Source organism: Solanum verrucosum, unplaced genomic scaffold, assembly GCF_900185275.1.
Source record: "Solanum verrucosum unplaced genomic scaffold, falcon-dt-bn FXZP01000094.1, whole genome shotgun sequence".
Classification (NCBI taxonomy): domain Eukaryota; kingdom Viridiplantae; phylum Streptophyta; class Magnoliopsida; order Solanales; family Solanaceae; genus Solanum; species Solanum verrucosum.
In genome coordinates, this window is record NW_026019970.1 from 3,972,945 (window position 1) to 4,045,033 (window position 72,089).

General features: G+C 34.6%; 2 protein-coding genes across 2 annotated transcripts; one reads left to right on the plus strand and one right to left on the minus strand.

The window, feature by feature from the left end:
* The first annotated feature begins 27,697 nt into the window (after positions 1-27,697).
* Positions 27,698-32,879, plus strand: LOC125817016 (TOM1-like protein 6). Its single transcript, XM_049496604.1, has 9 exons — positions 27,698-28,045; positions 28,895-28,973; positions 29,516-29,614; positions 29,756-29,869; positions 30,247-30,410; positions 30,522-30,603; positions 30,680-30,765; positions 30,898-31,179; positions 31,555-32,879. The coding sequence occupies exons 1-9, from the start codon at positions 27,897-27,899 to the stop codon at positions 32,627-32,629; spliced, it is 2,130 nt and encodes a 709-aa protein (XP_049352561.1). The 5' UTR covers positions 27,698-27,896; the 3' UTR covers positions 32,630-32,879.
* Positions 32,880-33,998: 1,119 nt separating this feature from the next.
* On the minus strand, positions 33,999-51,553 carry LOC125817013 (regulatory-associated protein of TOR 1-like). The gene is made up of 23 exons (XM_049496601.1): positions 50,873-51,553; positions 46,746-46,848; positions 44,956-45,038; positions 44,686-44,844; positions 44,493-44,609; positions 44,223-44,383; positions 43,508-43,662; positions 43,276-43,420; positions 43,119-43,197; positions 42,914-43,015; positions 41,809-41,892; positions 41,612-41,722; positions 40,559-40,912; positions 40,216-40,405; positions 38,720-39,316; positions 38,223-38,552; positions 37,952-38,075; positions 37,212-37,336; positions 36,984-37,129; positions 36,685-36,786; positions 35,259-35,344; positions 34,801-34,885; positions 33,999-34,708 (listed from the first exon to the last, which is right to left on the minus strand). The coding sequence occupies exons 1-23, from the start codon at positions 51,155-51,157 to the stop codon at positions 34,370-34,372; spliced, it is 4,062 nt and encodes a 1,353-aa protein (XP_049352558.1). The 5' UTR covers positions 51,158-51,553; the 3' UTR covers positions 33,999-34,369.
* Between the last annotated feature and the right edge of the window lie 20,536 nt (positions 51,554-72,089).

Here is a 72,089-nt window from a genome sequence, read left to right on the forward strand (position 1 = left end):
GTCACTCATTATTGCCAAAAAAATATATATATATTAGAGGTTTGAGTCAACTTTATAATTAGGGGTGAGTATGGTATGATATATATCGAATTACTATACTATATTGAATTTTTTTAAACTGTGATTTTGAAATTATGGTATTTGGTATAGTATATGAATACATTTTAAATTATTTTGGTATTTAGAAATGACATATCAGAATCTCGAATACCATACTGAAGTATAGAGTTACATAAATAACACACATATATTATTAAAATACTAACAAATATGCAACCTAGTACTAGTATAACTGAATGTTTAGAAGTTGAAACTTTGACTACTCTATTTGATTGAAATGTATTCTAAATATAATTGATTAACAAAAGGAGTTGTTTGTACTTTCTTTTGAATATATATACACACACATGTGTAATGTATTAGTATAATACAATTGAAACTTTTTAAAATTGTCGAAGTCATGATACTCTTTTATACGATATATATTAGTTGAACAAACTATGGTTACAGATTTACCAAACCATAAAATAATGAAACCAAGCTTCAAAATACCAAATCATATTGTAATACCTCAGATTTAAAAAAAAAGACGAAAATTTCAATTTTTCCAAAAACTATGGTGCCAGCACAGACGGAGCCACCAACGGTTCATAGGTCGAACCACAGACCGTAGGTGGGACAGTGGTTATTCAGTCCCAAACTTTCCAAAATGTCAAGGTTTATGTGTTTTCATACGGTTTAGCAGGACGGTCTGTTGTCCAATGCACGAGCCGTAGGTAGGTCTCGTAGGTGAGTCACATACTTGGTTGAATTTTGAGGACCAAAAGAGGGACTTACAGTGGCCATAGGTTGACCAACGAGCGGGTACATGGGTCTCGTCGTTCGAAGGCCTAGAAAACAAGTTTCTGAACTCATCGACGGTTGACCAGGACGATCCGTGGTTGGACCTACGGATCATGGGTCCAGCCATCGACGGGGTCCGACAGTTATTTTAAATGGGCTTTTGGGTCTTTTCCTAATTATTTCAACCCAATACTATGTCGTTTTACCCTTAACCAAAAGCCCTATATATTGATTTTTAAACCCCAAAACACAGTTTCTCTGGGTATTGGTACCAATAACCAGGTTGAAACTCAAGCAGCAACTCATGGACTAGATTGGTGTGTTCAACATGGTTACATGAAAGTCATCTTGGAAGTGGATTCTGAACTACTTACTAAATGGCTTAATCACAATTTCAAACCCCCTTGGAAATTGCAGCAGTACATCATTCAGCTTCAGCAGATCATCACTCAGCTGGAATTTTTCAAATGCCAGCATACTTACAGAGAGGCCAATTCCACAACAGATTTTCTATCCAAGGAAAGTCACAGATCAGACATTACTCAGCATTTTTATACTCACAACTAGCTACCTGCAGCAGCTAAAGGAAGTTTCCTTCTTGAAAAGATGGGAATGACCAACTTCAGGAGGAAAAAGTTGAAGAGAATTAAGAAACCACCTTGAAATTTTTCATTCCCCTTCTTTAGGTTTTGTCTAGTTTTTACTAGGTTTGTAGATCTAATTGTAAGTGGAGAGTCTCCCTCATTTATGTTTCTTAGAATTTATGTACAGAGAGGAGTCCTCTCTATATGTGCTTAGTTCTAGGTTTCTTCTTAGAATTATGGGGATGAGTAGACTTTCCTTAGTAGGAAAATAGACTCATGCACCACCTTAGGATCGGAGGTAAGGTTTTATGTCCCCCTCTTTGTAATTACTTTTGTGTTATCTATGATAAGGCCTAGGGGTGTTGATAAGCCCCTGACCCCCCCCCCCCAAGGGTCGTTAATTAAAAAAAAAAAACCCAAAACACCCAATTAAATTCATTCTCCTAAATTCCCCAAAGTTGAACAAATCCTCCTCTCAAATATTTCTCTCTCAGGAAGAAGAAGGAAACTAGGGTTTCAAGATCAAGTTTCCTAATCCTCCATTGATTTCAATCTTTTGGCATCAAGGTATGATAGTCTTCATCTATCGAGCTTTTTCCTCTATAGAGTTCCTAAATTTTCCAATTTACAAAGCTAGAAATCTTCAATTGAAGTTAGGGTTTTCTTATATGCCATGGGTTCCTTTCAATGTTGATTCAATTGATTGTTTTATGAGTTATTATGCATGAATTGAGATAATTCCATGTTTTAAAGATGAATCCCCATGAACCCATGTATAACCCATGTTTTCTAAGCTATGATGGTCCAAAGTGGGTCTTGAACTATGAAAGAAGAGTTTATGAAGATATGCATGTTCTTTATAAGAGTGATGAAAATGATTTAAGATTGCTTTGAGAGTGAATCATATATGTTGTTGTTGTTATGAAAGGATTTCTCACATTCTACTCAATACATGCATGTGAAAGAGTTTTCTCACATAAGGATTCTTAAGAGTTGAAAGACTTTATCAACTAACTTAAAATCAAGTTTTAGGAGCCATTCTAAAGAAACTTAGCTTAGATTGGCTATTTGATGTGTCTTCCATGAAATATAAGTCAAGTATAGAATTATGACTATTCTGTGGGATTTATGCTTAACACCGAGAGGATATTGAGATGGAAGCTCTCCCGTAGCTAGAGGTCGGGTTTCTAGTAGCAATCTGCTTATCTCATACCTATGTTCCACCATAGGATGATTGTCTTAGGTAGACGATGTTGTCTAAGATAGACATTAGCTAGTGGATCCACTAAGCTAGAAGTTAAGGTTCTTGCCTTGGCAAGTAAGGACACCCCCTTTTTTGGTGTAGGGCAGACATCAGATTCCATGTTATAGCTCGCATGGTCTCTATGCCGGTTAAGGCTACTTCCCACAATAATGATGTTATCAAACTATGAATTGTCTTTTAAATCTCTTGATTTCTATTATCTTGCTTATGCATGCTAAGTGACTTGTGTAGGGCCTCTTGGGGTCTTATACGCCATGTTACACCTAGGGTATACCTTGAGTTGTGATAAACTTGGTATTCAAAGCACAAAGTTTAGAAAGGTCCTAGAATGTTTCATAAGCCACGTCGTGTAGATTCTTGTTCATAAGTGTGAAGCACGCCACATTTATGAATAAGAAGCTATAAGATGATTAGGAAACTCCACTTCTTTCATTACTCTAAGTCGTGCGATAGAGTGTAACTCTATATGTCCTTTCTCCTGATTCCAATCCGATGCTTCTCAGGAAATGGCCCATCGAAGAGTATACGTTAGGAGGAATGTGAATGAGAATGTGGAACAAGAAACTCCTCTTCATGCTCCTCAATTTTTGGTCGATCCTATGGCCGAGCAAGTGACTAATATGGAGTTTAGGGCTGTTTTTCAAGTGTTGGATCAAGCCAGGATAGATCAAACCAATCTGGAGGTTATGGTCCCGTGAACCCAAATGTGAGTACGTCAGCATCTAGAGTAAAAGACTTCACTAGAATGAATCCTTCAGAGTTTCATGATTCTAAGGTTGAGAAAGATCCTTAAGAGTTCATTGATGAACTGTATAAGGTATTGATGATCATGGGAGTGACGTCGGTGGAAAAGGTGGAATTAGCTGCCTATTAACTTAAGGGCGTTTCTCAAGTTTGGTTCAACCAATGGAAGGAAGTGAGGGTAGTTTATGGGGGTCCTCTCGATTGGGAGAAGTTTAAGGTTGATTTCCTTGATAGGTTCTTTCCCATTGAGATGAGGGAGGAAAAGGTTCTTGAATTCATCAACCTACATCAAGGAAATATGAGTGTGAAAGATTATGCTTTGAAGTTCACACAATTGTCTAGGTATGCTTCTATTATGATTGCCGACCCTAGGGCAAGCATGAGTAAGTTTATTTTGGGAGTGTCTAAAATGGTAGTCGAAGAATGTCGTACCACTATTCTTATTAGTGATATGGACATTTCTCATCTAATGGTACATGCTCAACAAATAGAATAAGAGAAACTTATGGGAAGGTCTAGGGAGACAAAGAAGGCAATGATCGGTGATGGTAAATTTTCACATTCAAGGTCCGATGGACGTGGTCGTTCTAGGTTCCGACAAAGTTTTTCCGATCAAGGTTCCTCCAATGCTCCTTCTAGATTCAATAAGGATAGGTGTCTAACCCTAAAACTCAAGGAGGAAATGGTAGTGGATCTTCATTGCCTACTTGTGCTAAGTGTGGAAGGAAGCATGAGGGTAAATGCTTAGCCGGTATGGGTGGTTGCTATGGTTGTGGTAAGAGTGACCATAAGATAAGGGATTGTCCAACACTTACGGCTAAGGGAAGAGAAGGTAGGAAAGCTCCGCCTAGTGGTTTAGGTTCAAGTGATCTAAAGCAAAAATAGATCTATGCACTACAGGTTCGCCAAGAGAAATAGGGTTCTCCCGATGTGGTTACCGGTATGTTGAAAGTCTTCCTTCTTAATGTTTATGCTTTGCTTGATCTTGGTGCTACCTTGTCTTTTGTGACGCCATATATGGCTATGGGGTTTGATATTCTTCTGGATGTGTTGTTAGATCCTTTTTTGTCTCTACTCCAATTGGTGAACCTATTGTGGCTAAGAGAGACTATAGAAAGTGTCCTGCCTCCTTATTCCATAGAGTCACTCATGTTGATCTTGTAAAGTTTGATATGCTATATTTTGATGTAATCATTGGTATCGATTGACCGCATCCATGTTATGCTTCTATTGATTGTAGAACCCATGTAGTCAAGTTTCAGTTTTCAAAAGAGTCTATCCTAAAGTGGGAAGGAGGAAATTATATGCCGAAAGGTCGGTTTATTTCTTGTCTTAAAGCTAGAAAGATGATTTCTAAGGTGTATTTACCATCTAGTAAGGGTGAGGGATATAGATTCTGAAATTCCTACTCTTGAGTTGGTCTCAGTCGTAAATGATTTTTCGGAAGTGTTCCTGGATGATCTACCTGGTATTCCGGGAAATAGACTTTGATATTTATCTACCCGGTATTCCTCCTGAAAGGGAAATAGACTTTGGTATTGACCTTCTCCCTGATACGCAACCTATCTCTATTCCTCCTTACTGAATAGCTCCGGTAGAACTTAAGGAATTGAAAGAACAATTGAAAGATTTGTTGGAGAAGGATTTCATCCGCCCGAATATCTCTGTGGGGTGCTCCAGTTTTGTTTGTTTGAAAGAAAGATGGCTCGCTTCGCAGGTGTATCGACTACCAAAGTTGAACAAGGTTACTATTAAGAATAAGTATCCTCTACCAAGGATAGATTATTTGTTTGACAAACTACATGGATAAAGTTACTTCTCTAAGATTGACCTCCGGTCAGGTTATCACCAATTGAGGGTGAAGGAAGATGATATTCTGAAAACGTCTTTCGAACTCGGTATGGTCATTATGAGTTTTTGGTGATGTCATTTGTCTTGACTAACGCTCCGACTTCTTTTATGGATTTGATGAATAGGGTGTTTAGGAAATACCTTGACATATTTGTGATTGTGTTCATTGATGATATATTGATCTATTCAAGCAATGAAGACGAGCATACCAATCATTTGAGAATTGTGTTGCAAGTCCTCAAGGACCAACAACTCTTTGCAAAGTTTAGTAAATGTGAGTCTTGGTTAAAGTCTTTGGCATTTCTTGGTCACACTGTTTCAGAAAGTGGTATTGAGGTAGATCCTAAGAAAACGGATGCAGTAGTTGTCCTAGACCTCTATCCCCTTCGGATATTAAACGTTCCTTGGGTTTATCTGTTTACTATAGAAGGTTTGTGGAAGGGTTTACATTGATTGCCTCTCTATTGACAACATTGACCCAAAAAAAGCCAAACTCTTATGGTCGGAAGCATGTAAAAGGAGTTTTTAAAGATTGAAAGATATACTTACTTCCGCTCCGGTGTTGACTTTACCGAAAGGAACTGATGGATTTGTTGTTTATTATGATGTTTCTAGAATTGGGTTAGGATGTTTCCTTATGTAAAATGGGAAAGTCATTGCCTATGCCTCAAGGAAACTTAAGGTGCACGAAAATAACTATTATGCCCATGATTTAGAACTAGTTGCGGTTGTGTTTACTTTAAAATTTTGGAGGCATTACTTACATGGTGTTGATGTCGATGTCTTTACCGACCACAAGAGTTTGCAATATGTGTTTAATCAGAAAGATTTAAATCTTTGCCAAAGGAGGTGGCTTGAGTTACTAAAGGACTATGACACGAGTGTTCTCTATCACCCCGGTAAAGAAAATATGATGGCGGATGCTCTTAGTCGATTGGCAATGGGTAGTGTTGCTCAAATTTAGGATAGTAATAAGGAGTTGGTTAGAGACGTCCATAGATTGTCCCGAATGGGTGCTCGGTCGGTTGACTCTAGTAAAAGTGGTGTTATGGTTCAGAATCATCTTTTGTTGCGGATGTGAAAGTCAAGCAAGGTTTTGATCTGACTTTGGTGGAATTGAAGGAAGTGGTGTTTAAGAAGTCCATTGAGGCTTTCTCCTAATGGGAGATGGTGTGCTTCGTTATCAAGGTCTTTTGTATGTTCCCAATACAGATGACTTGAGAGAGCAGATCTTATCAGAAGCTCATAGTTCTTGATATTCCATTCACTCAGGAGCCACAAAGATGTACCATGACTTGAGGGAGGTCTATTATATTTGTGGAATGGAATAAAGAAGAATATTACGGAATTTGTTCCTAATTGTCAACAATTGAAAGTTGAGCATCAGAAACCAGGAAGCTTGTCCCAAGATATCAGTATTCCTACTTGGAAGTGGAAAAACTTGAATATGAACTTCATTGTTGGTTTACCTCGCACCCGACGACAACACGATTCGATTTGGGTTATAGTAGATAGAATGACAAAATCAGCTCATTTTATTCCCGTCAAGGTTTCTTATTCGGCAGAGGACTATGGTAAATTGTACTTTAGGGAAATGGTTAGGTTGCATGGAGTTTCCTTTCCCATTATCTCCGATCGTGGTACCCAATTCACTTCCCAGTTTTGAAAGTCTTTCCAAAAAGGACTTGGTACTCATGTTAAGCTTAGCAATGCCTTTCATCCACAAATTGATAGGAAAGTGGAGCGTACTATCCAAACTTTAGAAGATATAATGAGAGCATGTGTAATTGACTTCAAGGATAATTGGGATGATCACTTACCTTTGACTGAATCTGCGTATAACAATAGCTTTCACTTAAGTATTGGCATGGATCCATTTGAGGCTCTATATGGTAGGAGGTGTAGATCTCGTATAGGCTGGTTTGAAGTGGGTGAAATTGCTTTGATAGGTCCCGGGTAGTTACATGAGGCTATGGATAAAATTTGGCTTATTAGAGGAAGGTTGAAAACAGCTCAAAGTCGACAAAAGTCCTATACCGATGTTAGAAGAAAGGATGTTAAGTTTGATGTGAATGATTGTGTCACGACCTGAGCCTACACCTTGGACGTGGCAGGCACTCAAGAACCATTGTTGGTCCCCAAGCGAACCCTCATCCTGGTTGACTACTAGCAGAAGACTAACTTGAGCATGCATAAGCATCAAGTTGAAAGAAACGTTTAAAATTAGTTTACTGAATCTCAGAACTTCATTGAATATATTGAGTATGAAACATTAGTTTTAAATAAAACATCTGAAACTAAAAGACTGTCCAAAACTGTCTATCTATGAAGCCTCTACTATACAAAGATGAGTGTCGGGACAAGACCCACGACTCCTCAAAATAACTACTACTAACAACTCATAAAACTAGAGTACTCCAAAAGTAAGGAGGTCTCACTCATAAGCAGACGAGCATATGAATTGATCTCAACAGACTCGTGTTGAGGATCCTAATAACCTATATCTGCATAATTAAAAGATGCAGGTCGAATGACATCAGTACATTGAATGTACGAGTATGTAATATAGTTGAATAACAAATAACTGTAAGAAAGGACTGGAATAGATAACAGTGTACTTAAGCTGAATGTAAAGAAATAAAAGAGTTAAATCATTTAAAGCTTTACAAAATACTTTCTCATCTCTGAACTCAACATAATAAGTGATATATAAAAATACACTTTAACTCTATTTGGGAGATTCTCTAACCTACAACCATTACTATAAGCTATGTGATGATATATCGTCTAGCCCACGCTGCCAGAACTGTCTTATACTTTGCTGGGGTATAGAACCTACTACTAAGTGGATCCACTAAGCTACGGTTAAAAGCAATAAGGATTCATCTAAAAAGTATGACCCATTACCCATGTTGGCATACATGGTTTGTGGGGGCTGTGAGTTGTTTGTACTCTCTCCTATATCGGTGCTCAATACTACTCCCAATAATATATACTCATGCTCATATGTTTAAAAAAAACATAACTCTTTCTCTGGTTTCAGATAATTGCTCAAACTACCCTCTTAAAAGAGGTAACTGCTCTTTAAATAACTTTTGAACTTATAACTCATTCATAAATCTCAGTTTCTCTTTTATCAATGTAAAAAATTGATGATGCCTCTAGGAATACATAGTCCCCTTATACTCATACTTGAAAAATCTTTCTAAAAATTATTTCAAAATCATATTATAATATGATCATTGATGACTCGAGAAGTCATACTGCTTAAACATTCAAGGTATATCTAGATACCATACTGCTTAAACATTGATGGCATACTCGATTGTCATACTAATCATTTTTAGAACTCTTTTCTCAAAACTCATCTTTACTTTCTCAAAACTCAGTTTAAGAACTCAAGTGTAGGGTTTAAAAAGCTTTTCAAAATTTATAACTCAAATCATAGGGTTCATACGGAATTCTGAACATGAACAACTCAACTCAAAAATGTTAATGCATAACATATAGCAATTCAACAATTAGGAGTAGAGTTTCAAAAAGAACTAGGAACTCGAGAACTCAAAATTAACTCATCTCAAGAATACTCAAATCTAGGGGTAGAATCCTAGATTACTCTTTTACTGATTTGAAAGGAGATGTAGGGAGTGAGGACGAACTAGTCCAACACTATGATAGTCTTACATGCCTGGAAGAACAAAGTTCTTGAAGAATCTTGAAGAAGAACTTGATTAGAAGCCTTGAAACCCTAGCTTGAAGGTAAAAAAATCAAGAAAACCTTTCTTGAGATTCTTGAATTAGTTTCTTGAAATCTCTATTGTCAAGATTTATGATTTTCATTAGTGATTCATAATTTTATGGAGGAATTTGAGTTTGAAAGAATGGAATTCTTGGAGAAAAACTTACCTTAAGAAGAATCTTGAAAAAGATGGAAAGAATCTTGAATGGAGTCTTCTACTTTGATTATTTTTTCCTTAGGATTTGAGAGAGAAGAGAATGATGGATTTAAATGATGGAAATAGGATTGTTTAGGGCTTTATAAGAGTTAAGAAATCCATTTTTAAGGCTTTCCTAGTGGTATAAGGAGAATAAAATTATCTTATTTAGAATTTTTCCCGCGGCTAAAACGGAACTGCAGTACATTATTTAGTAAAATGATCATAACTCTCTACTCCGAACGCAGAATAACGCAAACTTGGTGGCGTTAGAAAGATAATTCAAAGAAATTTATTTGAAAGGTTATGGGCCACGTAAATCGTTATAATCTAGGAGATATGGTCGTTTGAAGTTTACCTAAGTAGAATCTTACATCCAAACTTAATCGATAAGGAAACTTCCAACTCTACTTTGTGCTAGGAGTTTCTAGTGACCTTAATTGATATACCAAAATTATTCCCACATTAAAGAATTTACCCTAACACCTAATAAAAATTAAGAGTCACTCAGTTTGACCTTATACGCAATGCAAGAATGGTTTGGGTTTAACTTAAAAAAAATCGGGGTGTTACAATATCTCTCCCTTGGGATCATTCGTCCTCGAATGATGGTTAAACTGAGGTTGGAAGGAAAAGAGTTACTCTTATTATCTTTCTGACTTTTGAACTTTCCTACTTACCTTCAACCAACCTTGAGCCCATATCAAGAAACATCTAATGCATCATGCATTCATCCACATGCTACCAACACCACATTTAATGCTAGTACTATAACCACTCCATGAACTCCTACTAACTAACCCTTACAATAATTCTTCATTCTCTCATCGCTTTTACCAACTTAACTTTCATGTAGTATTAGGAATATTCAATCAAAACCCTTAGTCTGATAGGGGGATAGTATACATTCAATCCAGATAAGACACTGAGATGAAAGATGAATCAAGCAAGAAAGGCAGAAATGGGTCGCTTTCTCGAGTGAGAGTTCTTTTTTAGGGTTAGTCTGACTGTCCTCATTCAAGTTTGTAGGCGTGCGAGTAAGAGGGTAGTAGGCGAAATTTTATGAATTGAATAGGACTTCAGCTTCGACAATCGTATCCTCCCTCCAGCAAATAAGGTGGAGTGGGCAAGGCAGAGAAGACAGGAAAACACAAGCTCAAACTTCAGCATTTCCATTACCTGCTCTAGTAAATGAAGCATTTCCTGTGAATAAGAACTAGAATAGGAATTTAATCGGGAGCTAAGAGAGATTGGAAAGGTTTAAATAAGAGTGTGCCTAGCGTCTTTCGCTCTCCCTTATTATAAGAAGGAAGGGGCGTGACCCAACTCAGCTCGAAGAAGTAGCTCTTTCAACTAATCCATACTTTTCCACTCCTTACAATCAAGTGGCCCAAGGGCCTCCTCTATATTATTATTAATTAAGGTTATGTAAGGATGTGCCTATTTTCTTTCTCTTAACTCAAAAGTTCTTTTTTTTTTATTTTTAGTGAGATAGTAGTGGATCGAGAAAGCAATGCTTAAAGGGCGAAAGTGCTCTAGTACGGAGTGAGGACGAACTAGTCCAACACTATGATAGCCTTACATACCTGGAAGAACAAGGTTCTGGAAGAATCTTGAAGAAGAACTTGATTAGAAGCCTTGAAACCCTAGCTTGAAGGTAAAAAATCAAGAAAACCTTTCTTGAGATTCTTGAATTAGTTTCTTGAAATCTTTATTGCCAAGATTTATGATTTTCATTAGTGATTCATAATTGTATGGAGGAATTTGAGTTTGAAAGAATGGAATTCTTGGAGAAAAACTTACCTTAAGAAGAATCTTGAAAAAGATGGAAATAATCTTGAAAAAGATTGAAAGAATCTTGAATGGAGTCATCTACTTTAAAAAAAATTCCTTAGGATTTTGCCATAGGGTTTGAGAGAGAAGAGAATGATGGATTTAAAAGATGGAAATAGGATTGTTTAGGGCTTTATAGGAGTTAAGAAATCTATTTTTAAGGTTTTCCTAGTGGTATAAGGAGAAGAAAATTACCTTATTTAGAATTTTCCCGCGGCTAAAAGGGAACTCCAGTACATTATTTAGTAAAATGATCATAACTCTCTACTCTGAACGCGGAATGATGCAAACTTGGTGGCGTTGGAAATATAATTTAAAGACCTTTAATTTGATAGGTTATGGGCCACGTAACTCTTTATATTCTACGATATATGGTCGTTTGAAGTTGACCTAAGTATAGAATCTTACATCCAAACTTAATCGATAAGGAAACTTTCAACTCTAGTTTCTGCTATGAGTTTCTAGTGACCTTAATTGATATCCAAAATCATTTCCACACTAAAGAATTTAATCTAACACCTATGAAAAATTAAGAGTCACTCAGTACGACCTTATACGCAATTCAAGAATTGTTAATTGGGCTTAACTTAGAAATTTTTGGGGTGTTACAGATTGGGTCTACTTAAAAATTTCACCCATGAAGGATGTAATGAGATTTGGAAAGAAAGGGAAGCTTAGTCCCCGTTATGTGGGCCCTTATCAGATTTTGAGGCGTATTGATAAAGTTGCTTATGAACTTGAATTGCCTAATGACTTGGCATCGGTGCATCCGATTTTCCATGTCTCCTTATTGAAGAAATGTGTTGGTGATCTGACCTCTATAGTACCTTTGGAGATTCTTGGCATATAGGATATCCTTTCTTATGAAGAAGTTTCGATTGAGATCTTAGACCGGCAAGTTTGGAAGTTAAGAAATAAAGAAATTGCTTCGGTGAAGGTTCTTGGGAGGAATCAGTTAGTTGAGGGTGCTACTTGAGAGACCGAGGCCGATATGATATCTCGTTATCCTCACCTTTTTCCTTCCGTCCTTACTCTAGCTTGAAGTATTTAGTTCCTCATGGTTTACTCTCTTGGTGTAATGTGTCTTAGATATTCTCATGATTACCTCATTATGCATGTTCATGAAAATCTTAAATTATGAGATTTTGAGTTAAATTGATTTATTTTTTCATGTTTATGTGCATTTGAATATGAGTTGTAAATAGACCTTATGAAATGATGTTTTAAATGTGCTCTAGCTTGGAGTTGATTCGAATATATGTATTTATAAGATTGCATTTATATGATTGCATTTATATTGGGTTTTTAGGGTTAAGTTCATATCCTCCATATGATGTCTTGAATTCCATTCGAGGACGAATGCTCCAAATGGGAAGATATTGTAACACCTCGAATTTCAAAAAAAGACAAAAAAATTATTTTTTTCGAAAGCTCTAATCCCAGCACGGACGGAGCCACCAACGGTCTGTAGGTCGGACCACGGACCGTAAGTGGGACCGTGGTTGGCCAGTCCAAAATTTTCCAAAACGTCAAGGTTTTAATATTTTCATACGGTTCACCAGGACGGTATGTTGTCTAATGCACGGGATGTAGGTAGATCTCGTAAGTGAGTCACATACTTAGTGGAATTGTGAGGGCCAAAAGAAGGACTTACGGTGGTCATGTACGGACTCTTAGTTGACCAACAGACCTTACATGGGTTCTGTCGTTCAAAGGCCCAGAAAAAAAGTTTTTGAACCTATCGACAGTTGAACAGAACGGTCTGTGGTTGGACCTACAGACCGTGGGTCCAGCCGTCGACGGGGTCCGACGATTATTTTAAAGGGGATTTTGGGTCTTTCCTAATTATTCCAACCTAATACTATGTCATTTTACCCTTTATCCAAAGCCCTATATATTGATTTTTAAATCCCAAAACACCCAATTCAATTCATTCTACTAAATTTCCCAAAGTTGAACAAACCTGCCTCTCAAATATTTCTCTCTCTAAGGAAGAAGAAGGAAGTCAGAGTTTCAAGATCAAGTCTCATAATCCTCCATTGATTTCAAGCTTTTGGCATCAAAGTATGATAGTCTTAATCTATGGATATCTTTCCTCCATAGAGTTCCTAAATTCTCTAATTTACAAAACTAGAAATCTCCAATTGAAGTTAGGGTATTATTCTATGTCATGGGTTCCTTTCAATGTTGATTCAATTGATTGTTTTATGAGTTATTATGCATGAATTGAGATAATTCCATGTTTTAAAGATGAATCCCAGTGAACCCATGAGTAACCCATGTTTTCTAAGCTATGGTGGTCCAAAGTGGGTCTTGATCTATAAAAGAAGAGTTTATGAAGATATGCATGTTCTTTATAAAAGTGATGAAAATGATTTAAGATTGCTTTGAGAGTGAAGAATATATGTTGTTGTTGTTGTGAAAGGATTTCTCACATACTACTTAATACATGCATGTGAAAGGGTTTTCTCACATAAGGATTGTTAAGAGTTGAAAGGCTTTCTCAACTAACTTAGAATCAAGTTTTAGGAGCTATTCTAATGTAACTTAGCTTGGATTGGCTATTTGATGTGCCTTCCATGAAAGATAAGTCAAGTAAAGAATTATGACTATTCCATGGGATTTATGCTTAGCTCCTAGAGGATATTGGAATGGAAGCTCTCCCGTAGCTAGAGGTCGGATTTCTAGTAGCAATCTCCTTATCCCATACATATGTGCCACCATAGGATGATTGTCTTAGATATAAGACGATTGTATTAGATAGACATTAACTAGTGGATCCACATAAGCTAGAATTTAAGGTTCTTGCCTTGTCAAGTAAAGACACCTCTTTTCGGTGTGGGGCAGACACCGAATTCCATGTTATAGATCACATGGTCTCTATGTCGGTTAAGGTTGCTTCCTACAATAATGATGAACTAAGGTTACTTCACGAAGAATCTCACGAGTGTTCAAAATATGAGTTTTACTTGCATTTGACCATGATTATTATGATGTTTTATAACCTCTTTCTTATAGTTTTAACTTGGTCTTTGCATGACATGAAAGGTCCTTTTTAGCATGATTTTATATCTTTATGCATTACTTTCATACTTGGTACATTTTTGTACTAACGCATAATCTGGCCTACATTATTGTTTCTCAAATGTAGGGTTCGACGTTCCAGTTTCTCATCCATGTGGCTATAGGTCACGTTGTTTACCTTGAGTAGTGGTGAGTCCTCATGTTTCGAGGATCGAACCTTTTATCGCTTTTAGTCTTTGATTTTCAGATGTTGTACATGATGCCAGGGTTACGTCCCGGTCACTCTTGATGTAATAGATGGTTTTGAGACTATGTAGACTTCTGTTTTGTTTTATCAAACTATGAATTGTCTTTTAAAGCTCTTGGTTTTTTTATCTTGTTTATGCATGTTAAGTGGCTTGTGTAAGGTCTCTCAGGGTCCTTTACGCCATGTTACACCTAGGGTATACCTTGGGTCATGACACATAATGAATTGAATTGGTACGGTAATGGTATAATAGTTACAAAAGTCGAATACCAAAATCACTGTACCGGAGTTTTAAATACCATATCATACCATGTTCACCCCTACTTATAATTATATTTTCATGGGTAAGAATGATCTTGTTCACGTGGACTAATGATATAGCAATACATGACATAAGCATCCATCTAAAAAACAAACATTATTGAATGATGAACAAACACTTTTAAGGACTAAGCTGAAGAATAAAGTTTGGCATCAAACGATTTCAAAATCCACATCATCGGAATCGATGCCAACGTAGTCTGTTGTCACGACCAAAAGTACGCCATAAACGTGACATAACGTATAAGAACCTGAGAGACCCTACACAAGCCACTTGACACACACACACACACATATATATTATAGAATATTTCATATATGAGGGGGTTTAACATAAAAGAGGAAGTCTAACTTAGTCTCGACAAACCATTATAAATCAAAAGAAGTGGTCGAGACGTAACCCGTACACCACATACAACATCCGAAAAATAAAGAAATAAATGAATATAAACATAGGTGACAAGTTTCTCGGAACATGATGACTCACCTAGTCTTCAATCTACTAAGCAATCCACTAGCCACGAATGGGAGGAGGAAGATCGTTGGACCATAAATTAGTGAAATAACGTAGGCACAAGTATGCATTAGTACATGGAATGTGCTAAGTATAAGGGATATGCAATAAAATATGAAACATGAGCATAAGAGGACATAATCGAAAACATGATATACATGACAAAGCTAAGCATTGTAAAACTTTGTAAAGAAGAATCATAAACTATGAACATGGTCAATGCATCTTAGAACTTAATGAAGCTTTATAAAACCTTTGAAAGTAACTTAGTTCATATTGTGGGATATAACTTTAATTGATAATAGACCATGAGTTGTAACATGGAATTTGATGTAACTTTCACACCGAAAAGAGTCTATTTTCCAAGGTAGAACTACGTATCATATCATATGCTATATGTGGATCCACTAGTTAGGCCATTTAAGACAATCTTATGGGGGCACGTAGTTTGAAACTAGAGATTGCTATTAGAGACTACCCTATTTGAGCATCCATCTTAAAATTCTCTCAGTGCTAAGTTAAATCCTAATGGAATAGTTATATTCATAAACATATCATCACCCATGGAGAATTACAGTTTAGTTACTAATCCAAGCTTAAAGTATAATAGAGTAGCTCATTAAATCTTGAATCAAGAATGTGGGAGAAAACCTTTCACCAAACCTTGATTTCTTAATATATGAGAAAATATTTTCACAATTTCATTGATGCTCATCTTCAATCAACCTAGACCATAAAACCCTTCTCTTCATAAATCATGTATAGTCTTCATAAAAACATAATTCATAGATTCTAGATTTTTTTATAAATCCATCTCATTTAGGGTTCATAGTCAAAATCATGACAATTTTATGAATTCATGTGAAATCAATTGGAAAGCATGTAACTGAGTCAAAACAATCATAATAAGAATAAAATCAAACAACTAAATCATCACAATTAGAATCCATAAGGAATTGAATGAAAACCTAATCAATTTGATTGAAATTTGTCTTGGAGAATTGAGAAAGCTTGGGGCTCAGTGGGTGTGGAACCCATTGATGAAATCCAACATACCTTTCTATTCAAAGCCCAAAAGAAATGGTGAAAAAGGAGACTTGATTTGAAAATCTGAACTTCTTCTTCCTTGATCTTGAGAGAATTTAGAGAGGATGAATGTGGACAAGAATTAGGGTTTTGAGTGAATGAGAGAGTTAGAGTTATTTTTGGGGTAGAAGTTTAGTTATGGGACTTAGAAATAAGGGTAAAAACACATATTATAAGCCTTAAATTCGTAGGGAAAGACCCAAATACCCTTAAAAAATAACTGTCGAAAAGACATACGGACCATAGAAATCCCTACATGTAACACCTCACAATTATACTCTTATAATTCGAATAGATTGTCGTAAGTGTATCAACTTGGGTCGGGTGATATACTATTTGTTCATATATGTTAAGGTTCATTCCTAAGTATTAGAAGTGCTTTGGATGTGAGTTAAGGTCGTAATGAACCTTTAGCACAAAGTTGAGTTGAGAGGTTTTCTAACGATTAAGTTTTTCGTGTATGTTTATTAAAAGATCAACTTCAATCAATAATACCTCATAATATATGAAGAGTTTTTTGTCTTAATATCAACCATATGAAAGGCCTTGAAGTATTCTTTCAACTGATTTTGACCGTTCGTCAATCCAAGTTATGTGCTAAAAGTTATATCTATTTTTTTGGACACTACGTAGTCTGTGTGAACCGGCTCGTGAAGTGGACGTCCTCCACATGGCCAGGGGCAAGGTCAGGGCTACTATTAAGGTTGCGTGAAGTGCCGCGTGAACTAAACTTTAGTTGCTCAACCGCGCACGTTACTTCGAAATTCTTTTAGTTTTCTCTTCTTTTCACATTTTAGGAACGGTGTTTATATCTTTTCCTCATACCAAAACCTCAACAAATGACTATAAATTTCTTCAAAAAGCCAAAGTCAATTAGTTCTAATTATTTCAACCCTCTCATTCTCAAAAACAAATCTACGTTCAAGAACCTCAAGAAAACACCAAAGTTAGGGTTCAAGGTTTGCAAGCAAGTTTTTCTTCAAGCTTCTTCAAGAAACTTGTTATTCCAGGTATATAAAGCTATCATAGTGTTGGACTAGTTCGTCATGAGGCCCTACATATGTCTAAATTTAGTAAAAGAGTAATGTAGGGTTTTATCCTTAATTTTTAGTATTCTTGAGACAAGTTATATTATTGAGTTATGACTTCTTAATTCCCGAGTGTTGAATTATTTAATATTATAAGATCTTTGATGTTTTTGGTTCATATTTATATTTCATCATGAACCCTACCGTAGAGTTAAATTTGATAATCTTTTCAAAATAAATGTTGTGTTTAAATTGATTTATGAGGAGATAAAAAAATAAGTTTTGAGAAAGAGTTTCTAAATATGAATTGAGTAAGAGTATAAGGGAATTAAGTATTCCCAAATGTATCACTTTATACATTGAAAAAAGAAAAATTTTGATTTCTAAATGAGTTAATGAGTTTGGAGATATTTCATAGCAGTTACCTCTTTTAAGAGGATATTTTGAGTAATTGCCTCAAATTGATAAAGAGTACATTTTTTACATTTGAGCATGAGTATATATATTTATTGAGAGTAGTATTGAGCACTGATATGGGGATGATTTCAGACAACTCACATTCCTCACAAACCATGTAGCCAACATGAGTAAAGGATTTTAATTTTTAGACGACTCCTTATTGCTTTTAAGCAGAGCTTTAGTGGATCCACTTAGTTGAGATATTCTATATTCTGGCATGGTATAGGAAAGTTCTAACAATGTGGGCGAGACGTTGTATCATCACGTTGCTCATAGTGATGGTTGTCGGTTAGAGAATCTCTCAATTAGAGTTAAAAGTGTATTTTTATCTTATCACATAATATGTTGAGTTCAAAAATGAGTAAGTATTTGTTAAATTGAAACGATTTCACTCCTTTATTTTTTTTACATTCCGTTGAGTATATATTTATATCTATTGCAGTCCTTTCATTCATTCATTTCGTTTTGGCTACATTACATACTATACATTCATTGTACTGATGTCATTCAACCTACATCTTTTTAGGATGCAGATATAGATGTTCAGGATCATCAACGGGCGCTTCGTTGAGATCACTTTCCACTTCCTATTTGAGAGTTTTGGTGAGTCCTCCTTGCATTTTGGAGGGCCCCATTTTCATTTTAGTATTTACTTTGAGGCGTCAAGGTTATTGTCCCGATGTCCATGTTGAACTTAAAGGCTTCATAGATAGCTAGAGTTGAGTTGTTTGCAGAAATTCTTTCTTTAAAGCGTTCTGCAAATATTATTTTTTGCTTAAATAAGTATTTTAGACAGTTGAGTTATTTTTCTCTTTAAAGCTTTTAATTTGTTTGAGTCAAATCTTTCGCTGAGTAGTGAGCCAGACCGAGGGTTTACTTGGGAACCAACAATGGTTCTCGAGTGCAGGCCACATCTAGGGTGTAGGTTCAGGGCGTGAAAAACTTGGTATGAGAGCACGGAGTTCAAGTGTCCAAGGGTGTGTATGGATCTATGTCAATATGATCATATTTATGGTTGTGAGGGGCCCACTTCTATAAATAAGGGACTACAGATATTTAAGAAAAGTTTTCCTTCTTCATACTCTAAATTGTGCAATAGAACTGTGCCATGAGAAACTTATTCAAACTCGTGTATTTCTCAAATCCATTCGACTACCCCTCATACTCAAGGTGGTTGAAAAGTAAAGCTCAGATCCTATTGATGAGTTATAATCAGAAAAAGTCTTGAGAAAGTCATGAGACTGCAAAGGGGCTTGAGAGAAGCCCATGAGTGATCTTAAGTACTCTTATTCATATGAATCATGCGTTTGAGCCAAAGAAAGATGTACTCCCAGACTCTCTTCTCTAAACCTTGTTTCAGGTGATACCCTTTAAGAGTAGAGTATGATTTAGAATGTTTGGGTAGTATTTTCACCTAAAAAATAGTATGAGTTGCAATGTTATTAGCAGTAGTAGAAGTGCCCAGAGTTATAAGTATGCATTTAGAAGTGTAGTAACCTTTGAAATGGGGATATTTATTGAGTAAAGTGTATATTTGCAGTCATGTACCTAGTAAGTCATTAATGAAGAGTTTTCATTTATGTGTAGACTAAGGAATAATAATTTTTTATGTGATAGAAGGTAGATGAATAGTTACTATTAGGATGAGTTAGAGTGTACTTTATTCATAAGTTTATGTCAATATAACATTGTGTTAGTGAAGGTCAAGTATATGTGTTGAATAAAAGGACAGAGTATTCATTAGGTGATAGACCTAAGTTACGCTTATGATTTTTGAAGGGAGAGCCTCACGGTATTCAGAGGGTTATAAAACTAATTAGGTAATGATGTATAGTGAAAGGGTAAATAGTACTTAAGTTGTGAAAGGGAATGTGACAGTGATTAGTAAATAGGTAGACTGGAGATAAAAATTGGCTACTTGCCATGAGGTCTTAGTGGACGAGTGTTTCTCAATTTTATCTAGTAGTAGTAAGTTAGTATAATATGTGAGCTATTATATTGATATCTGTATTTAGTACTAGATATTGATCTTGAATTTTAGATGAGTGTCGTGATAAAAAGAATGGTAACATAAAGGTGATGATGTTAGTTTTGAGATATAATTTAGTAAGTTTATTACGACCCTTAGATGAGAGAAATGAAGTGTGGTTAAGTCATTAGATTAACAAGAGTATTAAGAGGTGTACCCGAGATAATATGTAGTCAGACAAAGTTCCAATTAAGTTTATGATGTTTTGTGCTTAGATAATATATTTGAGATGTCAAGGTGGAGTATGCTAATGTAAGCATTATTTATTACCCTTAAGAGTTTGGTCGAAAGGATTATATAAAGTCAATGATGAGACTCTTAACTATAGTTCAAGTTTCCTCCACTTAGGTAGATATGGACTTAGAAGGAAGGTGTTAGTGGACCAAGAAGAAGTCAGACTATTAAGATTAGATTAAATGGCCTTATAAGCCAATGAGAAAAGGTTAAGAGAAGCATCTCAGAAATAAACACTAGAAGAAATCTTAGTATTTGCACATAAAGAGTTTAGTAACCATGAGAGAAGTATTTCTCGAGTTTAGAGTTAATCGAATATAGATAAGTTTAGAAAAGGTGGAATACATCCATAGATTTAAAATATCAGCTGCAAACCTAAGGGGGAGACGATAAGATGAGAAATTAAGTCAAGTGTTAAGAATCAGATAATGATGTGTTCAGAAAGAGTTATATTGTTATATCAATCCATTCATACTCTAGAATATTCCTTAAAGTTCAATCGTTACAACATCATATTGATGTTTCTAACATCAGAAAAAGAATTGTGTCCATGACCTATGCTCATACACTTCAGACAAATTCACATTTATGCTTAGTTCCCAGAATGGGAGGCAAAGACTTTAACCCGTTGATCTCAATCTCACTCCATAAAGTTATGAATATCAGAGTCATGATATGAACCTATTCATATAAGCACGTGTGTCTCATAGTATGCTCAGTTTCACGAATTCATGATTTACTCTCAATGGCTAGCAACATAATGTTACGTCATTCATATTCTTATATCAGATTTCTCAAATGAATCATGCCGATAATCTTTCAATCTAAGCTCCCTTAATGATCCTTTTAGTTTTGATAATGTTGTAGATGATAGTAGTTGAGTGATGACAGAAGGAGATGGTTGATGTTTCTTATTATGGTAATGGTGGTGTGCTTATTCCATCTAAGGTTATAAATGTGGTGAAAGAATGAGATGAGGTTTTACGATAAGTAATAGTTAGATGGGAGTAATTATTCGGTTTCATGGTAGTAATGCATGAAATTTAGTTGGTAGAGGTGACGAGAGAATGATGAATTATTATCAGGACCGGTTAGTAGGATTCCATGGAGTGGTTATAGTACTAGGCTTTATAGTACCAGGCTTTAAAATGTGGATGAATACATGATGTATTAGGTGGTTCATGATTAGGACTCGAGGTTGGTTGAATGTAGTGGTAAGGAGTAGTATTCTTGGGATGAGATTCCCTATAGACGTATAGAACCTAAATCTTGTGATTTAGATTAGTCTAATCACCTTAAGTGTGGCACCTTGGACTCCAAGTTAGGTTGGACATAGAGCATGCAATTAGACTTAGACCTTGGTAAGAGTAGTCATATACCCTTGTGGGAGCCATGAGTTGCAGTTAATGAAGTGTAGTATTCAGAAATAAGAGCATAGTTAAGAAGTGTTTCTAAGCTAAAAAGCTACCAATCATATCGCTCAAGGCATAGTAGTCTCATTCTTATTTCATGCCCAAGGTACCAATGTTTCATGTGCATAATTTAAATAGAGGGTGATTTATATTCAAATCTATATCATTCATGCTTTATGAACCCATGTAAGTTAACTAAGATACTCAGACCCTGGTAGTGCTTCATAACTCAGATGTCCCACACAAATCATGCTCGTGTCTCCTTCAATAAAATTTTATGAGAAGTTTTGATAAAAATGTTTGAGGACATAGACTCCTTCATATGGTGATTCTTAGAAATTTCTTTCCATTATTTCTAATCTTGTAATCTTAAATGAAAGTGAGTTCCAAACTCCAAGAATGAAGCAGTTCCATCAACATTAGTAGGCAAGTTGAGAATTTAGATATACAATCAGAGTAGCTTCTTTCACTTATATTCCATCTTAGTCATCATTCGAGGACAAATGATCCCAAGGGGGAGATATTGTAACACCTCACAATTCTACTCTTAGAATTTGAATCAATTGTTGTAAGTGTATCAATATGGATCGGGTGATATACTATTTGTTAATGTATGTTAAGGTACATTCCTAAGTATTAGAAGTGTTTTGGATGTGAGTTAAGGTCATAATGAACCTTTAGCACAAAGTTGAGTTGAGAAGTTCTCTAACAATTAAGTTTTTCGTGTAAGTTCATTCAAGGATCAACTTCAATCAATCATACCTCCTAATATATGAAGAGTTGTATGGCTTAATACCAACCATATGAAAGACCTTGAGTCTTTTTTCAACCGGTTTTGACTGTTTGTCAATCCAAGTTATGTGCTAAAAGTTATGCCTATTTTTTTGGGCATTATGTAGTCTACGTGAACCGGCGAAGTGGACGTCCGCCGCGTGGCGGTGCGACAAGCTCAATGATACTATTAAGGTTGCGTCAAGTGTCCCACGAATTAAGCTTCAATTGCGCGACCGCGCATGTTACTTCAAAATTCTTTTAGTTTTCTCTCCAATTCGCATTTTAGGAAGGCTGTTTATGTATTTTCCTCATCCCAAAACCCCAACCAATGACAATTAATTTCTTTCAAAAGCGAAAGTCAATCGGTTCTGATTATTTCAACCCTCTCATTCTCAAAAAAAAAATCTACGCTTAAGAACTTCAAGAAAACACCAAAACTAGGGTTCAAGGTTTCCAAGAAAGTTTTTCTTCAAGCTTCTTCAAGAACCTTGTTCTTCTAGGTTGTAAGGCTATCATAGTAGTGTTAGACTAGTTCGCCCTCACACCTACATATGTCTAAAGTCAGTAAAAGAGTAATCCAAGGTTTTATCCTTGATTTTGAGTATTATTGAGACGAGTTATATTGTTGAATTATGAGTTCTTAATTACTGAGTATTGAGTTATTTATCATTATATTGAGATCCTTGATGTTATTGGCTCATGTCTATATTTCAGCATGAAACCTATTGTTGAGTTAAATTTGAGAATCTTCTCAAAACAATGTTTTATCTTTAAATTAATTTATGAGGAGAGCAAAAGATGAGTTTTGAGAAATAGTTTTCAGATATGAATTGAGTAAGAGTATAAAGGAACTAAGTCCTCTCAAATGTATCTCTCTCTGCAAAAGCTCTTAATTTCAATGCTCTTAATCTATTATAGACATGTGTTCCTACAGTACCAAGTTCAATTCTTAGAATCTCTAATACACGACTTAGTTATCTTCTTGTTTTATATTCATTACATCTTATTACTGCAGTGATTTATTTCATCGTCATTTTATTCACAAGATTAATCTAACTCAGGTGCCTTAAACTACTTTGATTGTTATCATTTTTTGGGTACATAGTTTAGCTCCTATCATAGGGCTAGAGAAGTTGTGATGTTATTTTGATCTTTAAACAGTCTATTTGCTAACTTAGAATTTTCTTTTCGAAAGAATATTTCATCAACAAAAACAATTGAATGACAACTAAGACAATGACATTCCGGATCAAAACAACGAGCAGACACCCCTTATGCTAAAAGGACATGCAATTGTTGATTGAAGAACTGAGCCCAACTAGTACATGTCATGGCTAGAGAGTCTGACTTACAAAATTCAAGGGAATGAGTTCCCAATGATGATGATAAAGGCCAAAGGAACCACACGAACAACGAAGAGTCGAACATGAAAGATACACTCAGACTAATGGCGGTCCAGCAGAGCGAGATTATGAAATTCCTCGAGCAACATGGGCAAAGCATATATAATTAATTAGCTCTAACATACTGTCAGTTTCCACAATCCTACTCTTAAGGTCCAGTAAATAAGAATTCAACCAAGCAATTAGAATGTGAAAGCTCTGGAAATTCCTAAAGCATGTCCAGGAAATTCATGTAAAGATAGCTCAGATTCTCAAAAAGATTTCGGTCTTAAAGGGGATTCTACTTGAGAAAGTATACTCAATTTTCATACAAGTCGAAAGCTACACCAGTCTAAATCCCAAAATGTTTTAAGGTAATTATTTATGTGTCCAACTATTATGGAATAATTAGTTCTCATGAGCATATATTTTCTATACACAACAAAAATCAAGGTAAATGACAGGAGAGATCAACACGATTTTGGTAAAAAAATAAATCAGCCATCAATTTATTTATGTTAGCCATCATATCTTTCATCCTACTCAAAGGAGCAACTCTCTCTATGTATGTTGATAGTTTTGTTATTGACCCTGTGAATAGTTTGAATTGTAAGTATTATCATATTAATTGTGATTAAACTACCCTTTATTGACATTACCGATAAAATACACGAATTATAAGTTGGATGGCAATATCACTGGTATGCCTTTTTATTTACAGAACTCAACATATGATTGCTTCATCGGATGTACATATGGTTGAGATTTCCACACAACCATCTTATTCAACTGATTCTAAATTGCAGTCATTTTTATAGATAACAACGACATAATTTAAAGCTATAATTAATACCCCAATTGTCTTTTGTACTACCCTAATGTACACATCCTCCTCCTATTCAAGCCCGGTAAGCCTATCGATTCAATCAAGTCCGACTAGTTTAGGCGCCACCTTTCAGATTTCTAAAAGCGGGTGGAGATATAGCATGTAAGAAGCAAGGTTCTCCCCTTTGGACCGACTACAACAAGCTCGCGACTTTAATTGAAAGAAAGAGTAAGCTCTCTGCTCTATTTTCTTGCAATGCTATGCCTATCAAAGTTGGCGAAGACTTTTGTAACCTTAGACTCGTTACGTCATTCGACCGAGTTTCTCTTTGAGAACTTATTCAACAATGCATATATTTGGCCATATTTCTTTTGCAAGATTTGTCCACCCGCTATAGCATATAACATAATGTTAGTGAGTGGAGGGTTTGATCTCTTAATGAAACTGTTTGTTAGAACTTCATATTGATAATGGAGAGGATGATTTTAGTGGAGTGTGTTAAACCACTCCTAAGAAGAATACAATGACTTACCCTTCTTTTGTCTAGAAGACAAAATCTCACTCTATAATCTCATTGTCTTATCTGATAGGAGAATTTAGTAAAAAAATTATGATATAAATCCTCATATATAGTGATTATATTTGGAGGCTCCACTTTCAACTCTATTTTTGCTTTTCCGATCAAGAAGAATGAAAATAGTGTGAATCAAATATAGTTTTGACATAATTCCAATAGTGATATAAGTATAACTGATTTCAAGAAAGTTCTGAATATGTCATTGACAATGTGAACATTAACAATCTCATTTCTGCTGTTATTATTATTATTATTTAATTTTTTTTTTGCTTAATTTGACCAATGCAGAAAAATTTTGGTGAACTTTATCATGATTTTCTGTGAGATTTTTCTTGAATTACTGGTATAATATGACAAGAAGTTTGTTATGGAGATGAAAATTGTAATCTGTCATGGCTATTTTTTCTCTATATGAAATAATGATGCAAATAAAAGCACCAACTACAATAATATTTTATATAATAACTTGAACATTATTTTCTTCTTTGAAGTGATCTATTCAAAGTCTTATGTTGTGGATGTCTAGTAATTTATTTACTTGGATGATTAATTAATTTTCTTTTTTTCAGTCTCTAGGTTTTTTTTTTTTTACGCATTGCGATATTTACATGTGCACTAGAATTAAATGAGTTTGTCTAGAAAAATTGTACAAGAAAAATTATGTCACTAATATAATGAATGTTATTCAACAGTTTGAGTTGTTTAGGTTAACCCTGAGGGGTAGCTCAGCTGGTAAAGGCCTGGGACAAAGTCCTTCAGGTCGCCGGTTCGAGCCCCAGCAGGGCCACTGGAGGCATTACAAACCGGCCGCGTCTCCAGGGCCCCGTGGAACTAACCGTGGTGGACCCGCCTTGAAACAGCGGGACCCGGTGGGTACAGCTAGTCGGGTTCGCAAAGCGACGCCCGGAAACCACGGTGAAAAAAAAAAAAAAAAAAAAAAAAGAGTTGTTTAGGTTTGTTATTTTGTTTTATATAATATTTTCTCTTTTTTAGTTTGCACTTTTCGTTAATTAATTAAATGAATGATGTGTGTGAAAATATTAAATGTCTATTTTGCTCATTTTATTAGTAAGTGGATATCATAGGGTCCGGAAGGTGACATTACGCAAAACATATATGATAATTAGATTGAGCAACACTTCTATGGTGTTAACTTTGTTATAAATTGCCTTTTATTTTTATTTTTCATATATGATATTGTATATCAGGAACGATTATATACTTCAGGATATATGTATAGTAATTAGCATAATTCTTTAAATTGAATTACACTATCTTTTTGAAATCTCATTTTGTTAGAATATTTAGCTAATATTGAATTCTGATGTAAGACTATTTAAAATTTCAAGTGTTTTCTTATCTAAATTAGAGAAGGATCATTGAATAGTGTTGGTCCTATGGTTATCTGGTTTTGGCATGTTCATATTAAACGTTTTATAGATGATTTTTTTTGTGATTACATGGATAATTCTTACAATTTTGATGTATCATGTACAATTCTAATTTATTTCAGCATAAAAAAAATATATAGTAAATCCTTATTAAATTAATATAGGTGGTACCATGAATATTAATATTATACATAAAGTACGATAAAAACATTAAACCTATTGTATCTTACTAAATTATGTATCATATTTATTGAATTCCTATAAAAAAAAATCATTATACATAAAGTACGATGTATATGTATGATTCATTGTAATATGTTTTTTGTTAAATGATTAATTGTAAAATAAATTCAAGAATTTAATGATTCATATAAAAAATGAATTCATTATACATAGAGTACAATGTATATGTGTGATTCATTGTAATTTATATTTTTTTGTTAAATGATTCATTCTAAAATAAATTCAACAATTCAATGATTCATTATAAAAATAAATTCAGCATACATAATGTTCATTGTTTCTTACTAATCAAATATTAATCATTGTATCTTTACTAAAAACATTTCATGTATGATGGTGAAAGAAAAACTATATAAGCAAAATAGGAAATTTCTTGAAACATATTTAAAAATGGCTTCTCATTTAAAAGGTATCACAAAATTAGCAAGGAAATATCAAATAAGTAAAGCATCATGTGAAAATAAAATAGATCATTCTACATGCACTCAAAGAGATTTGTCATCGTAGCAAGTACACCGGAACTTTTGAATGTAACAAGATAAGTTAGAGATAAACTTTAACTAGATTTCAATTTTAACCAAAAAAAAAAAACAATAGAATCATATTTCACTAAATTGTCTTACATATATTTGTCCTTTTATAAAATTATTATATGCATAACATTAATATGGACCATTTATTTATACAGGGGTCTTCTGAAAATATATAATCTTAATATCTTATCGAAATAAGTGATTTTTTTTCCATTAATCAAAGTCGTAATCGAGGAAATATCATCTTAAAGAAATTATTTATTTACTGAATATTAATTTATTGAGATTTTACTTAAATGACGTTCAGAAAAACTAAAGATATTATTAAATTAAAAAAAATTATAATTTCCAAAGAAAATAACATTTTAATTAATAAATAATATAGTTGATATTTATAATAAATAATAAATAAAATACTATACTCTCTTCCGGAACCCAAAAAGTATATAAAAAAATAGGGGGACCATTTAGCAAATTTAGGCGCGTGTGTATAACTTGCCATAATAGCGCGTGAGTTATTGTAAGTAAAAAGAAAGACCTTTTCCAGAGCGAAGAAGATGATAATTGAGAAGAAGAAAAGGGAAGAAGGAAAAAAAGACGAAATTCCCGGAAAGAGAAAAGGAAAAACCAAACACCCACCATAATACACGAACAAATAACCAAAATTCCCTAGTTTTTCTCGCAAAAAATACAATTTAAATATTTTGCCCACAAACTAACAAACCTTGTAAAGTTTTTTTTTTTTTTTTTCAAAAAAAGAAAATGATTTCATCATTGGGTGCAACTTCTTCTTCGTCTTCATCATCTTCATCAGCTGCTGTTCGTGTTGAGAAGGCAACGAGCGAGTTCTTGATCGGTCCTGATTGGACTATGAATATTGATATTTGTGATACAATCAATTCTAACCAATGGTAAATTGTTTTTTTCTTTTTTACATAATTAGCAAAACCCCTTTTTCTCTACTTCTTTGTTGTTGTTGTTTTTATGGTGAAAGGTGAGAAAGTTGACATTTTTTTATATGGGGTGTACTTTTTTCTGTGTTTCTTGTAAGTTTAATGGTGGGTTTTTGTTTCTGTGTTTTCTTGATGGTTTATGGAAAAAAAGGGTTTTTTTTTTCTGAAGTCAGTCCTGTTTGGGCTTATTGATTCATGTGTGGGTTTCTTCTAAGACAATAGAAATTAGGGTTGTTTTTGTATTGGGATTTTCTTTCTGTGCTTTTTTTCTAAATTCTGATAGTTTGAAGTCTTATTTAAGACTTATCAGTCTAGAAGTGAACTTTATTTTGATTTTTTTACTGTGTTCCATTTGCCTTTGGGGAGCTTTTGAATGTTAGGGAACATGTAGGAGCAAAGTAAGACCTTTTTAGGTTCAAAGTTGTTGAATTACCCAGCTTCACATGTGTATACAATTTATAGCAACCAAGAATGGATTTTCACTTGTATCCAAGAATTATCAAGGGGAGCCAGTTCTTAATTGTTTCTTATTCTTGTTTAGATTTTTCTAGGTGTTGAGCTATTTAGAAGGATATACAAACTACTCATTCTCATTTCATGAGAGTACTAAATATATTTCAAGGAAAGTAGGGATTCTCGATAATTAGTTCTTTGAACATCGAACTTAATTAAAGGACTACACACATCCTAGTTTCAGTTACTATGCTCCATTCTCCATTGCTTGAAGTTGATGTAAACTATATGCATAGAGCTAGAACAAGTGGTAAATAATTTAAGGTTTGATTTAATTCTCCCCACTCTATACAGGTTGGCAAAAGATGTTGTCAAAGCTGTGAAAAAGAGGTTGCAGCACAAGAACCCCAAAGTTCAGCTACTTGCTTTAACAGTACGTATGTTGGAACCTCTCCTTTATTTATATAATTTACAGTTAGTAAAATTTCATTAGCAATTAGGGCCATCAGTGGTGTCAGAGGCTCTACACGTAAGCCTTGAAGAACAGGGTAAGCGCTCCACCTCACCTTATTTAGGTTGCGCCTCAGTGTATGCAAGGCACTATGGTGTTTGCCTCATTGCCCATGAGTTCCATCTTAAACAGAGTGGTAATAAACAATAAATATGAAATCCAAAGATATTTATGATAGTTAAGAAAATCATTATGAATGAAGTTTCTTTTTGTTTAGTTCTTACTTAATTCTTGTATTACATTTTTTTTTCTTCGTTGCACCTTTTTAAATGAAGCCCACACTTATATTGCACTAACACTTTTCGCTTTTGATAAACTGTGGGCCATATTATTGACTAAAATAGAACTAAGCAGAATAGTATTTCTTTTTACCTGGTATTGATATCCAATCTCTTTTTAAGGTATCAAGCTGCGCTAACTTTTGATGGCTCTAATGATTCTTCTTCTTGCTCTTCTGCCTACAGCTTATGGAGACAATGGTGAAGAACTGTGGTGATAATGTGCACTTTCAAATTACTGAAAGAACCATATTGCAAGACATGGTCAAAATTGTAAAGAAGAAGGCAAGTTTTGTTCAAAATACTTCAGTTCTTTCTGATTAGATGCATGTATCATCTCAAGCTGAATTTGCATTTGATAATATATGGCATACTTTCTTCACCTTTTATTTTAATACTCTTGCCACTCTTTTGATGATTTTGCAGACTGATATGCATGTGAGAGATAAAGTGCTAGTACTACTGGACTCTTGGCAAGAGGCATTTGGTGGCCCTGGAGGAAAGTATCCCCAGTATTATTGGGCTTATGAAGAATTGAGGGTTAGTAACTCAGATGTGATGTTTTAATTCAAAATCATTTTTTGTGTGTTAATAGGCTTGTGATTTCATTGAGATACTTGTAATGACATTGATTTGTTGGTTTGAAATATTACCTTTGAGATAGATGATCTCTTCCTCCAACGATCAGTTGGGAAAGGGATTTATGCAGTTCATTTCTGTGTTTTGATATTTTTAATGGAATTGTTCAGATGTTTTCTTTTTGGTTCTTTTGTTTGTTGTTTTTCTCCCCTATGTGGTGGGTGGGGTGTCACTTTCTTTCAAAAGAAACCTTCTCCAAGGAGTGAAATCCCATGCTTAAACATTTTGTGTTGAAGTTATCTTTTCTAGTAACCACCTTGGTGTCATGATCATGGCAGCGTGCTGGTGTTGAATTTCCCAAGCGTTCATTTGATACAGCTCCTATCTTTACTCCTCCTGTTACTCATCCTGCACCAAGACAAGCGCAACCTGGTTATGGAATGCCAAGCAATTCATCAACAAGACTTGACGAGGCAATGGCAGCAGAGGTGGGAAACTTAAGGTAAGTCAATTAGCCCTTGCAGACCTATTGATCGTACGTTGTTGCACTATGGTGGTTTGTGTTATGATTCACACTATCATTTCTTTTGTAAACTAAGTTTTTGCCTTACAGCTTGTCCAGCATAAATTCTATGAGGGATGTTGCTGATCTGTTGGCTGATATGCTTCAAGCTGTGACCCCAGGCGATCGTTTGGTATGTACATACTTTACTCTTCATGCACCTCATTAATAAAAAATCTTTAACCCTTTACTATCTTTTATCTGTCTAGGCTGTAAAGGACGAAGTTATAGTTGATCTTGTTGACCGGTGTCGCTCTAACCAGAAGAAGTTGATGCAAATGTTAACAACAACAGGGTAATTATGTCTTTTGTTTCTTGTGGTGTTCATGGGGAAAACGGTGATGCAAATGTTAACTAGACTGGTGTTAGTTTCCTTTATTTTTTCAGTATATTTTCTTCTATTAAAATTTGTTCTGATTTATCCTAGGGATGAAGAACTTCTTGCCCAGGGTCTTGAATTGAATGATAACCTCCAAACTGTACTGGCTAAACATGATGCAATAGCTTCAGGTTCTCCACTCCCAACTCAAGTCTCAAATGACAACTTCTCTGCAAGAGGAATGCATGATCCAAGCCTCAAACCTGTTGAAGTTAAACCAGCCAGTCCAACAGCAGATGTCAAACCTTCTGCACCAGTTCTTGTAGCAACCGCAGGTCAAATTGATGAAGAGGAAGATGAGGAAGACGACTTTGCCCAACTAGCTCGAAGGTAAATATGGAGATAACAGATGCATTTATTCCCAATTGTAAGTACCACATTGCATGTATGTAGTGCCATGGCAATATAACAGTAAGATGTCAAGACTAGCAGGTTATTACACTTTCATGCGAAGGAAATTTCAAAATAGTCGTCCTTGACTCACTGTTAGAGTACTTTTTAATTGTCATGTTGATTTTCCCAAAAGTTCATCTGGATGAAGAGAGGAAAGATAAGGGGGTGGGTAGTGCTCAGCAGAAAGATTAGTAACTTTTAGTTGGATTTGGTAGAAGTTTTTGGAAATCAGAAGTTCTTTTTGTGACTGTATGGTGGTTTTATGGCTGTAGTTTGTCCTCTCTAATGACGTTCATGCTTGTGCTGATGCAGACATTCAAAAACTAGTCCATCAGCCCAAACAAGTGAAGGAGTGGTCTCTGCCAATGCTAGCAATTCTATGGGAGAACCATTGGATCCTGTCGCAAGCAATGCATTAATTCTTCGTGACCCACCTGCAACATCCACGAAAGAACAAGACATAATTGACCTCTTGAGCCTCACCTTGTCATCAAGTGTATATCCCGAAACATCACAAAATTCTGCTTCAGCTACTCAAAACAATCAGGAGCCGCTTGCCTCAACCACACATGGGAATCCATACACATCTCAAGCTTATATTGGGTATCAAGATCAGAGCTTTAACAGTTATGTAGCTCCTTGGGCTCAGCCCCAACCCCAACCCCAGCATCAGTTACCACCCCAGTTTCATCCTCAATATCAACACCAAGGCCAACCTCAGTTTCATCCTCAATTTCAACACCCAACCCAAGCCCAGTTCCAGCCCCAACCTCAGCCTCATCCACACCAACAACCTCAATCACAACTTCATCATCAATCCCGACCCCAACCATCCACTCAGCCTCAACCGCAGCAACCCCAAGAATCTTCATTACAATCTCAGCATACATCACAACAGCTTCCACAATCTCCTTTGCAACCTGAACTGAACCAACAACCTAGAACTCAGCAAGAACTTCATCCTCAGTCTCAACTGTTATCACCTCGTGCTCAGACTCAGTTCCCACAGTACTCTGCTTATCCACCTCCACCTTGGGCAGCAACTCCCGGATATCTGAGCAATCCAAGTCCTTCGTCCAGACCAACCTACATGTACTCAACTCCACAAGCAACCACAAATACACCTGTGTCTTTGCAAGGCGCTAGACCCATACAGAATATTAACTCGTTCCCCAATATGGGAAGCAATGGTTTAGCTATTAATGGCGACACTCAAGTTCATCCCAACCCCAAGACAACAACTCCCGCTTCTGGTCAAAAAACCTTCATTCCATCTTATAGGCTGTTTGAAGATCTTAATGTTTTTGGCAACGGGGATCAAAGACACAACTCATCTTCTGGTTTATCAGGAACTAACAGCCAAAGTATGGTTGGTGGACGAAAATGAGAAGCATTTGTGGCACATCTTCTATACCATGCTGTCAATATGTACATGATTGGACCGTCCCCCACCCCTTCTACCCTCACTTGATTTGGTTTTTTGGAGTTTGCAGGCAGAATAGTGTTATAAGATTGATTTAATTCTGGCTGTTGGCTGTTACATTATCCGTGTTTATGTTATGCCACAGTTAAATAATCTCTTAGGGTGATGAGGTTTGAAATCTGTTACTGAAGTTACCATTGAGTTGATATATTTTTCCTCCCTTCTTTGTTATGGGATTAGGTTTATGTCTCTATACTGGCAGTGAATAACTTGAATTGGTGATATTGCCATTTGTTGTAAGATTATTCTTCGTCACAATAAGGATTTGATTATCTTTTAAACTTATTGCTGATGAGTCTGCAACTTCATCCTTCCTTTCTCCATAATCATATGGATCACTTTTCACGACTTCTCTTGGACGTCTCCGCTGGCAAGAAGCTTGCCGAAATCTAGCAGCATCCTAATGGGACTTCACATTTCGAGTTTTGTGTTATTAGTATTCACAATTTCTTTTTCTGATTCAGAGCACTAAACTGGATATGTAAAAATTGGCAATGCTAGAAAAAAAGACATGAACAAATAGTAAGGCGAGGTTCTGCTAGAACTTTTATTTAGTCGAGCTAGGCTATGGTCTACTATATGTATAGACTTGATTAGTGACATGTAAGTAGATACATTATAGAATTGATGGAGACATCATATGATTAGGCTGGCGGAAATGGTGTTCTAATGTTCTTGTAGACAAACATTACGTGGATGTGTGGCTTGCATGTGATGATATAATTATATGAATCAACCTTAGAATGATTAATGTGAATGAAATACTTGGGATTACATGTGTGGCTAATTCTAAGGGGACTTTATAGATGGCCAATTCAATAGGGTTAACGTTGCGTACACACCACATACTCTGGGAAATTGAAGGAAATAAATGGAATCTACTTAGGAAGTTCTGCTTCAAGCTTCAAGAGCAAGTATTACAGCTCGAGGTAATTTCGTAGACTATGACATGGAAATTAAAGAGTGTTGTAGCTAAAGGGCAAATTTAACTTGGAGAGGAATTATGATCTTTTTTATTCCATTTAACACATTAATTGGCCATTCAGCTTCAATTAAAGATTGTATCTAAAATAACGGATTTAAAAACAATGGATTTAAAGATTGTAACTAAAACAATGGATGGGGCTGCTCCTACCTTTGGATGGAAAAATCTTTGGTAGGGAGCGTTACCTCCCAAATGGGGACAAAATCCGAAACAGTCGGACTCTAATGTGGGTATCGAACACTGGGTGGTGAGAAACCCAAAAAACACAAACAATGGAACACAGAACACTGGTTGCCAACAACATATATAAATTATGAATTCAGCTGTACAAATTGAACCAAGGGAGAAAAGAAAGTAGAGGGGGCTGAACTAAGGAAGCACACGGAGAAAATTACAAACTAGAAACAATGAATAACAGATATTTACACCTTTCTTTTACCACCTATTTATCAAATTATTTGCTAAAGCCTCCTCCAATATGTTGAATTTTTTCCCAACTTGGCAACACTCGTCGCTGCAGAGGCTCAATGAATAAGTAGCACAAGACCTCAATGAGCTGATATGTTTCAGAGATGTCAACAGTCCATTTTTGCAGCTGACCACCTCAACTTATGTCTGTAAAATCTTTTTTGGTTCTCAATCTTGAATGTTTCAGAAAATTATCTTGTCGGGGCAATTTCATCAGCATAGATTGAAACACAAGAATCTGCTGCTCCAGCAGCAAGCAGCACTTGATAGGGATGGAAGGTAAGACATCTGACTGAACCTATCTTCTGAGCCATGAAGGTGGACAAATATCTTATGGTGCCTAATTGCTCACCTTCCAGGTTGAAGACTTTGATTAGCTGTTTAGCTGAACCACTTGCTATAAGGGGTGAATGACGATGAACAGCTAGGGCTGTTAGCGATCCCCTATGAGCATCAATTGTTAAGTAAGCTTCCTTGAGATTTCTCATATCAAGGAACTGAATATCACCAGCTTGAGAGGCACTGATGATCTAAGAAACAAAAGAAACAGTTGATGATTACTGGTATGCCAAAAGAGAAAAGAAGATCAAAGAATAAATTTGAACAAGATAACAGTGGTCACCTTTGCTGGTTCAAGTCCAGGTTGAAAGCCGATCCCCACTACTCTCTCTACTCTTTGGGTGTGCGGCCGTGATGCACAAACAAGACTAAATAAATACAATTTGAGCATTAAATGAGAAATGACACAAGTATTTCATGCAAAAACAAAAAATGTATGCATGTAAGTCCCTCTGTTAACATACAAGACGAATTAGTAGAATGGATACCCATCCTGGCGTACTGAATTTGAACTCACCGTCTAATAGAAGAAAAAAAAAGATGGATATCACCTAAAAGCCTACAAATCGTACACCAAAAGACAAGCTTCTCCTACAGGACACCCACTCTCAAACAAGAAAAAGAGAACAGACCTAAAAGTTGGATAATGCAATGCCTATGCCATCACATCAATTATCCTATAGAAGATGTGTAGAAAGGAGAAAAGAAAATCACCCAAATATAGTAAAAGCTTCAACTTACAGTTCAGGCATTCGAATATCAAATAGTTTGACACATCCATCCACAAAGCCAGCAGCAAAGTGTCCTGCGTGAACTTGAGAAGCTGACTGCAGTACATCAGAGAGATATAAAATGTAAGTATCTATCAGAGATAGAATGAATACACATTGAAATTCTAAGCAACATATGTCGCCGCCTAGTTGGAAAGGCGTAACAAACTCACGAGTGCTTTATTTTATAACAGAAACTGTGGATAACTGAAAAAGGGGGGAAAGGATTCATCCACAACCAACTCCTTTCAGAAGACTAGCCCTTCCTACTAAATGCAGGACTCAGCAGAAGCATCCTAACCTCTTTTTCATCCAACCGTAAGCATTACAAATAAATCTGTATGACTTGTTCTTTTATAACCTTAAAAGTTTATTTGACTAACCATATTATAAGGCAGTTCAATTCAAGACGCATACACCTCTGGCCAAACCTGAATCATGGTGTGTTTCAAAAGCAACGTCTTTTAGACAGCAGTATCAACTCTTGATGCCACCTCTATTCCCAAACTTAGCTTGATACATCAAACTAAATTTAGTATGAACTTAGTCAAATATCTTAAGTTATTAGGCTGTTAAAGGGATTGCAATGAACAAGACCACTATTTTTTCCACATATCAGCTCCCCATACAACCACTCCTTCCTAAATAGGGATATATCAACCATAACAGCTAATAATTTAAAGAGTTGTCATAACAACCTGCTTCAAAGTGTTGTCCCTGGGTACAAAAAATTTCTACTAAACACATAATATACTAGAGCGGTTTGAACATCTTTTGAAAAAAGTTATAGAAGAAAAAAATATACTGGAAAAAAGTTTGTGCATAAAAGAAGACACGCCAGATAGTCTATAGTATTTTGAAGAGATCTGGAGTGCTTTGTGAGTGAAAATATTCTTTAGTGTCCCGTGTAGTTTATGTGTTGAATATTTTAGGATTTGATGCAACTTTCTTGGTGTTAATAATTTTAAAAATTCATAGTTCCAGCAAATTTAACAGATAAAGTTCGATAAATATTTTTCCAAAGACTTAAGTATTAAATTTCAGGGAACTTAAAAGGACCAAAAATGTTGAGTGCATATTTGAGGACTATTTTTGTCAGCTCGTGGTAAACTTAAAGGACCAAAACCGTTAAGTGCGCATACCTAAGGGGCTACTTTGAACCTAGCCTCAAACACAAGGGACAATTTTTGTCATTTTTTCTCGACCACACAAAGAAGTCTAAAATAGCAATTGAAGCAAAATGGGCTTTTGGCATTTCATGCTGCATCAATATGAGCTGATGCTGGGTTTTTACCAATTAGTCATAATTATTGCAGACAAAGAGCATTAGAATCTTAATGGTAATTGATCATATATACTAATGCCATAAATCTTAAAGGGAAATTCCGAAAACTCACCAATGCTGAGATGCTGCAATCTGAGGATGTTGGAATTGTATTAACAAGTTGTTCTTTGTCAAGATCCCAAGCCATGATTGACGAAACTTCACCAGATGAAAACTGGTAACGAATTGAAAAAGTTGTATAAGAACATTAATAGCACAAATGAGCCAGACAAAGATACACAATAAATCCGAGATATGAAAGGAAAGAAATTCAAGAATTTTTTAAAGTAATACATCTAACCAAAATGGAAATTGAAGGTACTAGTGCATTCATATATTAATGTCTGAATAGCTAATATTACACGGTATTACCAGATATCCAGACTGCTGCTGCCAATCCACAACAGCGTTCACACTACGGACACCAGGTCTGTGACCTTGAATGGACGAGAATGCAGAAACTAGTCTTTGTCGGCCTCTTACAGTATAGTCTTTCCAAATCCGGATGTTCCCATCACCTTTTATATAAACAAAAGTTTGTTAAAACTTTAGGCATCAATGAACAATATAAATTAAAAGTTTGTTGCAGCAAAGCTTTACTTGAAGCAACAAGGAGCAAACTCTCATCTAGCTCATTGACAAGACACAGTTTTGAAATTCCTTTATCAGGGTAACTGTGGTTATCAAAGCTATTAAGAAGGGTAGCCTCCTCGTAATTCCATACCCTGTTCATAAAAACACAAGGAGCATGATATTTTATGCATCACATACAAACTTAATGGCAAAAAACATTAGAAGACTTGAGATAACAAAAGAATGACAAAGATAAGCAACTGAAAGAAAAATCCATGAGCTGATACAGGAATAGTGAAGCAGTGAAATAGGAATAGTATACATCACAAATCACCCTCCTTTTAACACATTATTTAATTCACAACGAGAATGCCTCTGATGGAACTGATTGAAACATCATTAACTAACCTTTTTTCTGTTAATTTGCTATAACTGAATGAGAGAATCTAACTCAAGCACCAACTCTAAGAGAAAAACTTCAACGCTATGACACACTCCAAGAAATGTTAATGATTTTTCTTGGCGGGAGGAGCATATTTCCATTATGTATTATGTTCTTTTAGATCGACTCACATTCAAACTTTCCACATGATATTGACTGTTTACTGACAGACATGAGACAACTAGATAAGCTGAAATTGCAGATTATGCAGCTCCAACTAAGATAGCACCTGAACCAACCTATCCTATCCAGTATTTTTCAATAATAAACTGAACCAAGTTATTACAGCAATAATGGATTACTTAGGTTGATGAGATTCTTCTACCTGATTCTTTCACTCTCATCTGCAGCAATAACAATAGGTGAGAAGGGCTGCAGCAAAGCAGTTTTGGTGCCAATCTCAAACTTAGTATCCCAACTAGCAATTTGATTGTGTAGTTTGCTTACAGCTGAAACAGAAAAAACATTGCTCATTAAATTTTAAACTTCATTTTATATAGAATATTTTGATAAAGATATCATTATTTATAAATTATGAGAAAACACAAACAAGAGAAGGTATGGATACAAAAGGGAAAGCACGTGAACAGACTCACAAGAGTGTTGGCACTTCGCAATGAGGTCAAGGGCCAACTTTTCCTTCTCTTCCCTTCTAGCAACCATCTCTTCACTATCATCAGCTGCAGTAAGAAGTGGCTTTGAGAAGTGGCCACAACTCCAATTGTAGATAGTTGGTTGGGGAAGAAAACTGCGTTCTGAAGGTCCAGAAGATCCAGCAGACCCCAACAATGGGTCAGCTAATCCTGAGTCTTGAGAGTGCATTAGGTGGGGCCTGAACTCTAAAGAGCAAACTCTTCGCATTCCTGTCAAGTAACTAGGCCGTGGGGGACTAACAGGAGGAGTTCTAAAAGTCAGAGGCAAATGTCCTGCAACAACAGTTAAACGAGGCCAGAATCACTTCAAAAAAGTTCCTAAAAAGGTATTAAAATGAAATGTTAGTGGACTACGGATGTATATAGACTGTAACAATATGGTAATCACATTCATCCAGAAAAAAGAAATGGACCAAATCTCCCAGAAGCCCTAAAATTACCTCCGTTCATATCAAACCAAGATGAAGATCGAGCCAATCCAGCATAACCAGTGTTTGGAACTGTTGTGGATTCACCAGTTGACTTAACAGATTTGGCAACAACCTGTTCAATCCCGATAATGGAAAGGACTCTCCGGCCAAGACCTGCAATACGTGGTGACGGATCCTTTGCCAAGGCACACATAGCCAGTACACACTGAGAATAGAGTGCATTGTCTAGAGGCCTTGATCTTGTATGATTTACAACACCATTGGTAACAGCATCATTCAAGATTCCGGGATCAGAAAGTTGAGAGGAATCATCAGATAAAGGTGATCCATGTATAACGCCGGGTGTTGCAAGGGGGCTGCTGGTCGAGACTCTCCCATCCCGAGATATGGACTGACTGTCACCCCCCACTCTCAATAAAGGAGCAATAGGAGACGGAACTCTACTTCCATGTGAAATACTGTGAGTCGGGGTTGTATACCCACTACCAGAACTCTTGACCGCAAAAGAAGGCAAGGAAGTTAGCAAGGAATTAGCCTGAGGCTTCCAATATGCAGCGGCTACTGACTTCAGATGCTTGTTATGCCCAAAGGCAAAACGTGCCAAAGCTGCAAAAGATGGTAGAACATGAACCCAACTCCTACCAGTTAGAATTCTGTGCATAGCAGTGACTACACAAAAAGAAATACTAACTACATGGTGTATACACAAGATCAAGAAGGGGCTTATAACGGGAAATCAGAGAACTAGGCATGATTGTCAGGCAACTGATATTCACATCCAACAATCAGAACTCACCAAGCATGAAAGAAGCAACTTTCAGGCTGAATTACTTGCACTACTAAGTATACAATTGAGCAACCACAGTAAAGATTTGCCATTTAGACATGGATATCACTTTTTTTTCTTTTATTTTATTTTACAGCAAAAAAAAAAAGATTTTTGGACAAAGAAGTGACATGACAGCAAAGAATTATATTTTTGGCATCAGATTCCTCCTGTAAAGTGAAACAACAACAACAAACCCAGTAGAATCCCACAAGTGTGATCTGGGGAGGGTAGGATGTATACACACATTTTATTTTTTTTTGAAATTAGTAATGTTGTATTCCTCAACATTAAGGCTATGCTGGTGACCTCCAAAAATTCGTACATAGAGGGGCAAGGAAGGCTAATTACAAAGATCACACATAACCCCTGCCTTTGTGGGGATAGGGAGGTTGTTTCCGGTAGACACTCAGCTCAAAAGAAAAGTAATCAAAGCAGGAACGAAAGGAAAATAACGGATCCTTCAAAGTGAAAGATAAGCAAAATTCATAATTGGGACAGATAACATGCATGAGGCACCTCATCATACGGAACTGTGGCAAAACCTTTCAAATAATATTGCAACAAAAGTATTTTTCCTTCTAGGAAATAAAGACCAAATATTGGGAACTGAGGGTGTGAAAACAGTAAGTGTATCAAAAAGAAGAGTCTTCAGGGAGAAGATTCAGCAAAAGCATACCTACAGCAACCTCCACTCGAACCAAAGGGCTTCCATCAGAAGCAACACTTAAAAGGCTCTTAATTATACTGACTTCAGTCCTAACCTTCTCCTCATCATCACAGTCTTCATCTCCTCCAACACCATCCCTAGCTGAGTCAAATCCAACATCAAGTAAAGTCCCTAGAGCATAAGTAGCTGCAGCACGCACCTGAAATAATGATTTTTTTATCTAATTGTCAAAATCTGAATATTTCACTGAAGACCCACTTGCAACCACTTGACACAAAATTAAACTACCCAGTTCTTTCCTTTCACCAGTTGGCAAGTTCAGCCTATTCCTATTAAGAGGGGCAACACAAACCTCAGGTTGGGGCTCAGACAGCAGAGGCGCAAATATTGCTGGTGCATCTGCCTGCAAACCTAGTACTTGAGCCTCTGTGAAATCCTCCCACAGTTTTCCCAGACAAAGGCACAGCCATTGAAGAAAAAGTGGTTCAGTTTGTGCCTCATTAGGCGTCGATCCCTGAAGATGCTTCAAGCAGACATGTATAAGACCCGCTTCAGTACAGGCCTCCTGACCCCGTCTGTGACCATCCACAATGACTGCTAAAACAAATGCAGCCATTGCCCTTTGCTCTGGATAAGCCTCCACACTGTCAAGAAATCTAATGAAATATGTATGTCCTCCATCCTTTACAAGGTCAACCTGACAAGACTTTTGACTCAAAGGAAAATAATAATCTTATTAGTATAGAAGTAGATGGTAGAGTTTATGATATCATAACTTACAAAAACAAAAGAGAATAAGTATCAATATAAACGCATACTCCATAGGTGTAACAGATTGCAAATTAGAATCGCCAAATTTGGAAAAAAACAGAACAAAGACTACAAACTAATCAAAGTAGTTTGAAATATACAAAAACAAAAACAAAAAAAAAAAAAAAACAAACTATCAGAGAGCTGAAGCAAGAACTCCGCCTCTTGCTCCCCAATTAGCATTTGGTTCAGTAAAAGAGGCTCGAGATTATAGGTCTATCACAAGTTTCATCTCAGAAGAAGTATCACTCCATTCTTTCAAAAATTCTGCTTTGTACACCAAAGGAAAGAACTTTAAAAGTTTAAATACCACAAAAGTTGCAAACTCATGTCCTATTGGTCTCCAAAAACATGACGAAATGTCACAAAATAAAACAAATAAAAAGAGGAAAATTAGTAAGACATGGATAGAGTCCACGGGAGTCCAACAGGTGTTTGATCTATCAAGCCAAATTCCGGTGTGCATGCTTCTTAGATAGCAATAACAGAAAAGAAAATGGAGAACTTCATATAGAAGAAATAAACACATAGATGAAATACATTGGAAATGATATATTAGACAACATAGATGTTGAGTTACAGCCAAACCATGTACCTTATCGAGTGCAAGGATCTTTGTCCAGATAAAGACAAGAATTTGTCTAAGATCTGGAGTGGTGGTTTGCAAAAGTTTTAGAACATAAGGAAATATTCCAACAGACAAGGCCTGGAAGTGTTCACTTACATATTAGTCGCAAAGTAGATGCCACAACCAATTAAAGAAAATGGAAAACTGAAGTCAATTGTAAGTACCAGATCAACAGCCCAAGGTCCCATATCGAGAAATCTTCCAAGAAGTACAAGTGCACGAAACCTGTGGCATTGACTAAGTAACACCTAATAAAAACGTAAATTGGTTACAGAGGCATGCATGAGGGGAAAAAATGCACAAAGGTAACAAGACTACCAAATGTAAAAGTAACCCTAGCAATAAATAGCAATGACCACTAGCAGCTCATATTTGAGGGAACTACAGTTTCCTGTTTCTTTATATATCTAAGTGTCATGAGGACAATCACCAAGTAAGTCAAACCTACTTCATAATTCAAAAAAAATGCTCTGCTCAACCAGCAAACAGACCAACCACAATATCTGCTCTGACAGATATGATGCATTTTTTACCTCAACAATTTCACTAGAAAAACTTTGCTTCTACCCCAAAACTTTAATAACTTTCCTCAGGTTAATTTCTTTGCATATACAAAGTAAGATTCACCATAATCATTAAAAAACCAAATTCAAAAAGAAGTGCACTAATCTACTAGAATTGATAGATCACTTCCGTTTTTCAGGAAACATGGGAAGGAAGTTCAAAAATTCAACTTGAAAAGGCCTATGAAAGAAATGAAGTATGCATGATGTGCCAAGAATATTAAAACAGCATTAGGAGGCGTTAGAAATGACAACAGGAAAAAGTTTAATCATACCCGCATCTCGACGTAATACGAGGGATGGTTCAAACATTCCTCAGCATCATGCCAAAGCATTTGTGTCACATTTTCCTTTTTAAAAATTCAATAAAGCTAAATCTTAAGCATGATAACTATTTTCCTAAAAACCATTTCTATCAAAGCCGGAAGAGACAGCAGCCAATGCTTTATATCAAGTAAGGAGCAACCAATACAATTCTTTGATTTTCTTGATAAGTAGGGAACAGCAAAAGATATTGACCAATGAATTTGACTACAGCAGGGATATCCAATATTTTTGTTCCACCTGTTCATCAAATTATTAAAGAAACAGGAGATGGGGATAGATGGAACCTACATCCCAGAAAATTTACTTAAAATCCCTACAAGATGGCAAGAAGAACAACGGACAGTCCCTCGTCTTATTTGGACCATGAGAAATTTCCTACCTGTAACACTATGGGCAACTGCTCTGGAGGCTTTTTATCCTTTGATCCATGGTCAAGCCATACTTCAAAAGCTGTCAACTGCTCTGTGAAAAATGGACTTGGCTGAAGACATACAAAACAGGGAATATTTAATCGCTGCATAATATTCTTCAGGATTTGGAACTATGACTACACATATCAAATGGATGGTAAGCATTAAGCCCACCTGAAATTCTGCATTGGGATCCTCAACTAAATTTGGAAGCTGTGAAAGACAGATTTCTGCTGCCATGTCCCATGCATCCCTAGCATACATGTAAACCACAGGTGAGAGAAAGGTAAACATGAACTTTAGATAACGTGGAAATATTCAATGGAGTTACCACATATGGTGCTGATGAGTAGGTGGTAGCATCGGGTATGAAATTGGTGAACAATTTGCAGAGCGCATGATTCTTTCAGCAAGTAAGAAGTTTCTGAACAAACTAGCAACTAACAGATCTTGCCTGAACAGTCTCTGAAATAGATCTGCATGTTTGAAACTAGTACTTCAGAAAGAGACTAAAATGCATAAATTATCATATTTGTATCAATCCAAATAATCTATTCCATTACCATGTGGTAGAACATTCCAGGCAATTGTGTCAGTAACTGCAGTAAAAATCCAATTCAGCTCGCCAAGAAGTGTCTTCCGATCAGTTTGCCGGCCAGGAATTCTATCAATCAGAGAGTAATCAAGCGACTCATGAAGCAACGAACGAGTGCAAAACCTAGAAGCCAAAAACACATGAGGAAGAAAGATTTAAATGGTCAACAATTGTTGCAAGAAAAAATGCTCTCACTTAACAAATACGAGGAAAAAAGAAAATTAAAATCAAATTATTTGATAGAAGAAAATGTATCAGTTTAAACAAGAAAGAAGCAGCATACTAGGTTTAAGGACTTGGCAACACAAGCACACAGAGGCAACTAAGAGACAGTTAAGTATTTACTTAAAACACTATATATGGAAACTCACTAAGATAGCTTTACCTATTACACAGACTGGCACGAGAGATAACCATTATTTCGAGTTCTTTTTCTCTACTTTTATCTTTTTGGCTAGAGGCTGTTCATTAACAGTGAACATGGGGATGACCCCTATAATATTTTTAGAGGGAGAGAGAAACTAGGTAACATCATAAAATGAAAATGCCAAGGGAAACTTTACTAAATTCCATCAATCAAGAATTGCAGCTATGCCTGCTCCATTGAAGAATTGGATAAGTGTAGGAGAAAGAAGCAGAAGAGAAAAGGAAGAAATGAAAAACAATTGTAGAGAGCATGTCACCATCTCAATGCCATTTTGATGGGTGTTGTGAGGCAGGAAGTGAACACATCGGCTGGAAACTCAGCACTCTGTGGAAGCGTCTCATGTGCTTCACAAGCAGCAAGCAGAATACTATCCCTTGTAGAAGTTGCAGAAGAACCAGAAGCAGTCCAGTCCTGAAGCTGATCAAACAAAAGCATCGAAATTAATGAGAGTGTGTGATTAGGAACGGATAGATCATCATTACAGCGCTATTAAGTACATAAATGACGTAAACAATTAAGAGTATACCTCTATGAAGGCATTAACAATCATCCCAGCAGCAGAGCAGTCAAATACATAGATCGATGGTGTCTTCAACCAGGAATCCAGGTCGCTGATTGGCAAAGGAATATACTGCGTATAACTCTAAAACAAACACCCAAATAAGAAAAGGCAGAAATCACCCACAGCCCTGAGAAAGCAATCGGGTAAGAAAGTAAACCTTATTAAATAGCCAAATTTCACCATTGGCTGTAGGTTTAGGAACACCGTGTCCATTATAATGGAATAGAACTCGCTCTGACTTAGCATACTTTCGACAAGTTGTGCAAAGCTTCTTGATTTCATCAACAGTAGGATCCAAGGAAATCTTATATTTAGCCTGCATAAGGTTACATATCGTGTTTGGTCATCATAACCTACCCATTCATATATCAAGGCTAAGACCTTATCAACTGTAGATATCAAATTGGTGGTCAAAACATTTTCTTACCCTAGGTTGCCACCTCTCATATTGTTGGTTCAAAGTTCTCCCAATTGTCTCAAGTGCTTTTTGAGGTGCCATCGAAAATGGATCTGTCAAATAAGAGATAGGAATTAGTACCATTAGTAATTATTAGTCTGTTGAATTTCAAGCACCTAATCTTTGAAATTAAGCTGAGACGCAAATAAAACAACCTATAGTTTTCAAATTACATCTTATACCCTCCCCCCCCCCCCCCTTCAGACCAAGAGAATATGACACCAACACCATGAAAGTTTGCTGAGATAAAAATATTCAGATTGCTTCAAGTGAAACAGACTCAGCCAAAAAGAACCATCATCAATTATGATTTTTTATTTGTTTGTCACTGCTAAAGTAATAACCTATGTTGCACAGATCCTTCACTTACTTGCCAAAATCAGATCCTTCCTTTATCCCCTACCGTGAAAGGACAAGACAGGAAGCTGATGCCAATAAGCGACTCTTATTGGATCCAGTTAGTACGGCAAATGCTTTGAACAAATTGAAGTAGACAGAAGACTGGAGACACATTGAGAAGTCAAAGAAGGCAAACTGAACCAGATGATGGAGGAAACGAAGGAAAGGCAGAAAGTTAAGATTAGGAACTACAGTCCAGGTACTCTGTTGTTTGTCTCCTCAAACTTTTTCCCCGAGAAAAACCGACCAGAGACTCGGCTTGAGGTCTTCATCTCTGTTCGTTTCTGGATGCTAACAATGTCCGAAATCTTCTTCAACTGAAGTATATCATAGGGACAAAGCACTTTTCTTAGACAGACTTATGTTGAGACTTCTTATCAACCAGGGGGAGCAAAACATTGCTAGAGAAGCCTAGATTAGGTGGTTTTGAAATATCACAGGGTAAGTGGAGCTGCTTGAGACTCTGTTCCTATAAATATTACTTGTCAAGAATGGCACTTCTCTGAGCCATTGATCTGACATCCCTGAGTTCCGAAGCCACTGCGGTTGGCCCAAAGGGATGGCTTGAGACGGATTTCTCAGTCAACTAAAACAAAAGAAAAATGAGGTTTTAGTTGGATCTATAATTTTGGGACACATTCAACTATTGCTGGCGGTAAGTTCGCAAAATGTGAATATTCTCTACTGGAAAAGCATACATTCTTGATGGCATGTCACATCCACTGTGCAGATCCCCCCCCCCTGGTACGCAGGCAATTACCAAGATCTCACAGTGCATTGGCTGAGGTTCTAGATGGTTAAATTTTGCACTTATTCATTTAAAGCTTTCTATGAGAGTGGAGAACCTATCATTAAGTTTACTACGGTTGATTATCAAAAAAATAACTTTACTACGGTTATTTATCAAGGAACAAAAGGAAGTGTTGAATAATGAAACTTCCATGGCTTCAGGAGAAGTCTATCCTGAAACTTGAAAGTCCAGGTTGCTTTTGCAACAAGTCCTCCCAGAGCATATCAAATTCAAGTCTTCTTTGTGAACTTCATCAATAGCTAATTCTTGAGAAGTTGTAGCTATTGTCTATGTCTTTTCAACAACTATCGCAATCACAATGCAAGTAAGAAAATTGAAAAGTTATAATCCTTTAGAAAAGGTCTCACTTTAAAACAAATTTACCACCGACATTTCTTTCTTAGGGGAAAAGGGGGAATTTATGAACAATCATCCTTCAGAATATAAAGTACACTGAAAATTACTAAAAGTAAATAGAATGAAATACAGAACATTAAATGAAATATAGCAAAATGAAGATCGGTAGCTAGTTATTGTACAAGCAGAACAAGAAGAAGAAGAAGAGACGTACCAACCCAACACTCCATTCGAGCACAAGGAGATATCTTTATTACATCAGGTGGATCAACGCTGATGTTTAAACACAAAACAAGGGCAACACATCCTGTTTTCATCTGCAGAAAATTTTGCATGCTAAGATGGACAAGAAGGTAAAAGATTGGGCATGTTTACTGCATGGAGGGTAAGTTCCAAATGCAACTTATATTAGCGAGCTGGCAAAATACAGTTGAAACACGTTGTTCCTCAGGCATTGCATGTGTCAAGTAATACTTTACAGGTTAATAAGCAACAAGTAAAAACAAATTTTATCAAACAACGAATCCAAAGTCACTTCTGGACTCCTTTGCAAAACTGTTGTTTCAATCTACCAGCACTAAGACCCTTCGGGGTGGCCTAGTGGTTTGAGCTTGGGACTTCCATGTTGGAGGTCTCAAGTTCGAAACCCCTTGCCAGCGAAAGCAAGGGGTTTGCCTTCTGGGTCGAGCTCGTCGCACCAGGCTTTCCTAGTGCGGGTTACCTCTCCTATGTGGTTTGCGAGCTATTGCATAGGAGCGGGGGTTTTACCCTGTGCGCACCCAAAGGGTAGCGGCTGCGGGTTTCCCTTGTCATAAAAAAAAAAAAAAAAAATCTACCAGCACTAAGCTGTCTCTTTCTTCAAAGAAGTAAACAATCACATCCAGATACCAGTAACTAGCACACAAGGGTACACCATTCGCAATATATTGTTGAAGGAATACACTTTATCATAGTGCCTGGACATAATCTAAAGATGCATATTTAAAAAAAAAAAAAAAAAAATTGGTCCATAATCGCCTCCACTTCTCATGTAATGGACCTCTATTCAGATTAGAGGGGAGGTAATACCTTAGTTATTTCACAAACTAAAGAATACTATGGATGACTCTAGTGCAGTCTGTTTAAATATATATTTTTTATACTTTCAGTGCAAGGAGAATAATACTTTATTGTATAAACAGTCAATCTTGATAGATGAATCTGGATGACTTCAGTGCAGTCCATATTCATCATATACATACTTTTGACGCCAACATGGTATTATACACCGTACTCCCTTTTCGTAATCCAAAAAACTAATAAAGTGTTTTGCTTGTTAAAAAAAAAGTGATGTTAGTTCAGAATTAAGGTAAACGCACTCTTTATTGTAAGCTTAATCAACCCCCAGATTTATAGAAAAACATCATTCCATCTCAATGCTTGTATTATCTCAAGGGGATTGGGCAAAATTGAAATCCAAACCAAAATCCAAATATTATGAAATATTTGTTTGAATTCCATACCACTAATTGGATTTTGGAATTAATTCTTAAAAAAAATGGATTTGGAAATTTGAGACTTCAAATTTTCGGATATCTAATAATCTGAATGTTCTATACCTTATATTAATCCCTACCCATTAGACATAAGCCCAAATACCCAATACTAAGTTAAGAACCCGGCTAAATCAGTTAATATACCCTATTAAGGTTATGATTAATGCAAACTGAGATGCATTTACTGTGGTTAATGGATGGTGCAATTTAATATGAATAACTTTATTTGGATGTTAATTGTTTCAAAGAAGAAGAGCTCAACTTATAGGCTCAAACTGAAAATCCAAAAATAACCAAACTGATTAATAAAAAACCTAACTTGAAAACCCAATCCAATCCGAACTTATTTGGATTGTAATTTCTTGAATCGAGAAACCAAAAATCCAAATTGAAGTTCTCATATCCAATATGTTGCCAAATTCTTAACCCTAATTATCTATATGCTATTATGCATTTTATTTTAGTTATTGAGGGGCATAATGAACAATGGCATCTTCAAACTATACTCCAATTCATTTTAAATGTCTAGATTAACACTAAAAGAGGACCTCACAAAGTCAAATGTGTGCGGACTTCGACGGCCATTGTTATTAAAATTTTGGCTTTTGATACAACTACTTCTACCATTACTACTATTGAAGCGTAATAGTTGCAACTTTTCTTTCCGAAGAAACTATGATTATACTCCTCATCCCGAATTAGTTGGGTACAGGTATATGAATCATCACTATCCATAAAAATTGAATATTTGCTTTTATGTGATGGCTATGTTTTTAAGAGCAAAAAGCGCAAAAGAAGTGACAAAGTCCGGGGAGCTTGAAGAGAAAACGAAAAGTGAAGCATATGCCCCTTTAAGGTAAAGTGCACAATTAGAGAAAATTAGAGAACACCAAATACATGAATTTAGTACTAAGCTAATCAAATTGCAATTAATATAACTATTCCAACATCCATATATAGCAATGTCAAAATTAATCCAACTTCAAAGCTGAAATTAAGGAACCGACCCCTTCTCGTTTGGATCACTTAGCCACTCATTGGTTAAAGCCCACATTTCATTGAAGCATATAGCTTCACCTATGAAACGATAACTCCTCGCTTCGCTGCTTCAATAGCTTTTAAGTAATGAAGTGATAACTTTTAATAACACAAGATAAGGTGAGTGTCCAGAAACTTGCACACGCGTCAATTATATCATGGGGTACCTGCTACCTCCCATCAACACTGGTGTCGGGTAGCTTGCCCATCAAGTCTTAGACACGAAAGACTTGGTGCTTTCTCTCTCTGCTGAAATTTGAACTTTGAACTGATGTTTCTCATGATTTTCACCCACTACATTGACAGCTAGACCACAATCTTGGGTGCTTACAATTTAACATTTGCTTGTGATATTAAAATATGTTAAAGTCGTATGAGCTCTTCCTATGTTCTTTTCTTTCCAGCTGTTTCTAATAAAATCCATTATCCCACTTTGCCTCAAATTGAATGTCCATATTTATCTATTGATCCCTCTAAAGACAATATCCATATAGCAAGAAAATTGTGTTCAACCACATATTGTACTCTAACCAAATTAAAACACACTCTACTTTCAGTCTTACCAGAAGACCTTCCCACAAAATCCCTCCCATTAATCAACAAGTGTCTTGATTGACACATCAATTTCTCCCTTTCTAGAAATTGGTACACTTTAGGGGAACCCCCACTTCGGGAAGGCAGTGGGCAGAATACTGATCAGCAATTAACAAGCCTCTTGAAGTCCAATGTTCTAAGCCTTAAAAAATAAAAGAACAAAATGACCCAATAAGTTCCCCCATTTGGTATCTAGCCCCATTGATTCCTTAATATCCTACATGTTGGAAGTCAAAACATGACATTTCAACAGAATTACAGAAACCTAGGAATTTTTTTAAGAAACCCACATAAACATTTAATCTCATAGCAGAATCACTTCATCCTCTTAATCTTTAAGGAATTGTATGTCGATGTATTTAGTCAAGATTGATATTGGTTAACGGATTCTGCAATATTGGAAGACACTACGGGCATGTGCAAAGTGCTCTAATCAAAGTAACAACATTTTCGACATAAGTTTATGCCAAACGCATCTAATAAGAGCACAATAAGCAATTAGTTTAACGGAAATTATCATGTCTAACTCCCCAAGTTAACATCCAGGATGAAAACAAGCTTCAGCTTTACTACGGCTCACAAAGGAAGATACTTCTTCTGCAATGGTGACAAATGAGAACTCATGCTCCCGTACAGTTCTAATCTTCACAGTGAATCACGAAGTGTTAAATTAATCTAATACCCAAATTCCGCCAATTCCTTGCAGATCGCAGAGTAGTCATACCAAAATCACAAACTGCAAAGGCTGGAATCTCTTGTTCGAACCTCCATCTTTGAACTGGCTGTTAGAAACAAACTTGTTTTATTAAATTAAATCTCAGGATACCCAATTTAAAATGTCATTGATGTCTACTTTCTCTTCCAATTTTTTGAATTATAAGCCAATCCTAGAATAAGATTCACTCTGGAGAAAGCAGGCTATCTTACAACGGATAGTAATATTCAACTTTCAGATGAAAATCAGCTGACAAATCAAGCAACAAGCTGATGCACTGCACCACTAACCACCTTGCTTATACTCCACGAGTAACAATCAAGAAACTACTCATCAACTTGATATAAATCCTCATGAATTGGCTCATCTCATTCGAATACTGGTAAGTAATATTTTTCATGGCAAACCAAGGACATTGAGATAAACAAATGAAAATGACACGAAAAGAGCACAACTTACTCGGTCCCTAGGCCGCCATTTAGAGACCAACCCAGTGTCAGATGGACCAGAAGGAACAGAATCCTCAAAACGATCATGCCTAAGCTCACACAACACAATTGTCTGCGGAAAATAAGCCATACTTGTTGTCGTCATCGCATTATCAGCAACCCCACCACCAACATAGCTACTACTAGCAGTGTCCAAATCTCTAACATTATTCCTTTCCCCATCCTCATTTCCAAACTCATCCAAAGCAGCTGATGATTGTGACAACCTCGACGCCATCAAATCCCCCAATGCCATTCAAATCGCAATAATTGAAGCTGAAAATTTTCCTAACCTTGCCCTAATCGAACAGATTTTGGAGTGAAACTCATAACCCAGATCGACCCAGATACCAAAAACCCTAAAGATACCGTTTTTATCTGGTAATTTGCAATAAAGATCAGGGTTTCAGTAGTGATGGTAAAGGGAGATTGAAAAAGGTTGTTTCTTGAGGATTAATCAATGAAACCAGTGAACCAGCGACGGTGAGAGATGGGGAGAAGGAAGGAAGGAGAATCCAGCTTCAAGAAGGTTCTGGAAAACCCTAAAAGAAACCCTAGAAGATGGTGTTGATGAAGAAGAACAACAAGAAGAAGGAGGACAGTGCGGCTGTTGAAGCAACAAAACGAGAAAAAGAAGAGAAGGAGAGAGTTGTTGTTTTGTAAAAAAAAAAAAATGTATAAAATATAAGCAATATGTTGCTTCTTTTACCCTATTTGTATTTTTATTTTTAGAAGAAATTAAATTCAATTCTTACAATTAAATGAATTATGAAGTACTATTCATTAACTTTTGAGGAATATAGAAAAGTTATTTGAGGAATACATGACTTGTATGAGAAATTTGAAGTAATTGAAAGCATAAATAATTTGTTTTGAGTCAAATTAATAAATGATTTGTCTCATTTTAAAAATTTGTTCAAAACCTATTTAATTATTAGAGAAAAATAAAATAAATGCATAGTAATTGTAATTAAACTTTATAATTAAACGAATTATGAAAGCATAAATAATTTGTTTTGAGTCAAATTAATAAATGATTTGTTCCATTTTCAAAAATTTGTTCAAAACCTATTTATTTAATTATTATAGAAAAATTAAGCAAATGCATAGTAATTGCAATTAAACTTTATAATTAAATGAATTATAAAATTTTGATTAACTTGAGGAGTATAGAAAAGTTAGAATTTAATGCAGTTGGAGGTATGAAAAACTTAAAAATAATTGAAAGCATGAATAATTAATTTCGAGCCAAATTAAAAAATAATTTCTCATTTTAAAATATTTGTTCGAAAATTGTTACTCTAATTGATAGGGAGAAATGAAAGAAATGCATAGCAATTGAATTAATAGAGTAGTTTTTGATAGCATTTAAATTGGGCATTGTCATGACCTAATCTGTCATGAGTGGCATCCACACTACACTCTTGGTGGGAGAATCAACTATCTACCAACACACAAGCAATTAATCAACTTAAAACAACATTTTTAATAAATAAAACAAGTCTTTATATGAACCATCGTCAAAATACTTGTGAAAACCCCCCCTAAAACCTGAAAGTCGTATATCAAACATCTATAATGTAATCTAGAATATGGGCATGCAACCCGCAAACAAAAATAGTTTGGAAAATGAACCAAAGGAAAAAGAGGAATTCATAGCGGCTCGAAAAAACCATATCACTATTGATTTCGAAAATGCTGGAGTCATAATTAAGGTTGCGAAGTAGCCGCCTAAATATGCCGTGTACTCAACAAAGAAAGAGCAAATATACTATCAATACACAAAATCCACAATGTATTAATAGGATCAACGATCAGCTCCAATTATACAAAATATGAACAGATAACCCAACTTAGTAAAATAGATAACATATAATTATAACCACAGTCAAAATCATAACCCAGACTCTTAGTTCTCATCCTGACTCAACATTCACAATAAACATGTCAACAACATTACAACAAAGCCAACCCAGTTCACTCATGGAACCCATACACAAACAATCACATAGACTCGACGTGACTAACAGATAACCCGACACTAATAGCAGGTCTAATTTCGCGATAAGCCGAACCAAGGTATAATTTAGAGAGATAATCCGAGCCAACCATTAGTAACCTATATCGACTTGGTATCTGAGCTAACCACATAGACATTCTATACTAGGCGTGGTACTCGAGCCAACCGAATATGTATCAAGTTTGTACTCGATCCAACCAAGTGATATCATGTACCAGGCGTGGTACCCACGCTAACTGTTAGTATGTACTAGGTGTGGTACCGGAACCAACCGACAATCACACATCACAATGAATAAAATCACACGTATACCCCCAAAATAAACACATTTATTACATGAAATTGACAATAGACTAACATTTCAATTTATACTCCTTCTATTTTCCTAAGCATACACTATACATGTAATACTAACGAAGCAGTTAGCAAGCACATATAACATTAAACGAGAAACAAAACAATCATTATCTACCTCAAATCAAGTTTGGAATACTCTATTGAACATGTGTTTCCCCCTTGTTAAGATACCTAGCTTGTTCTTAGTCCACAAACAATCAATATAACACATAATTAGACCCGAATAATCTAAGTACAACCGGATTAAATTCTAATCTCAAATCATATGCCAATTTAATAATATTCTTACCAAATCATGATTTTCCCACCATTTAGTCCAACCAAAAGCGCACTCCCCTAATGTTATTACCATGGATTCTAAGGCTTAGTAATTGAATTACCAAGCTAGGGGAGTAATTTAATTACCTTTACAGGTGATTTCAATAAAAAAAAAATAGGTGAAAATTGCTCTAGATCGCCTCTGCACTTCTCCAAAACGTTCTTAGATGATAATGGGCGATATTTAGGAGTTTTCTTCATTTTTAGCGACTTACCCCATTGTAGTGGCTCAATCCCACTATAGTGGTGGTGCTATAGCAGGATCTTCCGCTATAACATAAATTAATTAAGGTTGTGTTAGTGGCATGTCATGTTGAGTTTTAAAGGTGTGAACAGGAAATGAAGGGTTGTGACTCTCTTGAAGGGTTGTGACCTTTATGAAAGGTTGTGTCATTTCTAAAAGGTTGTAACCATTTGAAAGGTTGTGACCTTTCTAAAAGGTTGTCTTCTTTCCTAAGAGTTGTGACCTTTACCCTTTGTTGGCTATAAATAGAGAGGATTTCTCTCATTTTTCCACATTGAATTCTTCCCTTCTTTTGCATACATTTCTTACAAAACAAAATCGATCGATCGTGTCTGTGTGTATGATTCGTTGCTGTCATTTTGAGTTCGTTGAAATTATCGAAGTTTGAGGTACCGCTACTTCTTTAATGGTTAATCTGTTTTATCTTGGGAGGAATTAATCTGCAACCTCGGGTACTTGAGGAGATTAAATTTCTTAAGGACACACAGTGGCTTCTGTGGACTTGGATAGTTCTTTGTGTTTTTCTTTTCATATTTTATTATTTCTGGTTTGCTAATATGAATACAAGAGATAACAGGTTTAAGAAATTTAATGTTGGTATTTTCTGTGGTAAGGAAATTACTTCTATTTTCTGTGTTCTTTTAATTGGGGAAAGAAAAAGAAGAAAAAGAGAATTATTTTATCATATGATAAAAGAGATTTGGGATGAATTAGTACTACTTTAATATCTTCGAGTATATTTTTTGTAGTAAGTTTTTCTTGGATGGGTAAGATTATTTTTATTTTCTTCCCAAGTGCATTCAAGCATTGCACCCCTTCAATTTTCTTTTCAACGAGAAAAGTTATTTTGTGCATAAAGGCTAAGATGAACACTTTAATTTTTTTCCCTGTATTCTTGGTTTTATATAACTATGAGAAGAAGTAAATGAACAAATGTTGTCTCCTAACAATATTTGAACATGAGTTTAGTTTCTTGTTGAAATTAAATGTATTCTTGAGGAAAATAGGAATATGATGAAAACTGAGAAAAGGAAAAAAAAAATTAGCAAGAAAAGTGACTTGCATGGAATTATCGCTGACAGATAGAATATAATTCAATGAGAGTAAAAATCAGGTTCTATCTTTATTTCCCTTGATTATTATTTTCTTTTTCTATCATTTATAAGTTATTAAATTTATTTCATAAATGTTAGGATAGATGGTCATTATGTGATGATCTCAGAATATGTCTTTATTATTATTAATACGTATTTCTGTTTAGAGGAGGAAATATACAACTTTTGTAATTTTCTACTCCATGTGAAATCTGATTGTGTTTGACTTTTGGAGATACTTTTTTCTCCTTTGGTTTGAAGAATATAAGAACTTCACGAACAAATCAGATTGTGCATTGGTTTGAAGAATATAGAAACTTCACCAATTTGTTAAATACTCTGTTTGAATGAATATTCTGACTTGAAGAGTACAAAATCTTCGTCAGGAGTATTAAAGCTAAATGATTGAAAAAGATAAAATCTTCATCGTTAGCTCGAAACAGTGTTGTATTTGAGGTTTCTGGAGATTAAAACATTTTTGGTTTACTACTCTGTCTGAATGTGAAACTGATTCGAAGAATAGTAAAACTTCATCAGAATTCAAGGTTCATTCGGTTAACGATTAGAAGAATATAAAACCTTCATCGTTAAACTAGAAACAAGTTGTATAAAGATTGAATCTTTATTGTTAGTATTCTAAATACTAAGTGGTTTGTCTAGTTGTGACAAAACGGGAAAAAAATACTAGTGACATAAAATTAGTGATTTTTGTGCCTGCAATGGGTGTTTATAATTAAATCTCCAAAAGAAGGCCTCGTGTTGCCAATGTGTAAGCATGGGAAAAAATATGTGAAAAATAATTTCAAATACTTGAAAAATATTTTTTAGAACATATTTAAAATGTGGGGGGTTCTTTACTTGTGATAAAGACAAAATTAGACTTGTTATCTAATTTAAATTTGAAAGTACAAGATATGAAATTTAATGACATTCTTGTATTATATTAACACACAAAATTCTTGGAATATATTCGATATTGTGGACGTTGAGTCTCTCTTTACTAGTATATGATATGACTAGTAAAAACCACAAAATTATATTACTCGTTCAAAAGAATTGTATTCTTCGATGAAAAAGTTTCACTTAAAATATTGTGATTTTTCATGAAAAATTATGTCTATTAAATTAATTTTTTTTTTGTCTAGACATGAACATTGGTGAAAAGTGATATGTTATGTTTGTGTGTAAAACAAACATTTGGGTCATATTGCCCTTATTGGACCGATGAGACTATGATCATGGGTAATTCTATAACAAATTGAATGTTATGGAAAGGTCCTTCTGAAAAGGACATATGGCAAGGTGTTGACTTTAAAACAATGTATGTATTTGAGAAAGTTATAAAAAGTAAAGAACAAAATATTTGTGGGAAAAGGTTACCTCACAGAATGTCTTTTTAAACTTAGTATTTCTGTTTGTTCTTACTTGCTTGAATCAAATTGTTTGTGACTAAATGCTTGGGACATGTCAATTACAAAACCTTGCAAAAACTGATCAACTTAGAAGTTTTGCCTAACTTCTAGTGCAATAAATCAAAATGTCAAGTACGTGTTGTTGAAAGAAAGTTTAATACCTTAGAATTGATTTACAATGACATTTGTGATATGAAGTCAACACCATCTCGTGGTGGCAAAAAGTGTTTCATAAATTTTATTAACAATTGCACTAGATATTTTTATGTTTATTTGCTGAATGGTAGGATGAAGAAATAGAAACATATTGGCAATATAAAACTGAAGTTGAAAATCAGTTGGATAAAAAAATTGTCATGATTAGAAGTGGTATATGTGGAGAATATGAATCTTCTTTTGCAGAAATATATTTGGAAAATGGAATATTCCATCAAATTACTGCACATTCTCACCTCAATCTAATGAAATTGTTGACAAGAAAAAACCAAACTTTGAAGAAAATGTTGAATGTCTTATTTATAAGTTCAGGTTTACCACAAAAATTGTGGGGGGGTGCTATCATTATATCAAAATAGAACAACAAAAAAATTGTCTGTTCAAAAAGAGAGAAACAAAAAGTTTTGTTTGTTAGTAAAGAGAGTACCAATTTTTTTTAAAAAAACTTTTGTTTGTTAAGAAAGGGAGCAACAGAAAGTTGTGTTTGTTCAGGCTTTGTTGTATCCTGATAGAGAATTGTTTGTCGTCCCTTAAAGTTTATACAAGCAATAACTCTTGAAAGAGAGTGATCAAACAATTTTCAATACAGTCTATTTCATATAAGAAATGGAAATGAGGGAACTATTCCCAAACGGATCAAAATAGGACCTAAGACTTTGGATTGTATGTTCATTGGATATGCTACTAATAGTAAAGCATGTCGATTTATGGTTCATAAATCCAAACCGTCGGACAGTCAAGTGAAGGGTCTAAACGACCTTGGAAAGAACCAAATGAGAATATACTTAATAAAGAGATTCAGAGGCGTAGTAAATGTCAATGGACAAATTACTTCCTTCGAGTTTGATTTTGTAACATTTCTTCTTGAAAATGAGTCTCATAAATTCGAAGAAGATATGTCCTCTGTGGACTCATTCTCTTTGGAAAGAGGTTGTCAATAGTAAGATAGATTCAATCTTGAGCAACCGTACTTGAGAGTTGATTGATCTTCCTCCAAGAAATAAACCTTTGGGTTCAAAGTGGATCTACAAAAGGAAAAGAAAGTTGATGAAACTATTGACAAATACAAAGCATGTCTTGTTGTCATAGGCTTTAGACAATAAGAAAGTCTTGATTATTTTGACACATAATATCCACTAACTAGGATTACATCAATTCAGATGTTAATTGCATTAGTTGCGGTATATGGCCTTCAAATTCGTCAAAATGTATGTGAAAACATTTTTTTTAAAACGGAGAATAGGAGGAAGAAATTTACATGGAACAACCCGAGGGCTTTGTGGTTACTGGTAAAGAAAAGAAAGTATGTATACTTGTTAAGTCAATTTGTGGACTAATAACAAGCACCCAAATAATGATATGCGAAGTTTGACCAAACTATGTTGGCAAATGAATTCAAGATTAATGAATGTGATAAATGTTTTTACATTAAAGACACTCCAAATCACAAGGTCATTGTTTGTTTTTATGTTGATGACATGTAAATCATCAAAAGAGACATTTCTGACATAAATGCTACTAAGCATATGCTAGAAAGTAACTTCGATATGAAAGACATTGAAGTTACTGATGTGATTGAAAATGTACTTGACAAGTTCAAGCATTTAGATTTCAATATTGTCAAGACTTCAATAAATGTGAGATTTGTACTTCAAAAGAATGAAGGCAAAAGTGACTCACAATTGGATTGTGTATTGATAAGTATGATATATATCATGAAGTGTACGCGATCAGATATATCATGTGCTATTAGTAAACTGAGGCGGTTCACGAGTTATCTCAATCAAACTCATTAGATGACAATGAAAAGAGTTTTCAAGTATTTAAAACATACTTAAAAAACTATTGATTTACATTATAACTAATATTCAATAGTATTGGAAGAATATAATGATGCAAATTGAATCACCAGATTAGATGAAGTAAAATCCACGAGTGAGTACGTATTTACTATTGGTGGAGGAGCAGTCTCCTGGAAATCTTCCAAACAGAAATGTATCTCTCGCTTTACTATGAAAGTTTATCACTCTAGATAAGGCTGACGAAAAAGTTGAATGACTCCAAAATTTCTTGAAAGATTTTTTGCTTAACCCTTTTAGCTTCAGTATGCATACACTGTGAGAGTTAATTTGCAATAGGTAGGGCATGGAGCATGATGTATAACGGAAAGTCTCGTCATATATGACGTAGACATAATATCGTTAAAGAACTACTCTCTAGTGAAATTATCATAATTGACTATGTAAAGTTAAAGGATAATGTGTCAGATCCACTTATAAAAGGCCTAACTAGAGAGGGAGTTGATAGATTATCAAAAGGAATGAGACTATGGCCGAGGATAAGTCATTGTGACGGTAACTCTACCTAGAAGACTAGAGATCCCAAGATCTAGGTTCAAGGAGATCAAACAACGTCATTGATGACGGTTCAACATTGTCAAAATATTTTTTATAGTCCATTCTCATGATAAGACAATGTTCAGTAACAAGGATAAAGACATTATAACTTTTTAATGGTTTCTAAGTTTGATACAGGGTATATCAAATGGTGTATCTAGGGGATAACACATTTAGAAATCACCTATGTAAGTGTGAAGTGTAAGCCGCTTCAAGGAGAATCCGGTAAGGCCAGTTCTCTATGCACTTATAAACCAAGACGTGTTCATGGCTGAAACGAACAAAATAATGAGAACCAAAAACAGTTCAAGGGTTGATTGTGTGACTTATGTTGTCTAGGCATACACCAAAGCTCGACGGTTCAAAGATATCAAATCTATCGATTGACCGAGTAGTATATCCGATATATGTTCACTATGGAAAGTTCAAAGGGAAACCCACTTATCCAGATGCAATCAATCCTTACTTACGAATCACACAGTTTTTCATGCATATGTTTTAACAATAGCCATTCCCTATTCATGTGGGGATTGTTGGGTTTTAAAGGTGTGAACATGAAATGAAGGGTTGTGACTTTGCCGAAGGGTTGTGACCTTTGTGAAAGGTTGTGTCATTTCTAAAGGGTTGTGACCGTTTGAAAGGTTGTGTCTTTTCTAAAGTGTTCTGACCTTTCTGAAAGGTTGTCTTCTTTCCTAAGAGTTGTGACCTTTACCCTTTGTTGGTTATAAATAGAGAGGATTTCTCCCATTTTTCCGCATCGAATTCTTCCCTTCTTTTGCATACATTTCTTACAAAACAAAATCGATCGATCGTGTCTGTGTGTATGATTCGTTGCTGTCATTTTGAGTTCGTTGAAATTATCGAAGTTTGAGGTACCGCTACTTCTTTAATGGTTAATCTGTTTTATCTTGGGAGGAATTAATCTGCAACCTCGGGTACTTGAGGAGATTAAATTTCTTAAGGACACACAGTGGCTTCTGTGGACTTGGATAGTTCTTTGTGTTTTTCTTTTCATCTTTTATTATTTCTAGTTTGCTAATATGAATATAGGAGATAACATGTCATTCGCTGTAGAGTCTTTCACGAGATAGAACCTCAACAGTCCTTCAAAAAGAATCAAATTTGCAACACATATTCGAACCTTAACGTTCTAAACTAACTCTTTCATGTCAAGTTCGATATCATGAATTTTACTTACCCGAATTCACTTTTGAGAAATCCTATGGACTCATTAACGTCTTAGCAATAAGAAAAACATACCCACTTTGACGTTTCACCCAATCTCATTTCCGAACTGCCCTAGACCTCGTCTCGCTTAGATTTCGTTCAAGCCTTACCTAACCTTAAATTTTCAACTCTTCAAACCAAAAGTTTTCTTACACATTTTTTTCACTGAAAGCTCAGCTCACTCATAACGACAGAAATAGTCGTTACATGCATTCCAATTTTTTATTCTAAGTTATTCATGTTATTAAAAAAATTTGTATGATTATTATGGTCTATTAGCTCCTTGATTAACGAGCTCGGATAGTAGACGACAATGACAAGGTTGTGGTCATGTTGGCCTTGTTACACGCATACGCCGAAGCAACATTAGAATGCAAGGTAGGCGTCGACAATGGGACTAGACTGTTTGTGAAGTAAAGATGTACACAAGTGCGAACCAAGGCTTGGATGTGGCAAGGCAGCTTGGTGAGGAATTGACAAGGTGCAAGCAAGACAATGTCATATGATTGGGCAAAAACGAATTGTGTTGCGTAGAATAATAGGGAGTACTTTTGAGGGCAAAATTTAAGTAAGGTCTAGGTGATCGTCTTAGTGTTAAGGGTGGTACGAAATCTAGTGTTCTTATATTCACTTCAAATAATACAAGCTGGGAATTGATTTTTTTGTAAAACTATATTATGTTGTTCTTCATTCATATTGTTGTCTAATTGTGTCAAAAGGCCAAACTGCCTTATATTGTTGGCTGGCGCGCTGGAATAATCCTCGCACTGCCTAGTGTTTGAAAGCATCCTTGTTATAAGATTTATTAAACTATAGATCACATATTTTTTAAACTTGTCTATCAAAGTCGTTATTTTTTTCATTTTGATGTTTGTTCTTTTTAATATGCCCCCAGTTATTTGTGGCGATTTGTTTGAAGCAACTTTTTTTTTTTTTTTTTGGTTTTCCATCCGGTGTCAGGTACCCACATTGGAGCCCGACTAAATCCGGATTCGCGCCGGGAAGTTCCACATTGGGGGTAAAGTAACAAAGGCGACTTTGTAACCAAGGGGGCTCAAATCCGAGACTTCTTGGTTAAGGATAAAGGAGTACTTACCACTCCACCACAACCGTTGTTGGTGTTTGAAGCAACTTTTTCATGAGCTTTGTAATATATAGATTTAGGAGAAATGTTGTGTAAATGATTGATTTGATAATTCTGAATTTTTATTTTACGGATTGATTTTATGCTTGTAGCTAGATTTAGTGTTTTGTCTTTCTCTTTTATTATAATCTCGATAGTAAAAATTAAAATTTCTCTCAATATTGTATAGTTTGCATCAAATCATAATTTAACATTATTGTTTTGATTTTTAATTTACTGATAAAATATATTTTATCTGAATTTAAACAGGACTAACATACATAAATTAATCAGAAAAGTGTTATATTCGTCCCTCTACTCTCAAAAAAGGTTATATGTACCATTCACCATATTTTTAATATATTTGTTTTTGTCATCCAACTTTGAGCACATATTTGTTTTTTAATTGTTAAGTCTCATGTCTCCATTTTATTAACCACTATTTCGCCGCTAGATTCCAGCGTTCTCTTCATCTGTAAACACCATGCGAAGTACCACACCTGCACTTCAAATCGAAAAATCAGATCTCTGATTCTTCTCTATTTTCTCCCTTTAGGACTACTATCTCTTCCGTCATGGTCAGAATCGAAGGACACCACCCATCTCTTTCGTCTAAATATCCCCGGCGAGCCACCGTTGATCAAAATATTGACAGAAAATTAATGAGAACCAGTGTCGTTTCCGGACGGAGAGGGTACATGTCATAGCATATTTGAATCAAATGAGTTGTAAGACTAAAGTTGTAATGAGAAAAAAATTTAATGCTTAAAAAAAGTGAAACACATGTAATACACCAAAATGTACTCATTTGGTTATGTATTTGCATGTAGGGTGACATTTATTTCATTTAAAAATAGATCAGGGTAATAATAAGTCCCTAGTTAACTTAATGTGTGTCGCTAGGATTTCGATCATACTCTAGGAGGTACTTATACATTATCCCTTAATATGTATCAAATATTTTAAATTTGTTAAACCTAAAATAGAAATAAAATCAGGGGTTCTAAATTTTAGGACAGAAGAGAAAAATATTGCCAAGCATGCTTTCTTAAAAAAAAACTAGAGATTTTTTTTTGTTGATTGTGGGGTTGGAACCCACAACAACAGTAGGTTAAAAAATATTTTGACTGTTCTTCCTTACTACTGAGCTGTCAACCAATTTTGTCAGGGGTTCACAAGTTAACACAAACACACACAAAAAAAAGCTCTAATGGATTCGTTTCGAACCCACGAACACCCACCTAGTTCTGCCTCAGATCGTATGACATGCTTGAAGTTAACACTTCAAGTTTAATATTCAGTTTCAATAGTTCTTGATATTTGTTTAATTACAAATACATACTTTAATGTATATGTGGTCACTGGTCAAGTTCGTGAAGTCTGGATCTTTGGTTTAATTTTTTTTTTCTTTGTTTGTTTTGTAATTTTGTTTGTCTTTGTTATCTAAGATTCTAATTTTTCATGTATGTAAAATTCTAATGTGTCTTTCATATTAAATATTTATGACTACAAACTGTTGATATGCCAAGTCGTATTGATTATAGAATCGATTTGATGGTTGATTCTCTGTATGTTATGATATATAGATATATTAATCTTATCAATAAGAATTGTGGTGGAGTGATAAATATTCTTTATTTTTAATCAGAAATCTCATATTTGAATTCTCAAGCATACATATTCGTTGTTGTTAGGGAGCGATCTCCCTTAATATGGACTTTTCAACATGCATTCGAATTTAGTCAAGATCCATACAAGTACAAATCATTATTGGATAAAAAAATTAAAAAGAAGAAGACATGTTAACATTTATATATTTCCTAGATCATATAAACCATAGAGTGAAGATAGTATGAGTATCTTCTTTTTTCTTTTTTTCTTTTTTATTAACTATGAATAATTGTATGTGTTTTTTTCATTTTATTTAGGGGTGTCAATATGGGCTGATCCACCCCATTCAAGCTAATTCATACATGCTTTGCAATTTAACGAGTCAGGCTGGGTTAGCCCATTTTTTATGTGGGTTAGAAAATGGTCAGCCCAACCCACAAGTGTGTGGGCTACGGACTTTGCCGGGTCAGCCCTCTTTTCTTAAAAGTATATTGTTTAATAATTTTTTAAATTAAATTATAATTTAAATATATTATCATAAATATCGACTAGTATTACTATTTGTTAATCAAATGCACAAATAAAATTATCTATATAATATTTATTAAGTTTGATTTCAAGTAAAAACATAAATAGTTAAATAGAAATATTAACCTAATTGTTTTCCAATGATCATAATAAAACACAAAAACTATGATAATTTGTAGGAACTTTATTTTATGCAGTACACATTTTATAAACATAATTTGTATTTAAATTGTAATATTTCAAACTTTAAAAAGATTTTAAGTGTAGACTCCTGTTATTTTTAATAATCTATTTTATTTTTATTTTTTAATTAATTTTTATTTGGTCCACGGGCCTGCCCTATCCATATTTCTCAAGCCCCACAAATCGACAAGCTTATTTAGGCCGGGCTAAAAAACCTTTTTCTTAAATGGGCTCCAAAAATCGTAGCCCAGCCCTATCAAATCACGGGTTAGGCCAGGCCGGCCCAACGGGCCTAGCCCATATTGACGGCTCTAATTTTATTCATTGACATTTTCTAATTTTACGTCTTTTATTTTTTATATGTGTATATTTTAACTGTAATGACCCGTTAAGTCATTTTGAGAATTAGTCCTCTTCCTTTCATGAAAGACCCTTTCCATAAATTTTAAATGTGAATTTTGAATTACTAGTTTAACTACGCTTATTTAATTAGTGGGTAAATTTTAAATAATTGATTTACTTGTTGATGGTTAATGGGTCAAGTCCATAATACATTTAAGGAAAAACTACCCAACTATACCTACATCATTACCATATATACTAATTTTACCTCTACTTTCAAATAATTACATATATTGCCACTTTTAATATTTATGTCATATATTTTAAAGATACAATCTAAGAACCTACATCCCTTAAAATTAGGATTGATTAATTATCTTTATATTTAAATTCCACATTTAATGTTTTAATGACAACCAATCTATAACCCTATCAATATCTCCCCCACCCCTGCTAATTAATGTTTAGTCAAGATTTTTACTTCTAAAATTGTTTCTACGGCAATCAACCAGAAGTTATGTACAAGTTATTCATCAATTTCTTGTTTCTTACCTTCTTTAAATTAAATGTATCAATGCATATTCATATAATTAATCTATAACTTTTCGTTTTCAAATTGTTACTATCCGAAGATCGCATCAACGATAGAGGTGATTAAGAGGTCGAAAGGCCCAATTGGAGAAGTGTTCATGTTAAATTTTCGGTAGATCTGACTGAGGTCAGTTGGATCTAAGTGCAGCGAGCAATGAGCAACATCGACAAATTAAAAAGTGAAGCAAACACCGCCACGGTGAGATGCTCTGACCAACCATGAACGTAATCGGAAAGTTTCAATAAGTGGAGATTTACGCATCTTTTTGACATATTATTGATGTATCTGACACATAATTGAGATACAATTATATGTATCTAGTTTTTATCAGTGTATCTTATTAAGTATGCATGTATCTAATCTTTCTTGGGTATTAATTTTGAATATTTTTTTTTTGGATTAATGACATGATAGATACCTTACAATTGTGATTTTTTAAATCTAAATTCATGTGTTTCAATCACATTTCATATTTAGATACACATAATTAGATGTATATGCTTACCAATATGTATTCGAGATACATGTTTTTTTGATATAACGTATTAAATTGATACTTGATACATCAAATTAATACTAGATACATATATAAATAGATACGTGAATTTAATATTAGAGTATGTAAATAGATACATGAAATTAATACTAGATACCGTACAATCATGTATCTAAGTGTTTATTTTTATTGGATACATCATATATTGATAATAGATACATCAAATTAATGAATTTGTTTATTTTTATTGGATACATCATATATTGATAATAGATATATCAAATTAATGAATTTGTTTATTTTTATTGGATACATCATATATTGATAATAGATATATCAAATTAATGAATTTATTATTTTAAGAGTAATAAGTTGAAATTAATCAAATTTCATAATCAAGATATACATGTTTTTATCTTTTATTAATAATATTAATGAATTTATTAATTCAAAGAGTAATAAAATAAAATTAATTAAACATAGATACACTCCTTGATTTCCGCCTTATAATAAAGGAGTTGATTAATATTTCTAGAATTAATTGTCCATGAATTAATTAAACATGTATCCCAATTTTTAGAACCGTGGGATACATCTATCTGGTGAGTAATGATACATGTATCCAAAGGAAGAAATATGATTTAAGAAGTAATTTTTGAAACTATCGTGAATTCTAGTAATTAGAATTTAAATTAGAGGAATTTATGTAGTTTGCCCTATATTTAATACCCTATTCACTTGACCCATATTTATTAAAAATAAGTTAGTAGGGTTTATTTTAGAAAAGAGAAGGAAAAGGAAAAAGGTGAGGGAATACAACCTGGCGCCGTCGCATAAGAGCAATGCATTGAGGTAATAATTTTCAATTTGATAATTGTTGTAAATGATTAGCTCTTTTCTAATTAATGAAGAGTCATATTATTATTATTATATTATTCTTATTATTGGAAGGAGAAAGTGTAGCCTCAATGTTGAGTTTAAAACCACAGGTACTATTCGTGGTTAAACAAAACAATTGTAGGGTTATAAGTGATTAGGAAATAATTAGTTGATAATTATATAATGATTATGAGATATGTCTTTAGTTAGTTTTGGAGAAGTTAATGTTGATGTTTCCTTTGGCAGTATGCCAATTTCAGTAGAATATTGATATGGCATCAATGGCCAATAGTCTTGGGGTAATTATTGGGCAGTGATTGCAATTAACCATTGGTAATCCCTGGGTAAACTAAAGCGATTAAAGAAAATGTGTATGGGTGTAATTTCTACATAACTGTTATTATTTTGGTGGGTTAAGTTCATCCTGGAAATATTTTTATAGGGATGATCTAGTTCTCAATTTTTATAAATTAGGTGAACGTAATTGAATAATAGGTGTATTGTATTATATGAATACCATAAGATTTATGATATTTGGAGGAATTAAGACCTAATCCTAAGCTTGAAATTTAGAGAATATGAGGGTTGACATGTTAATTGGCATCAATGTTAGGAGCTTGATAATAGATTTGAGTGGGTTTTTGGGTCTAGACTAGACACATAGTAATGTGTGTTGTTAGTTTTGAAATCTTATTGTGAATATGTACTTGAATAGATTGCATTGATTTGGAAGCTCAACGAAAAGAGAAGGCTCAAGTCCCGGAGTGATTGTTCGGTTATTTGAGGCAAGTGGATTTCTAAACCCTTGTTAAGTGTATAGAATCGTGTATTTCCTTGTGGTATGTGTTGGGGAGTAATGGGACTTGGTGATGGGTTGACTTGTCCATATTGAATAATTATAATGATGAAAAAGTGGTAATAAAAGGCAATGTGTGATTAATTATTGATGTGTGATGTGTTGAGAATGGTTTGAAAGGCTTATTGACTCATTGTTGATGTAGTATCACGATTGTGTTGTTGTGAATTGTGCATTATTATGAAAATGGTCATCTCCTCATTATTTATGTGAATATGTCATTTGCATTGTTCTGAGACATGGTTGTGACAAGTGTTATGTGAATTGAGAAAGAATAAGAAATTAAAGAGGATGTACTATTTCGAGGGACGTGTCGCGCGCCACGACAGATAGTATATATCGAGGGACATATCGCTCGCCGTGATGGATACTATTATCGAGGGACGTGTCGCACACCGCGATGGATGCATGGATAGATATGTCCCCCATGGCACCCGGACTGAGAGACATCGGGTGTGTATCGTTAGGTCAGACATGCATCACTATACTTGACATTGCACATCTTTATCATTGATGAACTTGATCTTGTGTGTTGCTGATCTTGTGAGTGCTTTTCTGTGGAAGTTGTGATTTGATGAATAGTGAGTTTGTTGTTGAGGATATATAATTGTTAAAGTGTTGTTGTTGAGCTGTGTGTTATGTAAACTGTGAACTGTTAGGTTGGGCTGGTTGTATGCAGGTTGTAGTTGTGGAGGTTCGGTTGGGGTGTAAGGAGTGCTCGTATTTTATTACCTTAGCTTGTGTTTAGAAGTTTACTTGCTGAGTACCGTGTGGTTTGGTACTCACCCCTTGCTTCTACATTTTTGTAGGTTACTAGTCCGGACCTTTGTGATAATTTCTCATCTTCTTGTCTGAGGCTTCTTGTGGAGGTTTGCGAGGTAGTTGCTTGTCATTTCAGCGGACCTTCTTACTCCTATTTATGATCTTGTTATATTCTGGAAACAATGTCATTTGAGACTTGTGTTTTTCTTTTGAATCAATTGTAATACTTTAGAGGCTTGTACGCGTGACAACCAAATTTTGGGGATATTTTTGAGTTGATTATAAAATTTCCTCATTTTATTGTAATGGTTGAGTTTTAGGTTGACTTGTCTTGGTGGGATAAGACGAGTGCCATCACGTCCATTTTTGGATCGTGACATTAACCTAAGAAAATTTGGCTGCTCAATTATTTAATTGAAGATACATTAATTTTACTATGTTCTAAAAATATTGTATTTTCAAGTTAAATTTACTACATTTGATGATGCATACGTAGATGTTTAATTTTATTACTGATTTAATCTATTGATCAAATTGTATATAATTAATCACATATCGATTTTCTGACATTTGGGTTATTGTTGATTATTTTAGCTGGAGATATATTTATTCGCTATTTAAGATTGTTCTATTAAATATCAGTGATTGATTTATTTTTTCTTCGAATTTAAAAGAAGACTAACCATTGATCAAATCATACTACCTTTTAAATATAGATTTCATATTGATCAAACATGTAATTTAATTTTTCTAAATATTTTGAAATTTAAAGTCAACTGAAATTTTGCATATTAAATATTTTCTTATTTGGATCTACAGGAAATTTTAATGTTTATACATTAAATCAATTAAAATCTTACTTCATAATTTTTTCCCCTTGTTTGAATCATTTAGAGTAACTATAATATATACCATATCAATTTCCCCGAGGATTTATCTCAACATTGAATTTGAGTTCTTTTAAAAAAATTATTTTAAATTTTGAATACATTAAAAGTATTTCGAAAAGTAAAATTAAACAGTAAAATTCATCACTAACTCTATTTAGTGATAAATTAGTAACTAATAATTAAAGAAAATACTGGCTAAAAAAATTTAGCAATAGTTTGACGATGAATTCGTAGATGAGTTTAATATTTTCTTTGTACTGTTTGTTGACAAATGAGGTACATACTTTGATATACTAAACTAATTAAATTAAAAGTATTAAGGTTTTTAGAAATGTTGATTGAACTTCTTATCCTTCTTTAAACGATTTTACAATAGATGAAATTGTCATTTACTATTTTTCTAAAATTATATTTAATTATTATTAAATGACTTTATTATTTATTAAGCTCTTATGTATTATATACATAATCTTTAGGGAATGAGATCCCCTCTAGTGATTTTTGCTCAGTGTTGCTCAATGATTACTTGAGATGTTGACAACTCATCTAACGCAAAAGGACTACATTCCACCAATATGATAAGATGATTTAAAAATCAAATCAATAAATTCTAAAAAAAAAAACACTTTCAAATGACTTGGTTAAAACCTTTCTATTGAAATCAATATTTTGAAAGAAAACTTTGTTAAAACCTTCCTGTTGGAATCAATATTTATAATAAAGACTTTGTCCATTGCAAACTCATTTGTTTGGAGGATAAACACTATTAAAAAAATTACTATTTTTTCACGAAAAACTATTTGGTGGTTATTTTCATAGATTTTTTGGTTGAGTCGGTGAGAAGAGAACCTTAGGCCCGCCTACGTGGCGCCACCACAAGCAAGAATTTTCTTTTAAATTTATTTATTTATTTCCAAAACTAGCATTCTCCTTTCATGAAAAGTTGAGACCTTTATGAAGAGTTGCGACTTTTATGAAGAGTTGCGACTTTTATGAAAAATTGTGACTTTTATGAAAGGTTGCGACCTTTCCGAAGGGTTGTAACTTTTATGAATGGTTGTGCCCTTTCCGAAGGATTGTAACTTTTTCAAAGAGTTGTGACCTTTCCGATAAGACACAATAAATATTTGTTCACACTATCCTTTGTTTTCTATAAATAGAGGGATTTCATCTCATTTTAAAACAACGAAAATTCTGAACTTCTTCTTCTTCTGCACAATTAAATATTAATTTTGTATCAATACACTGCTGAATATAATCGTTCTATCCTGAGAGGATCTATTCCTTTAAACCTGGGGTACTAGAGGGGAATAATTTCCTTAAGGGGACACTGTGCATTCGATGGGATCAATTTTTTCCTTTCTGGTTCATTTTATTGTTACAGATCCTGGTATGTTTGTTTTATACTTTGTTGTTTATTTTTCTGCAAAGTTATTGTTATAAGTATTTGTTAGTATAGATTAAATAACACACATTAATTGAGTATTCACGCAAGTTTTTTCTACTGAAATTGTAGTTTCAAATTGAACTTCATCACTATTGTATGTTGATTTTTAAAAAACACTCAAATAAACTTAATAGCTTTATGTAATGTTTTCTCTTTCAAGTATATATAATAAGTTGGATTATTGTCTTATATGATACATTCTCCCTTTAATTTTTCATTTTAATAATTACTTATGATACATTTAAATGAGAAACTTTAAAATGATATATGTAAAGCAAACGGTATGACTGAACTTTCTACACATTAAAATTAGAATATTTGTTCACTTTTTTCAGTCTTTTAAAATTTATTTATTCCTTCACCAACAATTATTATTAGAAAATTTAATATCTTCGATTGGTGTTCATTTGATTCCCCAATAGTAACACTTCTTGGAAGCAAAAGGATAAATTATAAAATCAAATTTAAGATGATTGATTGTAGGATAAATGATAGGATGTTATAATTATCATCTTCCTTTACATTATTAGTGTTTGTTACTACATAATCTTGTATATAATATAATATAGTGTTTTAGTTTTAGTAACTGATATGTTTTAGGTATTATTTTATAAATTTCGTGATATTAAATTCTCGTGCGAGACGCTGGTTATTTTACTAGTTACATTTAAGTAATTAGATTCATTCATCTTCTAAACCTAGTCTTCTCGTTGAAATCATTTTATTCTCCTGCAACTTCATTCTTCTGCAACTTATCATCAAAGTGCAATCATGAAATAAGCATACATTTTTGAAAAGAAATGAGTTGTTGGAGACTTCTGATCATCAGCTCCGCTCAATGTGCGTGCTTTCTCGTAACTCCTAATTCAGCTAATAAAATTTTGCTTGACAGAATAAATTTGCCATTAAAAGGAATATAAGTCCTCGAAAATCAAAAACAACATCGGAAATTAAGAAAGAGAAAGAGGAATTTTAATGAGAAAAAAATTTAATGCTTAAAGAAAGTGAAACACATGTAATACACCAAAATGTACTCATTTGGTTATGTATTTCATGTCAGCATTTAGGGTGACATTTATTCCATTAGGATTTCGATCATCGTCTAGAAGGTACTTATACATTATCCCTTAATATGTATCATGCTATAAAATATTATAGTGTGGACGTCCACTACACCAAGAAGTTACTCTCACCCATTATCTTCATTACTTTCCTCCATTATGAAGATAAACATAACCTCCATAACCTCCAACTTTATAACAATTATTCTTGTAACCTTACTTCCATAACCTCCTCCATTAAATTCATGTTAATGTCATGTTTATGACTAACCTTTTGTATGCCTCTATGTTACACTATAAATAGAGGCATAAGGGTTCATATTATATACACTTGAAGATTTGGTGAACACTTGAATAGCTAGAATAATGAGAAAAGCTCTCATCTCTTGTCTCCCTATTTCTATTGTTTTCATCTTCTATATTTCTTGTCTTATTTTGCTTTAGTTTTATAACACGTTATCAACATGATTCTCTTATAATATTGGTATCACAATTTAATTAGGGGATATTCACGAATGGAGCAATTCTGTTTTCGAAGTGGTCGAATGGTCTCTTTGTGATATACTGGTATGTTTCTTGATCAACAAAATATGTACTATAATATTACTTTAGTAACTAAGTGATACCATATGTATTTAATTATTTACATATTATCTATAGATGATCCAGAATCTAGGTGGTTCACATTCATAATTTCAATTCATCGTATCTATATTTTTATAATATTTGAGCCTTAATGATTTATTGAGCTGTAGATTAGTCATACCAACTTTTATGGCATAATTGGGTAAGTTAAGATTTTATGCATTTTTATTTGTTTTTTTTTAATCTAATAATTGGATATTTTTGGATCTAAAGGTGGATGGGCTAGTCTTTGTGTCTTTTCATGAAACTTGAATTGGAGTGATATGACTATATTTCATGTCTTGTTAAGAATTAATTTATTTATGTATAAAATTACAAAATAGTTTGAAGGCGAGTTCAAGTATACTTGCCTATTGTGACATTGATTGAGAATTCAAGTTTCATCGCACCAAGTGTGTAAGACATCGATTTAAAGTCTCGGTGCGTCCTGATAATAATATGTTGGGTTCAAGTCCCATTGATTTATGGGCTAAGGCTTCTTTACATGGA

Coding starts and splice junctions, on each gene's coding strand:
- LOC125817016 (XM_049496604.1), top strand. CDS start 27,897: ATGATTTCATCATTGGGTGCAACTTCTTCTTCGTCTTCATCATCTTCA. Junction 28,046..28,894: donor ACAATCAATTCTAACCAATG/GTAAATTGTTTT, acceptor CACTCTATACAG/GTTGGCAAAAGATGTTGTCA. Junction 31,180..31,554: donor TTTGCCCAACTAGCTCGAAG/GTAAATATGGAG, acceptor GTGCTGATGCAG/ACATTCAAAAACTAGTCCAT.
- LOC125817013 (XM_049496601.1), bottom strand. CDS start 51,157: ATGGCATTGGGGGATTTGATGGCGTCGAGGTTGTCACAATCATCAGCT. Junction 46,849..50,872: donor AATGGCGGCCTAGGGACCGA/GTAAGTTGTGCT, acceptor AATTTTCTGCAG/ATGAAAACAGGATGTGTTGC. Junction 44,845..44,955: donor ATGAGAGGTGGCAACCTAGG/GTAAGAAAATGT, acceptor AACCTTATGCAG/GCTAAATATAAGATTTCCTT.